Source organism: Cryptomeria japonica, chromosome 3, assembly GCF_030272615.1.
Source record: "Cryptomeria japonica chromosome 3, Sugi_1.0, whole genome shotgun sequence".
NCBI lineage: Eukaryota > Viridiplantae > Streptophyta > Pinopsida > Cupressales > Cupressaceae > Cryptomeria > Cryptomeria japonica.
In genome coordinates this window covers 783,111,410-783,183,498 of record NC_081407.1, presented here as the reverse complement: position 1 = coordinate 783,183,498, position 72,089 = coordinate 783,111,410, and positions in this window count along the sequence as shown.

Here is a 72,089-nt window from a genome sequence, read left to right as displayed (position 1 = left end):
AAAATGTGATTGGAACCAAATGGGTATTTAGAAACAAACTTAATGAAGATGGCAAGGTATTCAGAAATAAAGCAAGACTAGTATGTAAAGGATATTCTCAGAAAGAAGGAATTGATTATAATGAAACCTTTGCACCGGTAGCTAGAATTGAGGCAGTTAGATTATTTTTGGCTTTTGCAGCACACAAGAACTACAAAGTATATAAAATGGATATTAAATGTGCATTTCTAAATGGAGATCTTGAAGAGGAAGTTTACATTGAACAACCCGATGGATTTTCTTTGACAGAAAACAAAGATATGGTTTGCAGGTTAAGGAAAGCTTTGTATGGATTGAAGTAAGCTCCAAGAGCTTGGTATGCAAGATTGGATAAGTATCTTTTGAAGATTGGTTTTTCTAAAGGTAATGCAGATAGTAATTTATATTATAAAGTGACTAATGATGACATCCTGGTCATAGAAGTTTATATAGATGATATAATCTTTGGAAGAGAAGATGGATTATGTAAAGACTTTTCTATTAAAATGCAGCAAGAATTTGAAATATCTATGATTCGAGAAATAAAATTCTTTTTAGGATTGAAGATTTCTTGGACTGATAAAGGTATATTCTTGAGTCAATCCAAGTACTTAAAAGAGTTACTAAAGAAATTTGGGATGGAGAACTCTAAATCGGTAAGTACACCTATGACTACAAATGAAAAATTATCACTAAGGGATGAATCTACACCTATTAATCCAACTAGGTACAAATCTATGATAGGAGGTTTACTGTATTTGACACAAACCAGACCTGATATTATGAATGCAGTATGTATTGTTTCAAGATTTCAGAGTAATCTTAGAGAAAATCATGAATCAGCAGTAAAACGGATTTTCTGGTACTTACAAGGCACTACAGATCTTGGATTATGGTATCCTAGAGATGAAAACTTTGAATTATGTGCATATACAGATGCAAATTGGGTAGGAGATTTAGATGATAGAAAAAGAACCACTGGCGTAGCATTTTTTCTTGGAAACAGATTGATTTCTTGGTTGAGTAAGAAATAAAGTTGTACATCTTTATCAATAGCAGAATCAGAATATGTTGCAGCAGCAACTAACTGTACACAGGTACTATGGCTTAAGCAAATATTGAAGGACATAAAGGTAAAATGCAAGGAACCTATTACTATCTATTGTGATAACACTGTAGAAATTGATATATCTAAGAATCCGGTACTACATTCTAAAACCAAACATGTTTCTATCAAACTGAATTTTCCAAGGGAACATGTTGAAGAAAAATAGATAAAACTGGTTTATGTGAATACGAAAGAGCAGATTGCAGATATTTTCACTAAACCTCTGCCTAAGGAGACTTTTGAATATCTCATAGATCAGCTTGGATTCATACCCTCATCGATAAAGACTTAGGAAGCTGATGATTGTCATCAACCGGTAGAATAAACAGAGAAAGCTTTTATTCCAGTTTTTGAAGAGGAAACTACTTCTCAGGGGGAGTATTTGGTATACTAAATTGATTGGTATTTTGTATATGAACTTGTCTTGATAGTAACTTTGGCATTTGATGTCAAAGGGAGAGAGATTGGTATGGAAAAACACAAGGAAACACATGTTACTCTTAGGGGGAGAGATTGATACTTTGGGAGAGTTTACTTATACTTTGGTAATTGTTGGTACTTTGGTATTTGGCATTCCTATTTTGGCACTTTGATGGTTTTTCCATCTTGTGTTGCCATCAATGCTAGAGGGGGAGATTGTTGGTATTTTGGCATGGTTTTGTTATTGATGTCAACACCTACTAAAACTCTAGTATTTTGGAGAATCAACAACTTTCACCGGCAAGCAAATGACGTATGCACAGTCATCGGTATCTGGTACACTGACAAGATATAATGATCACCAACACTTAGAATAGAATGGAAATCACATGGTTATGTCAAAGACATCATTTCAACACTTTTTCTTGAAGGTTTGTTAATTGGCATATTCGTATTTGCATATTTGCTGTTACCGGCAAATAGGTCTAGATTACACACCGACAGGTTTATCTTTTCCAGATCAGCATGGCACGCTATGGAGATGACTTATTATTGGTGTAAATGCATTAAGCCGACATGTTGAATCGGTTATTGCATTGGATATTGTATTGTTTGTAAAATGATTTTATTATATTATCCTTTAGAGCTAACCTACTAAAATTGGTCTTAGGGTATGGTATAAATGTAAGATCTTATTTGTAAGATCAAATGTGGAATGTGAAAAAGGATTGTGTGGAGGTATATATGAGAATAAGAAGAACTAAACAAACAGACATCATTTGAAGGTTGAAGGAGGGTTTTTTTCAAGACAATCAAAACTATACCAGTACTGAATCTAGCATAGAAAGATGCTAATTTGAACAGTACATCTTTATTGGATTTAACCATCCAATTGTAGTCAGTGTGACTCGCATTTGTGATTGAGCAGTGAGCTCTAGGCGATTGGCCTTTCTGCATGTGCAGACTCCATTTGTATACACTTACTATCTGTAGTAGTATCATCTGATTGTGGGTAAGGTTTCCCACCGTGGTTTTTCCCCTTACAAGGTTTCCACGTACAAATATTGGTGTTATGTGTTGTGGATGAATTTGTCTTTTTGTTTCATGCATTAATCCTTACTGGTATTGCAATTAACTATTAAAACTATCTACCAACATATTAGACTGGTTTACTAATATTATGCATTAAGTTAGTTAAGTTGCTTTTGATTTAAATTTATTTGACAACTGATTCACCTCCCCCCTCTTAGTTGTCTCTGGGACCTAATAGGTCTTCCATTATTAGTGATAATGGTCATAGGAACTCCATAGCGGTAGATTATATAATTCAAAATGAATGATGATATTTGTTTTCATGTCACTGTTGTTAAAGGCACTGCTTCAATCCATTTAGTGAAATATTCAGTAGTAGTTAGAATAAACTTATGTCCATTAGAAGATGTGGGATTTAGCTTTCCTACCAAATCAAGGCCCCATTGAGAAAATGGCCATCATCCTATCATAGGATATAGCTCTTGCACTACTGCATGAATGAGATTCCCATGGATCTGACATTGTTTACATTTCCTAGCATATGTGAATGAATCTCCCTCCATAGTAGGCCAATAGTAACCCATACGAAGAAGTTTCTTAGCCAATGTTAAACCACTTGAGTGTGTGCCACAAATACCTACATGAAATTCATTAAGAACTTTCTCAAATTCTTCTTGTTCAAGACATCTCAACAAAGTACCATCTAGACCATGCCTATATAGGATATCTGCAATAATAGTAGAGCGAGAGGACTGATGGATAAAATTCCTTTTCTGATTGCAAGATAAGTCAAGAGGAAGGATATTTTCTTAAAACACTAATAATTTTGACAGTATAAGGATTGATTGGTTCCGGATATATGGAAAATTCGGTAGATATACTAAGATTGAATGGTACGAGTTAAGATATCTTCCATGAGAAATTCATAATGATGTTGATTCTCCTTATTTTGCAAGAGAGATGCTATTGTAGTCATTGCATCTGCTGCTTTATTCTCATTTCTTAGAATCTGGGTGAATGATAGCTTTTCAGTCAGCATACTCTATATCAAATTCACTCAATATCATAACCCATTTGGCTAGTATTCCTATCAAGGTTGACTTGCTCAACAAATATTTGAGTGGATCTATCTTTGCTATTAGTTTCATAGACTGAATCAACATATAATGTCGCAGCTTCTGAGTTGCAAATATAACTGCTAGACATGTCTTTTCTATTGAGGAACAATTTAATTCATAGCCAACAAGCATTCTATTGATATAATACACTGCTCCGTCTTTTCTTTCTTCATCATGTTGAGCTAGGAGAGCTCCTAATGATATATTTATTTTTGAGATATAGAGCAACAATGGTTTCCCTTTAGTTGGTGATACCAGTATTGGAGGACTCATAAGATATTCTTTTATTTGCAAAAAAATTTCTGCACATTTTAGATCCCATTTGAATGGAATGTTCTTATGTAGAAGATGGATGAATGGAAGACATCTATTTGCTAATTGAGAAACAAATCTCCTAATTGATTTAAATCTTCTATGTAAAGATCGTAATTGACTTATGTTCCTAGGTGACTCCATCTCCATGATGGCTTTGACCTTTTTAGGATCTACTTCAATTCCACGAGCTGATATAATGTACCCAAGAAGTTTTCTAGAGGTTACCCCAAATGCACATTTCTTTGGATTTAATCTCAATTGATATCTTTCCAGCCTGTCAAAAATCTTTCTTAAGATGTTCAAATGTTATTATCTTGTATGAGATTTTGCAAGTATATCATCTACATAATCTTTCATAAATGTATGCATCATATCATGGAAAATTGTTGTCATAGCCCTTTGATAAGTCGCTCTTGCATTCTTAAGCTCAAATGACATAAGATTCCAGCAATAAGTTCCCCATGCATAGGTGAAAGCTGTCTTTTCTTGATCTTCAGGTGCAATTCTTATTTGATTATATCCTGAGAAGCCATCCATTAATGTAAACATCTCATGCTCTACTGATAAGTCCACAATTATATCAATGTTTGGTAGCGGGAAATCATCTTCTGGACATGCTTTATTCAGATCTCTGAAATCCATATAAACTCTTATTCTTTTATCAAGCTTTGACACTGGTACAATACTTGAAACCCATTCTGGATAAGCAACAAGTCTTATAAAACCTATATCTAATAGTTTCTTCAGCTCAGTTTTTACAAGAAGAGCAATGTGTGGATGCATTTTTCTTAGCTTTTTCTTAACTATTTTGCTTTTAAATCCACATTAAGATGATGCATGACAAGATATGGATTAAGTCCTAGCATGTCTGCATAGTACCAAGCAAAATTTATTTGTCTTTTCTTAAAGAATTCCATGTATTCTTTCTTCTCTTCATCTGATAATGAGGCAGCATAATGAAGTATTTTAGGATCCTTTGATGTACCTGCTTATGTTGGTTCTATTAGGATAGTAGATCTCTCCTAAAAATATGCATGAAGAATATCAAACTTTCCATATTCTGGCACCTCAAAGAGGTTTTCACCATCAGATACATCCTTTATTTTCCCTTTTGATTGATCTAGTGTTGCCATGAAATGGTTTTCAATAGTACGTCTCTTTTCTTGTTTTATTTCAATTTTGCGACTGGAAAGTTTGGCATTCTTCTGACTATGAGAAACATTACTTGATTTTGCAATGGAAGATATCTTAGGTGTGATGGGTTTGACAACATTAAGGTACAAGACTAAGTCATTATCATTGGAAAATACATTTAGTTTAGAGTTTTTCTAAATTGTCCCAGTCAATTAGTTCAGGATGAAGAAGGGGTAAATCATAATCAGTGTCATCATTAGGTGCTTTAAAGTTCATGACATAATGATCATAATTTGGCATAGAGTAGGTAATTTCATAGATTAAATGTTTTTGAGAATTGTCTCTCCCAAGCATCTCCCAATTATTTCTAACAAAATCAGTATTGGTATTTTGTGGTTCACACTCAAGTGGTTCTTCAAGTGACATTTGTCCCTTAAACAAATGGATTATATCAACACACACATCTTTAATATTGCAAATTTCTTCTTGATTGACCTCATTTGCATTTTAGAGTTGACATACTTGTGTACATGATAAAGAGGATTCTTTTGCTAGATTTTGTCTTCTTTCAAACTCAATTTCTTCTAGACTAATAGTCAATCCTACTTGACTATCTCTTAATTCTTCTATGGTTCTACCACATCTTGATACATCTTGTTCCTCTTTTGCTGAAAATCTTATATTTCTAGATGCTTGATCTATCCCTGTTTGTACTTCTTGTGTCGTTACTTCTTTGTCTTTGTCATTCCCTTTCCTTTTTGCATACGCCTCTTTTCTCTGAATTTTGAGTTCTTCTCGTCTTCTTTCTAACTCCATCTGTTGTTTTGTATTAAATATGTCTTCCTCTATAATAGTTGTTTGGTATTCATTGTTTTCCTTACTTGATGTAGTAGATAAAACATTTGGACCCCATTCATACTCATTTGAATCTATCTCTGAACCATGATCTAGGACTGCTCCACTATACCATACAGGAATGTTGCATGGTGCAAAAAGTTCTCTGATTTCTGCCATCTCTATTTTCACTGCTTCTGGAATATCTTGTTCAGATTTTGCATTTGTTTGTATTTCCAGAACTTGTTGACAAGATTCTTCTTTACCTTTGATGGTAATCTCCTCTTCTTGCTTTTCATGTTCTTCTTGCTTCTTTTGTTTATTGGTTACAAATTTTGTCACTTGATGTAGCTTTTCTTGCCATTGTTCTTCTTTAGAGACTGATTTCTTTCTCCACTTTTGTTGTTTATGATTATGTTGCTTTTGATTGGATTTTAGATATCCAAGATCTGATTTATCTTCTTTGGATTGTGAGTGTGGACAAATAGGTTCTAAAATACCTTGATGTCACTTACCAATTGGTCCTTTTCCTTCATATCCCATTTTTTACATGAATTCATAACCTTTGCCATATTTTTTATTGGAATATTGACTTCTATTGCTATTGCTATAGTTTTATCTTCATCCTTGTACAATCAACCAAGAATGTATTTGTCTTCATTTTCTTCTTCAAGAGTTCCAGTGCTAACAAATGTTCCTTTAAACATATATTTTGGTCTTTCTGATGTCTTTGATTAAATATCTGTAGGCTTTCCATATGACTTAGGGGAAAGTGGAAAATTATGCAAAGAATATTTTCACATTCCTTCATCATTTAATTTGAGCTTTTTCTCAAAGGTTTCCCGTAACTTTTCTTGAATTTCTTTGGTAGGATATATTGATTTTCTATTATGTGGAACTCCTGTATCTTGTGTTGGCTTCAAATTATTGCAATATTGACTAGAATCTGCAATTATAGTGATCTCTTGTCCTTCATGAGGAAATTTTATACATTGATGATATGTAGAAGGAACTGCTTGCATTTTGTGAATCCATGGTCTTCCTAGAAGAATGTTGTAAGAGAGGTTCAAATCTAAAACCTGACACAATGTTTTCCTTTCCATGGGTCCTATTTTGACTAGTAACACAACAGTTCCTTTAGAAGAACATTTTGCTTCATCATAAGCCTTAATGGTTATTTTCTTGTTCGGGTCCACTACATTTTCTGAATATCCCAAAGCTTTTATCAAACTTAATGCACAAATCTTTAAGCCGGCTCCACCATCTATGAGTATGTGTTTAACACAAGTTTAATTAATGGTGACTTCAACATGTAAGGGAGAATTGTGAGGATGTTGTAAGGATGCATCATCATTTTCAGAAAATGATAAGCAATGAGGGGCTATAAGGTGTCCTACCATGTTTTGGAACTGATCTATATCCAAATCTTTTGAAACTGTTGTTTCCACTAAACCTTTCTCCAAAATTTCCTTATGCATAGGTGAGACTTTGAGAAGTTCCAAAATTGATATTTGAGCTGGTATTCTTTGTAATTTCTCTACTAAATTGTACTGTTGTGAAGTGGATGTTGGGTCTTTTGTTACACCTAGAAAGGTAACCTTTTCTTTTCTTCTTGTAATAACATTGATTGGCTCTGAAGATGGATTATCAAGTTAACAATGATAACATTTACCACATCATCATATGTATAAGTGTAATTCACTTTGGCTTTTCCTTTGTCATATTTTAATTGGGATGGTTCACCTTTCTCATAATTTGGAAGTGGAGTTTTGAAAGCTAGGTGTGATTCATTTGTCTTGTGGCTATCCACTGTGATAGTTCCATTATCAATTAGATCCTAGATAAGGTGTTTCAATCTGTGACAATCATTTGTTTGGTGTCCTTTATTCTGATGGTAAATGCAAAAATGATTGTCATTCCACCAATTTGGCTTGACTGGTGGTTCATAACTTCTTGCTTCTAGTAAAACAATCAATTTGTTGGCAAGAAGAGTTTTTGAAGCTGATTCCAATGGTTCTCCAATGTTTGTGAATTTCCTTCAAGGATTGGAGAAGAAGGACTTGGTTTTATTTTTTTCTGGATTGTTATTGCTTGGGATTTGACTAGATAGATTAAAAATTGGTTGTTGTTGTTTTGTAGAACTATTATCTTCATTTCCTCCATTTCTGACATTCCTATTCTTTGACCAGAACTTGGGTTTGTCATTTTTGTTGTTGTTGTTGTTGTTGTTATTGTAAATTTTTAGATCTCCTTTCTTTACCATCACATTCTCTATTTTCAGACCATTCTTGATCATCTTGGCAAAGGAGGGAGGACATTGCATTCTTAGTCGATAACTCATTTCACTGATAAGATTATCAATGAATATGTCCATTTTTTCTTGATCAAGTACATCTCTTGGATACCTATTAAACATGTGTTTCCATCTTTGTAAGAAGATCATAAAAGATTCATCGTTCTTTTGTTTAACATTGCATAGATCCAACATTGTTATCTCATTCCTTATATTGTAGGAGTATTGTGAAATAAATCTATTCACAAGTTCTTCAGAAGATTTGATTCTGGATGGTAATCTTGAAAACCACTCCATTGATTGTCCATTTAAACTCCTATGAAAAAGACGCATAAGTTAAGTTTCATCATGGGCAATTTTCATGCTCATAGTACAAAACTCTCTAATGTGATCCCGAGGATGGGATTTTCCATCGTATTCATCATATTTAGGGATCTCGCAATGTTGCAGATATGGTACCATATTCAAATTTTTATCGAAAGGATATGGGCATATACCTTCCAATGAATACTTCTTGGAGCTTTTTCATTTTTCATATCTTACATCTATTGTTGTAGAGTTTGCATTTGTTGAGTAAGGTTTAACAACGGATTATCCACATAGTTTCTACTTGTTTCTTCATAAGTTCTTTTATCACTATGCTCTTTTCTTGTGTCATCCCTTTGTTTTCTTGTCTCTTCATGAATTTTTTTCTTCTCATCTTCATTATTTGGATCATCTATGTTTTGGGTGTTACTTGCCTCTGCATCTTGTTTCAAGCTTTCTATGTTAAAGTCTTGTGGTAGTTTAGCTCCAGATTTTTCCAACATCAAGAGATATTTCTCTTTTTGTTTTGCTAACAATTTTTATATTAGCCTATCAAGTTTGAAATCTTGCTCAAGGTCTCTAATGATGCTATTGATTGCTTCTTCATCAACAACTATATACCCAAAATTTTGGAATGTAGGATTATCTTCTTCCTCCATTTGTTTTTGTTGTTTTCTCAGTTTTTCGTATTGAGCTCTAGTCCAAACTGGCATGTGATTATTTCAAAAAATTTGAAATTTCAAAAGCACAAAGTAAATAGGTGATTATTGATTTATGGGGAAACATAGTGTTGGTATGAACTTATCCGCACATGTTGTTTGAGACTTTTGTCACAAACATAATTTATTTAGAGTGGATTGGAAGGACTCGATATTAGCCCATTTCCACTTTAGGTCATTCCCCTCTCACTGGCCCCCTCAAGGAAGCTTGGGAAAGTAGGCCCTCTAAAGGATTTAGTTACTTGAGAGTAAAGAAAGTATAAAAGAGTGGGTTTGGCTTTTTGATAATCCAATTAAGGGGAGAGCATATACCTACCACTTTCGAGACATAGAATAGAAGTCTTCTTTTTAACTTTCCATAGCAATGTGACATATCCTCTATTTGGAGATGTTTCTCCAACAAGCATGGTGTTTATTTTAGCCTTTTTAAAAGTCTACGTGCAACTATTTTAGAGAAGTTACTCAAAATGCAAGTTCCATGCTGTCAATTTATCCCCTTAGTTAGACTAAATGAGCAAGAAATGATATATTACTTTCCAAAATAGGACTTTTAATTTAACTAGGTGAGGAAATGCATAAAATTTGTCTTAAACACAATCTTGCACATGCATGCCAGTAGTTTGAAAAAATTTAGTTCTGGGACACTCAGACCTGGAAGAAAATTATGTCAGTTGCAGACAAAAGTGCTATTCTAACAAATGTGGTATCTTTCACCTCAAAGGCACTAATCTACAGAGAAAAAGTGCTAACCTGCACTACAAAAGCATTTCTCTATGGACTCAAAAGTGTGACTTCTTTAATAAGTGTGCTAACCTAGAGGACAAAAGCGTTAACCTGTAATGCAAATGTGCAGATTTTCAGACAAAAGTGCTAACCTACATGACATATGGGTTAGCTTGCAATGCAAATGCGTTAACCTGAGATGCAAATGCACTAACCTGAGATGTAAATGTGCTAACCTATTGAACAAAAGCACTGTCAGAATTCACACATGCGTGAATCTACATTGCAAATGCATTAATTTTACTTTTGCGATATTTTTAAAGGTATATGTGAGGTCTATGAGCCCCATGGTGGGCGCCAAAATTTGTCAACTTGAATTTCATCCTTAGAATGCTACTTGCAACAAGTTAGTTTCACAAAATACCAATGGAAATGCTACAGGAAATCCAAACCTAACCAATGAAACTACATGAAATATATATGAAATAAAAATACTAATATTACCTTCATGGTTTATGCCTCATTGTGTCCTAACTCCACTATTCCTGGTTGCAGATGGTGTGCTCTCAGACAAGCATTGATAGCTTCCAAGATGGCATATGAAGAATGGACTGATAACTGATAGTTCACAAATGCTATGATATGCAATACTACATGATTATGTTAAAATGCTAATTGCTATTTTTCTTCAAGATTAAAACTCACAGATGCATAAGTTTTACAAATGATTAGCTTTGAAAAGAAACTTGAAGACTAACTCTCTCTCAACTAAAGCTCTTGATTTTATAGACCTTAAGAGGATAAGATGAAGTGACTCAAATCAACAGTCATGATCAAATCTATAGATTTAGATGGCTATGAGCAAAGGTGAAGGTTGAGAGAAAGGGGGAAGGAGAAGACAAGTGTCACTCATCTCACCTTGACTGGGTTTCTGACTAAGGGAATCTAGGGATGGTTGGAGAAGATTTAGGCATGAGAGGACAAGTGGACTCAAGTCCTTCCTAAGATGTAAGGGTGTTGGAGAGAATATAGATGGAGGTTATGAAATATGTGTACGTACACAATATTTCATTAAGTTTGGAAGTTGAAGATAAATGAAGAAATATTAATTTCCTTAGACACATGATGGATGAGTTGGCAAAGGGAAAATAAAGAAATATTAATTTCCTTAGCACTGATATCTTCCAAGATGGCATATGAAGAATGGACTGATAACTGATAGTTCACAAATGCTATGATATGCAATACTACATGATTATGCTAAAATTATTATGTTAAAATGCTAATTGCTATTTTGCTTCAAGATTAAAACTCACGGATGCATAAGTTTACAAATGATTAGCTTTGAAAAGCAACTTAAAGACTAACTATCTCTCTCAACTGAAGCTCTTGATTTTATAAACCTTGAGAGGATAATATGATATAGCTCAGATCAACGGTCATGATCAGATTTGCAAATTTTGATGGCTGTGAGCAAAGGTGAAGGTTGAGAGAAAGGGGGAAGGAGAAGACAAGTGTCACTCATCTCACCTTGACTGGGTTGCTGACTAAGGGAATCTAGGGATGGTTGGAGAAGATTTAGGCATGAGATAACAAGTGAACTCAAGTCCTTCCTAAGATGTAGGGGGTATTGGATAGAATATAGAATGAGGTTATGAAATATGTGTACATACACAATATTTCATTAAGTTTGGAAGTTGAAGATAAATGAATAAATATATTAATTTCCTTAGCCACATGATGGATGAGTTGGAAAAGGGAGAATGAAGTGGAGATGGAGGGTGAGTTGGAAATGAAATCAAATAATTTAGGAAATCATTTAATATTTGATACTATAGGATAGGAGAATAACCATTAAATATTAGATATTTAATTGTTTTGAAGGAGATAACTAAATATTAGATATTTAGCTAGCTTATTAGAAGAATAATTAAATATTAGATATTTAATTAATTAGAGGAATAGGATATATGAATTAATTAATTAAATATTTGAATTAAATAATTAATAGAAAGACTTGAAATGAATTAAATAAATTAATCTTTTCAAATTAACTATTTAATAGAAGAATAAATATTAAATAAATATAAAATATTTATTTAATTGCTCATAGCCATTTTTATGTGTATACACAATGCAGATGAGGAAATCTAGGAACATTCAAAAATCTTAATAAAGTAGCAAAGTCAGGGTAGTTTGACATAAGACGATCATTTTTCAAAAGATGAAAAATAACACTGAACTGAATAGTTTTCGATTTCAATGTTTTTGAAATCATATGTTTGAATTGAGCCTCAATCAAACCTCGATGTTTAGCATTCTTCTCCTCTCTTTGCATATTCTCTTTATACTCTTCTTCACACTTAACATGTTTACTTTCTTCCTTTGTTTTTCATCTAATCACAGATCGTTCTTTTCCATCTATGATTTGTTTTTCATGCACTTTACTGATATGCTTCTCTATGATGTCTAGTTTTAGTTGTAACTTCTTGTCCCTTTTTAGTTTCCTTCTTCATTGAATGGGTACCTTGACACCCAATCCAATTGGAAAATCCTTGAAATTTCCCACTTGCAACCTGATTTTGATTTTGATTTTCTTTTTCCCTTCTGTGTACTTCCAACAACATCATCTAGGTCATTAACTTCAACATTGCTTGCAACAATGACAACAACCTCAATTGACTTATTCTAACTATTCCTTGAATCAAATTCCATAGGGACATCAAATACAGTGTTGGCATCTATATCAATTATCTCATTTCAATCTTTCTTAAAGATTTATCCTTCAGCAATATTTTTTGGTAAATCTTCAATTAAAGATGTTGTACCTCCATCTGATGGACAACCAATATGAACATTACAGAAGTATGACCAAATGCTTATATTTCTAGGTTTCAATGGCCTCACTTTAATGTCTTTCAGGGCTCTAGTTGCTTGACATCTCTCAAGAAATAAAAATTAAGAATTTAAGAACTAAGAAGACATACCCCTCTATCTTGATTACTTTGGAAATTAATGAAACCCTACTAGATAATTTTTTAAAAGAAACTAAAATTATGATGTAGGAGCATCCCTGGTTCTTGGCAATCTTGCATCACCCAAAAATATTTCCTTTCAATATCTTTGCTCTTTTCAACAGTTTTGTTTTGAGAGTTACCAGATACCTTAGCGTTGATCATTTCTCTTGTAGAGCTAGATTTGAACTTCATTCTTGTTCATCTTCCTTATTTTGGATCCATTTTTTATTTGGATCTCTTCATGGAAACTTATCACTTTTGGATTGATTGGCAATTGTTTGTTTTCTTGGAAGCTTGTGCTTAATGGCTAGTTGGTGTTCCCGGATCTTGCAAAGTGATTCCTTCATTTTTGGAGCTGACTTATGATTTTTTGGATGATCTTTGATTCCTGGTTGACCCTCTTGTTGGTCCATGCTTTGTGGTGATAATTTTCTAGAGGATTTTTGTCTCATCTTTGGGTTGACCTATCTTCAAGTTTCATTTTCCTTTCTTTGGGGAATGTGATCTTTTCTTGGCCAACCTGGCTGTTCCCAAATGTTATATAATGATGTATTTGATCATAGTAGATTTAGTATTCAAGATACAAAATAATAGATTTTAGTTTGAATCTGATGTTTGCTTCCAGATTGATGCATATGGATATATTTTTGTAATAAGGGAGTTACCCGCATGTAAGTTGAGTACTACTACTAGTTGTATTTAAATCAATGAATTGGTTCATGTCTGATCTCACATTGTCTCCCTCTCCTATGTTGTCTTGTGTTGTTTTGATCTTGTTGCATGGACCAGACTTCCCTTTTGGGGACCCTCCTATTTGTGGCTACACTGGTTGGTATCAAAGTGAAGGTTCATCTTGTTGAATTTTGTTGTAGGGTGGCATATTATGGATTTGACCTACAGCTACAAAGGACTTGCTCTTATGTCATCAAGAGGTAATGTGAGAGGTGGAAACTAGAGAGATGTTGATCCAATAGTGATGGATATATTGAGGTAGATTGCGGTTCATTTGGATTTTGTTGAGACTGCATAGCAAAGAGATTGACATATTGAGGATGTAAGTAATGAAGAGGAAGAATGGAATGCTGAATCAGAAAATGAAGGTCAATTGGAGTTGGTGCAAGATGATGAATAATTGATTAAAACTTTGACAAATGTGAATAGTAAACCACACTTTAACCCACCAAAGTATAGTGGTAAGATGGATTAGGATGACTTGATAGATTCGATTATCGAGATGGAGAAATAATTTGATTTCAAGGGTATAGGTGAGGAGAAGGAGGTGTAATTTGCTTGGTCAAAGCTAAAGGGACATGATTCCTTATGGTGGGAACATTTGCAGACTAATAGAAAAAGGAAAGGAAAGGAAAAAATTAAATCTTAAAGATCAGATGGTGAGTAGGTTGAAGGAAAAGTTTTTGCTAGTGAATCATCAAGTCAATTTGTTCTAGAGATTGAAAAATCTAAAGCAAAAATAATCTAGTGTGAAGGAGTACACTGAGGAATTCTACAACTTGAATATCTAATCCAGACATGTTGAAGATGAAGTTGAGGAGATTGCGAGGTATGTTAATGGTTTGAGAACATCTATACAAGATGATATTATTATGGTGAAATTGCAGAGTGTGGAAGAAGCTTATCAGTATGCCCTAAAAGATGAAGAAATATTGAGTAAGAGGCATGAGAAAAGACAAAGAGGAAGAGGTAGAAGATTTTAGAAAGGTAGATCCTTTACTCGAGGTGGTAGATCCCTTTTAGAAAAAAATAAAGGCAAGGAAGAAGATAAGAGTGATGAAAATTCAAACCGGAGGAATGAAGGAAATCACTACCAGAATGGTGGACAAGGTGGTTACTAGAATGAGGGTTTTAAGAGAGATGAAAAGAGAAAGTTTGCTGGAACCTATTGAACAAGTGTGGTGGATAAGGATATCAAGCTCTTGCATGCAGACAAGGGAATAAGAGGATTGATAATGGTGGAAGAACTGCTTTCACAGAAGAGGAACCTACCGGATCATTGAACAAATCAAAGGATGGTGAAGCTTTGATGATAAGAAGAGCTCTATGCCAAAATGAGATAGATGAGGAACTGGTGCAGAGGAATATTTTTTTCCGAACAAGATGTAAGGTAGAAGGTAAGTGTTGTAAGGTTATTATTGATAGTGGTAGTTTAGATAATTTTTCCTCAGAGGAGATGGTGAATAAGATGAAGTTATAGAGGTTGAAACACTTTACAGCCTATGAGATAGAATGGATTTAGGATGATCATAATATCTTGGTAAGTGAGCAATTTTTAGTTAAGTTGAAGATAGGAGAGTACTATGATGAAGTTCTATGTGATATTATGCCTATGGATGTCTGATATGTTTTGTTGGGATGGCCCTAGCAGTATGATAGATAGGCTATGCATGATGGGAGAAGGAATGTCTATACTATTTTTGCAAATGGGAAGAAGCAAACTTTGTTTCCTTTAGAAGAACCCCTGAGAAGTGAGATATTCACAAGTGTCAGAATCTGTTTGGTCGATGGGAAAATATTTCTAGATGGGTTGAAGAGTGAAAATGTGTGTTATGCATTGATACCTAAGGAGCACTCCACCTATTCCTTCCATATAGTGTAATTAATTCCATCAGATATTGGACTCTCCTTGAAAACAATAGTTTCCATCCCAGTTCTTCTCAAGCGGTCAAGCTCCTTCCAAAGGATCTAGTGTTGAACACAATGTACCACTAAGAGGGGGGTGAATTACTAGTTAGCAAAACTCTTAAACCTTTTGATCCTAAGAGTGAGTATTGGTTAGAAAAACAAACACAAGTAAACCTACTGGTGAGATAATGCAAGACTTCACATCGCAATAACACAAGGGCACATCACATGACATTGGTATATAAGATAAAAAACCAAGATGGGAAAAACCTCAGTGAGAAGTGCTGTTGGCGTCTACTACTCCAATCCATTCTCACAATAAAAACCTCAGTTATAACATTTAGGGAACCAACCCAAGGAGTAACAAGCCTAATTTAGGGCACCAACCCAAGGAGCACCAACCTAAGGAGCACCAACCCAAGGAGCACTAGCCCCTACACCGAGATCCAACTCAGTAATCTATCATGAACATAATCAATTAAAAAAGTAAAAGTCTGATTACAAGTGAATCTTGTAACCACTGCATACACTTTACCCTACTAGTTTCTCACCTCATCTACTTCACCAGTTGACTCCTACTCTTCCTTCTATCTCTCTCTCAATCTCTCTACTCACCTTCACTTGTTGTTGCCGACACACCCATTCTACCTCTGCCTATTGGATGAATAGTCAAAATATACACCTGTTGTCGATTACTCTGCTCATTGATTTTTCCTCTCTCTGCTCCCTAATTGTCGGATCTTCTCTCCCATTCACACATACAACTAATTCACTCTACATTACCTTCTAGTTGGCTTGAACACTACCAGTTTCCACCACTACAACTGACTTTGTAGTTTACCGATTTGTCTGATCTTGCTGGTTAAGCCATTGTTAAACCCTCTCACCAGTTTAACCTTCCCTATTAGCTCTTATCTTTAGATGTTGAGTTCCTTGACTCTTCTCAGTCTTATCTTCTTTGTTCTTTGCTTAGGATAACTCTCCTTTGCCAACCAACATTGTGCAACTTTAATCTTTGATTAGCATAAATATCAGATCTTTCCCACCAAAGTGTGAGTTTGAACTTTTGCATGCTAAGGTTTTCTCACTAGCCAAATTGGTGCACCAGATCCAATCAAATCTCTTCTCTCATAGTGTGGACCTGCAACAAGTCATCCTTTGATTTTCCTTAAGCCACACTCTTCTGTGATTCCAATGCATATTTTCTATGTTTAGCAAATACGATAGACTAATCACTGACCCACTTCCATTCATCATATTAAATGATCTCCGTGGTTATCTTTTCCAAGTTGATAAGTTGATCAGATCTATAGTGTTGATCAACTCTCAAGGGGGCATCCTTTGATTTTTCTTGAGCCACACTCTTCTGTAATTCTTCATGATTGTTGTAGTCAACATTAAATATCGACCAGCACCAACAACCTCATTGACATAACACTTCACCGACCTTTGCATTCTTTCCACTTCAACTCCATGTGGAATCACTATTGGTATTTGTCATCTTAAACCTCTATGTTAGTCCAGATAGGATCAGTGTACACCTACGAGTCATCTGACCCTATCGGTACATCTCACCTTATTGGTTAACCATGTTGCCATAAAGTCTCCTGCACTACCAATGCATCACATTTATCGGTCATCACCTTGCTAACCAGTAGTAGATATCCATGGTGAGTCATCATGTACCTTACCACCTGATTATGAGCTCTCCACTTTGCCTCTTGACTCTTCATTGTATACTACTAACCACCTTGTTTACCAGTTGACATGTTTCTGTCGTCATACTGATAATATGCATGATGTCTTCATGCCATCAATGCTTAGTAGCAATACATCTGTGGAAGGACCCTTTCACCATCTGCATCCCAGTCACTCCATGTGTGCAACTGCACAACCTTATCTTCATTTAATAGGTTCTCCTCTCAACTGGTTTGTCAAGGTGACAAACACATCATCTCAACTCCTCCTTCTCTATCCTGGGAGAAGATCATGTTTTCACATGCTGATCCAGTGTGCATCCCTGATCTCAACCTCTGAAGTCTTCCTCATCTTCCACTTTGGTCATCTGATCTATGCATCCAATTACCTGCCTTAGCTTACTTTGACTATCTTATCCTAGAGAGTCATGATGTATGTCATGTATGTTGTGGCATAAGGAAGGTATTACCTTTTACCAATGGAAAGAATAGACAACTACACTTCACTGCTAAACATTGGTAGAAGAAGATATATGTCACTTGCTGGTAATGATGTGACTTTACTAAGGAGAGGATACATCTCCAACTTGACATAGGTCCGAGTACTTTTTCATATGTCATCTTTTCTCACTGAAGTAGCCCACTTTCTATCAACCTTCATTTCGTCTGGTGGGAGTCATGCTAGATGGCCTCACACTATAATATCAATTACAATGCTAACTCTTCATTAGATCATACTCTAGTGAGCTCTACTAGTCACATGCTTTTTAGTTCTCATCACTCATCGGTCACTTCTTTATCATTCTTGTTCAACATCGGTATGCATACTTATAAACCTGTTCATTCTCCCTAATACTAACATGTAAATAGACTACTCCAATATGCTTACTTGGTGGCTTCATTATCCCCAATACCAATTGATAGAAGTAACAACATATCAACTATTCTCCCATACCAGTTTTCTTGCTTTATGTTATACCAATTGACATTGATGACAACACAATGTTAACAATCTCTTCCTTCGGCATTGATGTCAACACATGTAGTATCCATTATACTATAGATTCTTTGTCCCCCTTTGACAACAATGGCAATGGGTCTTGACAGTCGATATATTGCAAGCTCTCTCTTCCCCTTTTTGGTCTAGTTGCTTGTTTCATTTTTACTACTATGCTCTACAACCTCTCAACTTGCAGCACTTGTGTCAGAGAATTGACACCAATCTATTTGAAAAATTCTCCCCCTATGTAGGTAACTCACATCTTTGTTCATATCTCCTTGTATACCGGTCTATAGTTTAACAACAATGACACTTGATTTCCTTCTGTGTCAAGTGTATTAGATACCAATCATAAGATATGACTGTGAACTCCCCCTGAATCACAACCCTCTGGTCTTCAGTTTTTATCAAGTCCTAAACTGGTACCCCAATCTGCACTTTGTACTGGTGGAAGTGACCATCTATAGATAATGATGGTCTTTCACTTCCATGAAATGGTCTTACTTGACCACAATTCAAAGTCACATTAACTTCATATCAACTATCACACCGGTTGACATCATGATGTTTCATACACATGGGATCGGCTACTAGACCAACACGTTGTCATTTTGGACTGCTTCTAATATCACTAGAGATATAAATTCATCCTTCCAGGCCATCGGAGCCATTGCAACACAACCGAAATGCATTGAATCACATACTCTTCTATATCGGTTAATATCCATACCAGTAGCACACTTCACACACCAGTTTACTCTACTAGTTCACTATCTTCACTAGGATGATTTTTTCTTCTTGTGTCACTTGTCTTTTATTCCAATTACAATTTGAACTATACATTGACACAAGTATGAGTGTGTAGTCAAGGTAACAACCACACACACACCTATCTCACCCTTTTTTTTGGTACCGGCAGCAACCTATCTTCTCCTTTGTTCTCATCAAGGATGGAGGTGAATGATCTAACCAATATTTATCTCCCTCATAGTCCTGCATCTCCTTTAAGATTTAGGAGATATCACTTGTGCAATTAAGGCACAATGTATGTCCATTCTCTTATCTTCCTTCTTCTTCCTCCATACCTTCTTAATCTCTTTCCTTTCCACATTTGCAACCCTTGGAGTAATGTTGACCTTCTTCTGCTGATAGGTATTTGCTTTACCAAGTTCTGCAGTATGATTGGATACATTGCCATAAAAGCACACTACATTCATCCCAACTGGATAATTGGAAGACCTTCTATTAGACCGATTTGATCTTCTTCTCAGGGTCATTCCATTGTAGCCTACTACTAGTTTCAACTGACTTCTTGATTTTGCAGGTGTGGTTGTCCTTTGGGCATAGTTGTTATGTCGGTTCCCATGTGCAAGAATCATCTTCTTCCTACACTAATTACTTCTATGGTCAAATCCATTATAGTTATAACACATATTATTTGTATTTCTTGAAGCAGCGAGTGGAGTCTAGTTACCATAACTGGGAGTGATCTTATGCACGTTTCTACATTCTAATGTTTTATGTCCAAATGCATTACATCTTTTACAAACTAAATTTCTATTCCTAGGAAAAACACCTTTTCTATTCCTAGACATAATTTTGCATTCCTCTGCCCTATGGCAATATCCTTTATAAGCAAAACAATAACCGAAGAATGGAGACTTATTACTTACAAATTCAGTCTGCCAAACATGAAGTGATTTGACTAGTTTGGCTTATCCACTTCTACTTCTCTAGGCTACAACATCTCTTTGTCTTCCACTAGTAGATCTTTTAGGCTGCTTTCTTGGGTTCTTGTTTCTGGTGAACCTATCTTCTCTCAGCTCTCTTTTTCCTTTAGGATCTGCATTATTTCTTCTTGTTGCACTGGTCTTCATTTTTAGCCTCATGTCCTCACCGACTATAGTTAGGTTAACCTTCTTCCTTGGTGCACTTCAGAGTGTGAAGGTCTGAACCTTGTTATCTCCATTAGAGGAGACAAACTGAATGTCCTTGTGGGAGACATACATGCTTGTGGAGAATTCACTGACAACATATCCTAATCCTTTGGTATCCTCGGAGTATTTTTGTTTACTCAACATTTTGTCCAAGGCCTTAGTGCTGCCATCATACCAGATCCTTACCTTGAGCTCATATTGACACTTCTCAAGGTCTTTCCTGATGTTCTCCATTTCACCTTTTAGATCCTGATATTCTTTTTCCTTTGTCTCCACTTCTAGTTGTAGTTCCTCACATCTTCTGTCCTTAGAATCAAAGACTCATTTCAATTCACTAGTCAATATGTAGATATTATTATTTGATTCTTCAAGGCATGTTCTCAACCAGCTGCATTCCTCACAAATTGAATTTTTATAATTCTTCGATTCATTTCTAACATTTTGTAGCTCTTCTAATGCACTTACCAGTTCACATTTGAGATCAACTTCGACTTCATCATCACTATCACTCCCAAACACATCTTGTCAAGGAGAATCATCTGTATTGTCACCTTTTGATGGGTGCTCCTCACATTTTATCTCTTGAGCCATGAAAAGGTGGGTTCCTTCTTCATCATTTCTACTGCAATAACTGGCTAATATATCTTCGTCAACTGCACATGTGTTTGTTTCATTGATCTTCTTGCTTCCAAAAACCAATTTTGTAGTGCTAGGTTCATTTTCATAAAGGTTCTTCAATCTGTCCCATTGGATTTTTGTTGATCTGCATCTGTCCACCTACGAGGAGACATCACTAGATAGCCCATTGAGTATGGCGTCCATAGCTTCATCATTACATTTATTTCTCCTTTCTTCTTCAAGACTCATGGGAGGACTGACTTTACTAGGACAGCCATTTACTAGTGACATCCATACATCAAACCCAAGGGAGGATAGGTAGACTTCCATCCTATGACTCCAAACAAAAAATTTTGAACCATCAAACACTAGAGTAGGGGGTGACACTAAATAGACCATTGTCTTCAAATACTAGAATCTACCCAAGCTAGAGAAAGCTTATCAAGCGGGAACCTACGCTCTGATACTAATTGTTGAACATAATGTACCACTGAGAGGGGGGTGAATCAGTGGTTACCAGAACTCTTAAACCTTTTGATCCTAAGAGTGAGTGCCAGCTAGCAAAACAAACACAAGTAAACCTACCGGTGAGATAGTGCAAGACTTCATAGTGCAATCACACAAGGGCACATCACATGACACTAGTATATACGAGGAAAACCCTAGATGGGAAAAATCTAAATCAGAAGTGTTGCTGGAGTCTATTGCTCCAATCCAGCCTGACAATGAAAATCTCGGTTACAACATTTAGGGAACCAATCCAAGGAGTACCACTCCTACATTAACGCACCAACCCAAGGAGCACCAACCCCTACACTGAGCTCCAACTTAGTGATCTATCATTAACATAATCAAATACAAAATTAATATAGTCTGATTAAAAGTGAATCTTGTAACTATTGTATACACTTTACCCTATTGGTTTCTGACCTCCTCTACCTCATCGATTGACTCCTACTCTTTCTTCTATCTCTCTCTCAATCTCTCTGCTCACCTTCACTTACTATTACTGGTACACCAGTTCTATCTTTGCCTATTGGATGAAAATTCAAAACATACACCTGCTGCCAGTTACTCTGCTCGTCAGTTTATCCTTTCTCTACTCCATACCTGCCAAATCTTCTCTCCCATACACACATACAAATTCTTCACTCTACACTACCTATGAGTTGGTTTGAACACTATCGCTTTCCACCTCTACAACTAACTTTGTAGTTTATGGATTTGTCTGATCTTTTTGGTTAAGCCATTGTTAAACCCTCTCACCAATTTAACCTTCCCTACTAGCTCTTTTCTTTAGATTTTGACTTCCTTGACTCTTCTCAGTCTTATCTCCTCTATTCTTCACCAACCAGCATTATGCAGCTTCAATCTTTGATCAACATAAATATTAGAGCTTTCTTGCCAAAGTGTGAGTTTGAACTTTTGCATGCTAGGGTTATCTAATGGACCAAATTGGCGTACCAGATCCAATCAAATATCTTCTTTGATATTGAGGACCTGCAACAAGTCATCCATCACTACCAATCTTGTAGCTTCCAAATTGTATTTTCTATGTTTAGCAAATACAACAGACTAATCACTGACCTGCTTCCATCCATCATATTAAATGATCTTTGTGGTTATCTTTTCCAAGTTGATAAGTTGATCAGATCTCCTACTTTGATCAACTTGTTAGGAATCCCACAGATACTGAGAGGGGGGGGGTGAATCAGTATCTAACTGGTGAATAGAATTTCTTAACTTAAAACATGCTGAACATATTATAACAGTGTACCGGTATGCAAGAAATAATGCAATAAATAGAATTAAGAACATCCACATGAAAAGCACACCATAGCACAAGGTTTTAACAAGGAAACCCAATGTGGGAAAAACCTCGGTGGGATTTGTGACCCACAATATTCACTCACTGGCCAATAAGAGAATATTACTTACAATAGGGGCCTACACATGCAGGAAGGCCAACTGCCTAGAGCTCACTGCTCAATGGGAAGTCTCACTGACTTACAATGTGGATTATGCAAATCCAATATCATGTACTGCTTTACAATAGCATCTATAATGCCTGATCCAGTACCGATTGATGCTCCGCTTCTTACATAAACCCTTTAGCCCATATTTCACATAATAGGTCTGCCTAATATTTTCCTTATCGCTTACACCTTTATATCTAAATGTCTACAATGATCTCTTTTATATATAAGAGTCATTTTACAATTTACCAAGTCGGCTTACAAAGTTTTTACAATAATAAACAAAATATAATATAACAAAATCCTGTCGGCCTCTGTGCTGGTATACTTCCTTTCTTTGTGCCGGTGCCAATGTCCTGAGTGCTGGTGTAGAGTGTGATCTGTTGATGCCAGTATAATGCCTTTGCCGGTGCCATAGGATTGCAAGGTTTCCATTAATGACAAAACCTTCAATCACATACAATGTCTCATTGGAGTGTGCATATGCCAACAATCTCCCCCTTTGGCATTGATGGCAACACTCATGAGAAATTTCAAAAAGTGTATCAAAAATGTGAAGTCCAAAAAAAAGTTACCAAAAATGTCTGTGCTCCCCCTGAGCATATGATTCCTGTGATATTGAATTTTCTCATCCCACTACTCCCCCTTTGGCATCAATGACAAAGGTTTTCAAGACATCAGTAGAGTTTGTAGTTTCAACCTTGTAACTGGATAGTTACAATTTGAAATAGATCCACCAAAATCAAGTTTATACTCTCCATAAACTTTTTACTATCTCTTATTGTTGTCTTTGTTCTCTTAACTATACCAGTGAGATACTGCAAATGCTCTGTCGGTGTTTTCTATCCCTATATTAGTGCCTCAGATACATCCTTTCGCAGTGATGCTAGATAGTCAAATCTTGGACTTATTTTTAATCTCAAATGCTTTGCCTTATTCACTATTCTTTCTTTCTCTCTTTCCAATTTAAGTAGATCTTCTTCAAAATTTGTTATCTTCTCCTCAAAAACTGATAGTGTATCAGGTGAGTTAACAAAATTATCTGCAAGTTTGTTGATCTCATCTTGTACCTTGCTTATCTTCTTGTCTATATCTACAGTCAAAAAGTTTGTCTTATAGGTGTCTTTGTACAAAATTTTTTACTCTTTCAATAAATTATACAATTCCAGTAGAAGTGTGTCAAAATCTCTATTACACTTCTTTATTTGCTCATCAAAGAATTTATGCTTTTCAATTTCTACTTTATCCTTCAATGTCTCTTCCTTTATTTTCTCAATGTTTTCTATGATATATTTACATAGTGTATCAAGTTGTCCTAAAGAATCTTTATTGTCTATATTACAATTAGGAGCAATTACCTTCAAAATTGGTATGGTATCATCAATTGCCTTATAAGCTTGTGAGCTACAGTTTGTTATCTTTTTGATTGAATCTAATAGTACCTCAGTCACATTAGTTGATTTGTAGCCTGATGATGAACCAAGATTCTAAGTTCTGCTAGTGGAAGTAACCAAGCTTGTATTGACCTCTGGTAGGTCTGTTTGTGTCTACATTTCCTTAAGCAATGGTTTTTCTACTTCTCCAGTTGTCGGTGGCACTATTTCCTTATGTTCCTATTGTTGTTGTTGTTGTTCCTGTTCTGGAGCCTTTTTCTCTATTTGTTTTTCTATTTGTTGCATTGTCTCAGTCTGAGTCTAAGTCTCTACTTTTTTGTCTTTGTTATCTATTGGTTTCTCCTATGTGTTGTCAGTTTGCTCAGCTACCGGAGGCTCACTAGCCATTTCAGTTTTATTAGTTGTATCTTTGTCTACCACAATGTTGATCTTTTGAGTATCAACATCCACAGTATATAAAACTTTAGGATTAGGATTACCATCCTCTACATCCATACTCTTAGCTGTCGGTTGATCTTCTATAGCTTTTACCGGTGGAGTAATCAAAGGAGGTGGGGGTAAGTTGTCTTTAACCTTGATACTAGGTGGTCCACCTACTTTACCTTTACCCTTGTCTCTATCTTTCTAATAAACTTTTATAGGTTTGGGGTTCCTATATTCTTCTTGTTTTTATTTTTCAACTAGGAATATATCCCATCCATTTTCTGTCTCCTTAGTCACCTCATTAACTCTTCCAACCATTAAAGCAATGTGTCAGTGTGCAATAGAAAATACTGACTGGTTGGCTTGAGCAATTAGGTCATCGATTTCTTTGGGTGAATCTACTAGATATACAGCAAGTAACTTTTCAATCTTTATTTTCTTGTCTAGTTCTATTATTGCTTGTCTTCTTGCTTCCAGTCTCTTAAATAGTTCATTTGGAATTTCATTTACTACTTCCATCAAAAATTTCTTATACATATCCATATGCAATATAACACTATTTTCAACTTGTTCTTTTTCATCAATTGTTAAAGTGTCATATATTTTCTCTATATTCTTCAATTTATCTTCCTCTGTAATTTCATTCAGCAGTATATCAAGAGGGGCCAAGTCTTTGTTTGTCCTCTTCTTCTTTTTGGGTGTCAGTTTCTTCTTCTTTGGTGTAGCCTTTCTTACTTGAGATCTCACTGCTTGTTGTTTTTGTCTTGTCCTCCTAGGTGAGGGTGTGGTTACCGGTGAGGGATCTCTTTTCCTTACAACTCTTTTGAAAGTTGCAGGCATGTCACTCTCTGAAGAAGTACCTACCAGTGATAGGTGAGTTTCAGGTTGTGGAGCTGCTAACTCATCCTCTATTATACTGGTTTTCTAAAACACATCTTCTTTGATGGCCTTTGCTTGTCTAGAACCTTTCCTTACAACTGCCTCAACCTTTTCCACTCTTTTCTTTCATTGTATTTGGCTTTCAATAGTTTCTACACTACCAAATATTTCTTCCTTAGGTTCTCTGGGGGCTTCCAAAAGTGCTTTAGCATATGTTTCAATTATATGATCATTTGTTTCAAAGCCCATCTCGATTACCCAAACTATCCTAGGGATGACTGCTTCCATCCAGATCTCATCCTTCTTGATTACAAAGAATATTTCATCTTTGTATTTGTTGACAATCTTTTGTGATAACCTGATTCTTTTCTTCATTTTGGCCTTTAATGCTTGAAATAAGTCATGAATATTGTTTTCCTTGTCTTCTCCCATGTTATTGAATAGTTTTGTTAACTATTTACCTACTGGTATATCATATCCAACTTCTTTCTAGCCTATACCGGGAACCTGTTTGGTTATATGTAGCATCACACATACTAACAGATTTCCAAACCTGAAAGTTCCTTTCTTATCCTTCTTAATCTTTCCAAGGTTGTCAATTAATTCATCCTTTAACCACTCACATATATCAATCTTTTCATTATCTGTGACCATATCATAAGCACTCTTAATGCATAAACTTGAAACTAAATTGAGTCTATTTGCATGAGTAACTTTATACCCTCATATCATGCTGATAAATCTCAATATTATGATCATTTGTTTCATAGCCCATCTCAGTTACCCAAACTATCCTAGGGATGATTGCTTCCATCCAAATCTCATCCTTCTTGATTACAAAGCATATTTCATCTTTGTATTTGTCGATAATCTTTTGTGATAACCTAATTCTTTTCTTCATTTTGGCCTTTAATGCTTGAAAGAAGTCATGAATATTGTTTTCCTTGTCTTCTCCCATGTTATTGAATAGTTTTTTTAACTGTTTACCTACTGGTATATCATATCCAAGTTCTTTGTAGCCTATACTGGGAACCTGTTTGGTTATATGTAGCATCAGACATACTAACAGATTTCCAAACCTGAAAGTTCCTTTCTTGTCCTTCTTAATCTTTCCAAGGTTGTCAATTAATTCATCCTTTAACCACTCACATATATCAATCTTTGCATTATCTGTGACCATATCATAAGCACTCTTAATGCATAAACTTGAAACTGAATTGAGTCTATTTGCATGAGTAACTTTATACCCTAATATCATGCTGATAAATCTCACATTAATGTTTGTTACATCATTAACTCTTAGGGACCTTTTGTTGAATGTTGCACTAGTTAGGTTTATAACTAGGTCATTGGATACCTTCTTAGTTTTATCTGGCCTTTTACCAGTGGTCGGTAACCCTGTGATGGCTTTCACAACTTCCTTAGTGATTTTATGGATTGCATCTAACCAGAAAAATTCACCATGTACCCTGCTTAAGACTATCCTAATCACATCCTTAGGGAATTCAGGAATGCTAAGGATCTCTATGAATCCTAGGGTCTCAATGATCTTGTGTTCATCTTTTACATTTCTAGATTCATCACATATCATAGTTTTAAACATGGTTTTAATCTCTTCATCTCCTAGTTCCTCAATGTTGTAGTGGATGTAAATTTTCGGGTCTTCAGCATAAACAACTCCCTTAGGAATTTGAGAAAAATAACCTAAGGTATCATCTTTCTTTTCTACCTTGGGAACTAACTAAAATACGAGCCTAGGTCTTTTTATAACTTCAACAATAGTAGGGTTTGCTATATATTCAATTACAGAGGTGGATGCCATGATAAAATACCTTTTGCTCCCTTTAGGATGGATGATTGCTTGGAGTGTTCTTGCCTCTTGCTCGAAATGCCTTAGCTCAGAATCTTCATGCTCTTCGTAGGTTTGAAATCTTGGTGAAATGGAATGGAGCCAAAACCTTAATTTTATAGTGTCTTTTGGCCATCTACCACATTAAATGCATGTCGGTTAAGTATTCACTTAACATTGTCTGCCGGTAAAAAGTAATTTCCAACTTCTTATCTCTAACTGAGGGAATAATAGCACATGTGTCATTAGATTGCCAAACCCTCAAGGAAACTTTCTTCACTTAGATGAAGAACTTCCTGCCAGTGGACCACTACTCTATCCTGCTGGTGAAGCATCACTTTGTCCTGCCGGTGAAGCATTGATTTGTTCTACCGGTGGAGGAGTATTCCCAATATTTAGATCAGCTTTTCTAATCCATTGTTTTGAGAATTCTTGCTTAACCTCTTCAACTTACGAGCCTAGGTCTTTTTATAACTTCAACAATAGTAGGGTTTGCTATATATTCAATTACAGAGGTGGATGCCATGATAAAATACCTTTTGCTGCCTTTAGGATGGATGATTGCTTGGAGTGTTCTTGCCTCTTGCTCGAAATGCCTTAGCTCGGAATCTTCGCGCTCTTCATAGGTTTGAAATCTTGGTGAAATGGAATGGAGCCAAAACCTTAATTTTATAGTGTCTTTTGGCCATCTACCACATTAAATGCATGTCGGTTAAGTATTCACTTAACATTGTCTGCCGGTAAAAAGTAATTTCCAACTTCTTATCTCTAACTGAGGGAATAATAGCACATGTGTCATTAGATTGCCAAACCCTCAAGGAAACTTTCTTCAATTAGATGAAGAACTTCCTGCCAGTGGACCACTACTCTATCCTGCTGGTGAAGCATCACTTTGTCCTACCGGTGAAGCATTGATTTGTTCTACCGGTGGAGGAGTATTCCCAATATTTAGATTAGCTTTTCTAATCCATTGTTTTGAGAATTCTTGCTTAACCTCTTCAACTTTTTCTTTACCTTTCAAGCTAGAACTTTTGTTGTTTACCGATGTTCCTTTACTTCTACAGAATTTAGCAATATGCCCAATCTTGTTACATGCATAACAAGTTACATTATTCTTCTGAATATCTTTCCAATAACCTATGTCGGTTTGTGTTCTGCATTGATTAGATAAATGTCCAAATCTTCCACAAACATAACATCTCACATTCATTTTGTAGTTTTTAGAGTTGTGACCAACTTTGTTGCATTTAGAACATTGACTGGTGGGTGTGTTGATATTCTGATAATTTCTAGATCTACATTTGTTTTCTCTATGACCATAATTATCATAGTTAAAGCATTTTCCATTGAATTTATAAGCATTAGGTTGTCTTACTGGTTTGTTGTGATCCTGAGTATTTGTAGTACCGGAGCTTTCACCAACTTCAAAGCCAATTCCAGAAGTGTCACCTTAGGTTTTTGATTCTTCAGCAAGGTGCCAAGTTCCTCTAAGCTTTTCTTGAATTTTTCTTTATGTTGATTTGTAGTTTCTAGTTCTCTTTCTAAGACTTCTTTTTGTCTCATTAGTTCATTTGAGTCATTCTGAGTATGCATCAAATCTATCTTCAACAAGTCATTTTCATACCTAATTCTTGTGTTCTCATTTGCTGCATCACTTAGTCTTTTGGTCAATTCTTCTTCATTCTTCTTCATATCCTCAATCTCTTTGCAAAATCTCATAGTCATATCCTGCATCTCATTCTTTGTTGTCATGTTCTCTTGTTTTAGCTTTCTTAACATATCATTAAGTGATTCCTTTTCATCACTCTCATTTTGCAATTTTTCACAAAGTTCTCTTCTCATATTTCATGCAATAGTAAAATTCTCTTGAAGTGCCTGAATGATATCCTGAGCTACCCTTAAATCATCTTCTAGTTTGACATTTTTCAATTTCTCTGCATCATAGTCTGAAAGAGCTCCTTCAAGTTGCTTCATCAGATTTTCTATCTTTACTGGTGTCAAGATCTTCCTCAAGCTATTAGGCTTCTGAAAATAGAGGACCAAGCTCTGATACCAATTGTTAGGAATCCCACAGATACTGAGAGGGGGGGTGAATCAATATCTAACCGGTGAATAGAATTTCTTAACTTAAAACATGTAGAACATATTATAACAGTGTACTGGTATGCAAGAAATAATGCAATAAACAGAATTAAGAACATCCACATGAAAAGCACACCATAACACAAGGTTTTAATGAGGAAACCCGGTGTGGGAAAAACCTCGATGGGATTTGTGACCCACAATATTCACTCACTGGCTAATAAGAGAATATTACTTACAATAGGGGCCTGCACATGCAAGAAGGCCAACTGCCTAGAGCTCACTGCTCAATGGGAACTCTCACTGACTTACAATGTGGCTTATGCAAATCCAATATCAAGTACTACTTTACAATAGCATCTATAGTGCCTGATCCAGTATCGGTTGATGCTCTGCTTCTTACATAAACCCTTTAGCCTATATTTTGCATAATAGGTCTGTCTAATATTTTCCTTATCACTTACACCTCTATATCTAAATGTCTACAATGATCTCTTTTATATATAAGAGTCATTTTATAGTTTACCAAGTCAGCTTACAAAGTTTTTACAATAATAAACAAAATATAATATAACAAAATCCTGTCGGCCTCTATGCCGGTATACTTCCTTTCTTTGTGCTGGTGTTGATGTCCTAAGTGCCAATCTAGAGTGTGATCTACTGATGTCGGTATAATGCCTTTGTCGGTGCCATAGGATTGCAAGGTTGCCATCAATGACAAAACCTTCAATCAAATACAATATCTCATTGGAGTGTGCATATGCCAACACAACTCACCAAATGGCAATCTTTGATTTGCCTTGAGCTGCAATCTTCTGTACTTCCCCATGATTATTGCAGTCAATATTAAATGTGGACCAAAGCCAACAACCTCACTAACATGACATTTCACTGACCTCTGCATGCTTTCCACTTCAACTCCACATGGCATCACTATTAGTATTCATCAGTTTAGACCTCTATGTTGGTCCAGACATGATCGGTGCACACCTACCAGTCATTTGGCCCTACCAGTATACCTCACCTTACCGTTAACCATCTTGCCATACAGTCTCCTACACTACTATTGTATCTAATTTATTGGTTTTCACCTTGCTGACCAACAAAACATATCCATGGTGAGTCATCATGTACCTTACCACCTAATTATGAGCACTCCACTTTGCCTCTTGACTCTTTGTTGTATACCAATTGACATGTTTCTACCTTCATACTGGTAATGTGCATGATGTCTTCATGCCATCAACCCCCAACAACAATGCATCTGTGGCAGGACCCTTTCACCATCTGCATCCCACTCACTCCATGTTGGCAACTACATAGCCTTATCTTCATTTGATAGGTTCTCCTCCCAACCGGTTTGTCAAGGTGACAAACACATCATCTCAACTTCCCCTTTGATGTGTCCTGAGCAAATCATGTCTTCACATGCTAATCCAATGGACATCCTTGATCTCAACCTCTAAAGGCTTCCTCAACCTCCGATCTGATCAAGAACAACAATAAAAAGATAAATACCACATCAAAAACATGGAGAACACAAATAGACACTAAGAGGGGGGTGAATCAGTGTATTTTAAAACTTTTAACTATGTTTTCAAATATTGCTACTACAAATTAATTAAGAACACACACACACAAGAGTGCATCACATAACACCAGATGTATGAGGAAAACCCAATGTGGGAAAACAATCAGTGAGAATAGATGCTGGAGTCTACTACTCCAATCTAGCCTCACAATGAATAAAATAATACAATGTTTAGGGCACCAACCCAAGGACCATCAACCCTTGAAACTTTAGGGCACCAACCCAAGGAGCACCAAACCCTGAAACTTTTAGGGCACCTACTCAAAGGAGATCCTACCCCTACTCTAAGCACCCACTCAAATATTTACAGTGTTTATTCAAGATTATAGTTTCAATAATAAATCCTTGTTACAAATGAGTTTTTGTAACACTTCCAAAATTCTCATATCTTGAGATTGAATTATCCTACCTACTAAACTTTTCCTTTGTTTCTCCTCCTTCATTTGTCTGATTATCTTCTTCTCTCTACTACAACATTACTCTCCAGAATGATCTGTTCTTGCTTTGTTTTCCTCCTTTTTGTTTATACACTCTATCTCTCTCTATTGCTCAATACTTACTCTTCCTTCAGTAGTGACAACATCACACTACAATACTACAACCTTCCTTTCTGTTGCATCGACTAAAATAATATCTTTTTTTCCACCTTAGTCATTGTCTCATCAACCACACCTACCAATGTCGAGTCACAATTATAGCTACTACTATATTGGATTGACTCTATCTTCATTAGATTTTTCTTCTACAACAATCTTGAATATTTTATTCAAGTCGATTGTCCCAGAGGTCTGCAACCCTAGAGATTTCATTATCTATCCTAAATATGATCTCATAATTACAGCAAGTAATAAATGCATCCAATCTTTCTTTTAGTCATTCTCTATACTAAGTTTCTATTTTTAGCAAGCTTGATCTGTCCAGCTAATTTGATTTTACCTCTGTCAATTTTCTTAAGCCCATTAACCATCTGCAACTCAGTCTCTATTAATGCATTCTTCATCCTCTTTGAAAATTTTGACAACTACCACATTGAAACCCACCATCACCAACTTCAGCGTATCAGATGTCATCTTCGATCAGCCAGGATATCATATGTTTACATTTCCTTTGTTGAGATCATTTGACCAAATTTGTTTTGCCATCAGGTAGATTAGTTTGCCTATCGACATGCAAACATTTTCTTTTTCAGCACCCAAGTCACTTGGTCAATCCTAGTCAACCATTGACGTGGATCTTTGAGTGTATCAGCTTGTAGACATGACAACAAAGTTGATCAAAAACTTCAACTCTTTTGAGAAAATACCCTTTCATCATTTCAACAAGTGTCCTCTAATTTGATCCATACATGCCACATCATCGAGTCAAAATTGGTCAACGCTCAAATGGACAATCGTGTTGCTCAGATCCTTTGAACTTCATACTATGGCTAATATTCATGTTATATGCCTTCTAGGATAAGCTTCAAGAATCCTTCTTGTTTCTTTGTTAGCCCTCATCTCATTTTCATAGTCTCTCAACACACATGGGATAACACTTCTCCCTTTTATATTTTCTTGTTTTTGTCCTGCACCATATTTCATTGTTAGCTTTCACCTCACAAGATAAGATTTGTTTTTCACCTCGATAAGAAATTTGTTATCCCATGGCCCTTTCCTTGTCCTCGTAAAGATTCATCGGATAATAATACCTTTCCTTTTCCTATATACTCTTCTCCCGCAACAGTCTTATTTCTATTGTGAACCCTCATAGGATAAGAAATTCCTTTCTATCCATCACTTTACTTCCTATGTGTTCCTTATGTAGACTCTTACTTCAAGTGGGATAAGGTTTAAGTCATAGCATGCATCCCTTGTTAGCCCATGAAACATTTAATGTGTACCTTATCCTTGTTAAACACAAGATGCCACTGAGAGGGGGTGGGGGGGTGAATCAGTGATTTCTAAATTCTTAACCCTTTTAGCCCCAAGAGAGATTACCGATTACCAACCTAAGGACCATGGAAACGTACTAGTAAGATAAATAAAGACAACACAATTCAACCACACAAAGGGCACATCACATAACACTGGTATATACGAGGAAAACCCAAGATGAGAAAAACCTAGGTGAGAAATGTTGCTGGAGTCTACTATTCCAATCAAGCCTCACAATCAAAATAATGTATTACAACTTTTAGGGAACCAACCCTTGATAGTTTATGGGAACCAACCCAAAGGAGCACCAACCCCTACATCAAGCACCAACTTAGTGATCTACAAAGAACATTATTTATCAATACAAAAGTAATAACCCAATTACAAATGAGTTCTGTAACCACTTATGAATAATCTCTTTATTGGTTAATCTTCTCCTTAGCTTTATAGGTAGTATCCTCTATCTTGCACTTTTCCTCCTCTCTATTGGTTCACACTCTGTTTCATTCTCTGCTACATCCTTTTGTCCCTGCTACTAACACACCGGTTTTGACCCCGTTGGTTGAATAACTCTGCAACTTGTTACGGATTATATGTTCTCTTTGTATCTTCTCCTTCTTATCTGTACCTTCTTTGTAGGATCTCTTTTGAAATCACCTCACTCTCTTCTACTATTTATACCACTATAGGTTCACTTGATTGATTCACTCTTCCAGCATACCGATTAATCAAGCCTTATCGGTTGAACCCTAGTTAAGCCCTGATACTGATTTTATCTCCCTTGTTGGCTCTCTACTTGAGATGTTGAGTTACTTGACTCTTCTCAGTCTTATTTACTCCCCAATTTTCTTAGGAACACTCTACTCTACCAACTAACATCAATCATCTTCAAGCTTCAGTCTGCATGTTTATAGTGAAGCTTTCCCACCAAATGGTAGATTCAAATTTAACGCGTTAGGGTATCTTCACCAATAGAATCCATATCAAATCCAATTAGATCTCATCTAATCTTATCTCAAAGATGATTTCTTATACATCACTTTCATCATTGTAACTTCCAGTGCATGCCTTCCATCTTTAGCACCCTGCAATCAACCTGTCGGCTCATCTCTTAGTCAATCACCATAAATGGTTTGACAGTTTGCTTCACCAATTTCAATTTGTACCTAGACATCCTTCATTGATCAGTGCACACCATAAATCACCTTAGTTCATCCTACCTCATGCCCCAACCCTTCTGTAACTCAACCCATAAAAGTCACAGTCAACATTCATGGCATCTCTGTCGGTATCCATATTAGCTTAGAAATCTATGTTATTTTAGACAAGATCACAAACCAACCACTCAGTCAATCCTCTACCCTTATCAATATATCATACCTTTTCGGTTAATATTTTTTCCATCACCTTCTCTGTCTTTCCAGTAGATCATGTGAGTCTGGTCATTGCACATGCCGGTCCTTAGTAGGTATCCAAGGTGACTCATTATGTGCATCTATATTTGATTGAGAGCACTTCACTTTTGTCTCTCTACTCACTTAGCTACATACTAGGATTGTTGTTTACTAGTTGACACTCTTGATGACTTCATGTCATCAACCTCCAATTGCTATGCATCTATGGCAACACCACTTTCCATTTATATCACATTAACTCCATGTGTGCTACTGTAGAGCCTTATCTTCATTTAACTGGTGGTAAATACATCATCTTAACTCTTCCTTATCTATCTCGATATCACATCATGTCTTCACATGTTGATCCGATGCACATCTCTGATCTTAAACTCAAGAGACTTCCTCGTCATCCATATTAGTCATCTGATCTATGCATCCAATCACTTGCCTTTGCTTACTCTGACTGTCTTATCCTAGAGAGTCATGATGTATGCCATGTATACTATGGTATAAGCAAGGTGTTACCACTTACTGGTGGGAAGAATAGACAATTGCACTTGAACTTCCAAACACTGGTGGAGGAGGATCTATGTCACCTGCTAGTAATAATGTGAGTTCACTGAGGAGAGGATACATCTTCAACTTGACATATTTCCTAGTTGATTTTCCATATGTCATCTTTGTTCACTAAAGAAACACACTCTCTGACAATTCCAACAAGCTCCCCTTTGGCATTGATGTCAACACATGTAGTATCTAGTATATTAGAAGCTTTCTCTCCCCCTTTGACAATAATGACAAAGGGTCTTGACAATCAGTTTCCTATAGGGTCTCTTTCCCTTTTCTACTGGTTGTTTCTCCCTCTTTGACCAAGATGCTTTGTAACCTTTCAATTAATAGCACTTGAAATAGAGGGCTCAGATACCAAGTGATACCAAATTTGTGTACCGGCCTGATACCAATTGTTGAGGCACCCAATTGTTGAAGGATGTGTCAATGAATATTGTTTACTAGCTGGTCAGATTGCATCTTCACCATCTGATATCAATTTTTCTTAAGAATCAAATGTGATTTTACTAAGTACTACCAATTGATACCAATTAATGATGTAGGCACTGATATCAATTTGATATCAATGAAATATCCTTCCTCTATGGGGTTTTCTCTGACACCAATCTATTGATATAAATCAAGTACCAATATAATGTATTCTCCCCCTGTGTAGGTGACTCTCGCTCTTTGTTCACATCTCCCTATATACCAGTCTAGTGTTCCTTTCACTTGATGGTCCAATTGTGATTTCTAATTACAAATTGAGTAAACATTGAAAGGACCCACAAGTGAGAAATTATGAGCACTTCCCAAAGTCTCAACCATACCGGTGCAGCTGCAATGAAACTTGATCTCCTCATGTGTCAACTGTAACACATACCAATCATAAGATATGACTGTGAACTCCCCCTAAACCACAGATCTCTAATCTTCAATTTTATATTAGGTCCAAAACTAGTACACTAATCTGCACCTTGTACCTTGCATATGTGATCTGTATAGATGGTCTTCCATTCTCATTATGATCATCACACCTTTTGACATCCTCTTTCATGATCAAAATGCCAATCCACATCAACTCTATGCCAATTATCTAACCATTTGAGTCATACAAATTTTATGCTCATAAAGTTGACTACCGGTCCTACACATTATCCTTTAGGGATTCTCCAGTAATACTTGAGATGTAATTTCATTTGTCCAAACCATGGGAGCCACTACAATGCTACCAGAACACATTGAATTGCATATTCTTCTATACCAGTTAATATCCATACCACCACCACACTATATATATCGGTTTGTTCTACTAGTTTAATATCTCCACCGAGACACCTTGTCCATCTACCTCCATCCTCTTGTGTCAAGTTCCTCTGGTCACAATTACAATTTGAACTATCCATTGACACAAGTATGAGTTTGTAGTCAAGGCAATAACTACACACACACTATCTCATATTTTTCTTCTTACTAGCAGCAACGTGTCTTTTCTTTTGTCCTTATCAAGCATGGGGGTGAATGATCAGATCAACATGTAGCTCCCCCTTAGTCCTGAATCTCCTTTAAGCCTTAGGAGATGTCACTTATGCATTGAATGCTCAATGTCAGTCCATGGTCATGTTTTCTTCCTTCGTCCTTCTTCCTCCATATCTTCTTGATTTCTTTCCTTCTCTCACTTGCAACCTTTGGAGTAGTGTTGATCTTATTCTACTCATTTTCCCTTTCTCTACAAACATTGTTGTAGTAGCATATAGAATTCATGCCATATGAATAAATGGATGATCTTCTATTAAACTAGTTTGCTCCCCCTTTTCTGATTACTCCATTGTAGCTGGCTATTGGTTTCTTCAGATTTATTGAAAATGCAAGAGTATTTATTATTTTGTTCCATACAGTCCTTTATTACTTATATGCCTTGTAACTTCCTCTATGTTTATCATGACTGTTCCACCGGTTTCCATAGGACTGAGTGTTCTTCATCCTACATTGATAACTTCTTTGGCCAAAAGTATTGCAATCATAACACACAACATTTACATAATTGGAAGAGAGCATATGCATGTTTCTATGCTTTAAGGCTTTGTGCTCATATGCATAATGTCTATAGCCACCTGATTTACTATACCTAGGAAGAACACATTGTCTATTCCTAGGCCTCATCTTATATTCATCTTCTTTATGACCATATCCATTACATGCAAAGAAGTAGTCAAAGAAGGAGGACATATTACTTACAAATTTGTTTTTCCAAACATGAGGTGATCTTGCTGGTTTGGCTTCTCCATTTCTGCTTCTTCGAGGATAGATCTTAGGTTTTCCATTCTCTGTAGTCCTTCTATCTGATCCTTTCTTCTTCCACACTTGTCTTGTCTTGTGGGAAGCACCATTTCTTAGTCTTCTACTGATAGGAGGTCTTCTATGCTATCTTTTCATGTTCTTACTACCGATGAAGCTGTCTCATGTCATCTTTACTTTTCCTTTTGATACAACATTGTTCCTCCTTTTTGTACAGGTCTTCATGCTCATCATGTCTTCACCTATTGTAGTTAGGTCAACCTTCTTCCTTGGAGAACCTATAGCTATGAAGGTCTATCCCTTGTCATTTCCACTTGTGGAGACAAATTTAATGTCTTTGTTGGAGGTCTCCTTGATTGTGGAGCATTCACCGGTACCGCATCCTAATCCACCAGTATCCTTGGAGTGTTTTTGTTGGCTTAACATCTTATCCAAGGCCTAAATGTTGCCATCATACTAGATCCTTACCTTGAGCTCATCTTGACATTTCTCAAGGTCTTTCTTGAGATTCTTCACTTCATCATTTAGCCTCTAACACTTTTTGTCTTTGGGCTCTAGTTATGATGCTAAATCTTTGCACCTACATAACTTGGTATCCAAGTCTAATTTGGATTCCAAATTCACCTTCTTAGCATCATCCACTTGTTCTTTAAGATTAACAATAGCTAACTCTGACTCTTGAAGACTATTGACTAGCCGGTTTTGTTCCACTATAGCAGCATTCTTGAACATATTGTATTCCTTTCTTACTTTGCTAAGCTCCTCAGGTGCATTAACAATTTCTCCTTCAAGATCCACTTCAACTTCTTCTTCTCCATCTTCTTCATCACTTCCAAATAGATCCTGCCGGTGGGATTCATCTACATTATCACTTTGAGACATGTGCATCTCACCTTCTGTCTCTTGAGCCATGAAGAAATGGTTTTCTTCTTCATCATTGTTGTTGTTGCTAACTAATTTATCTTCATCTTCTACACATTTGTTTGTTCTATTCTTACTTCCACAAACCGTTTCTACAGTCCTAGGTTAATTCCCATAAATTTTCTTCAATATATCCCACAAACTCTTTATTGATTTGCATTTGTCCACTTGTGAAGAGACATCATCAGAGAGCCCACTTACTATAGATTTCATGGCTTCAACATTGCACATAGATTTTCTTTCTTCTTCAGGATCGGTGAGATGACTGAAAAGACTAGAGATACCATTTACAATAGGCAACTAGACATCATAGCCTAATGAGTATAGGTATATTTCCATTCTACAACTCCAAGTGGAATAGTTTGATCCATAAAATAATGAAGTTGGGATTCACTCAAATTTAACAATTGTGTCCTAATACCAGAATCTACCAAAGCTGGAGAAATCTTATCTAACCGGGAACCTATGCTCTGATACCAATTGTTGAACACAAGATGCCACTGAGAGGGGGGGTGAATTAGTAATTTCTAAATTCTTAACCCTTTTATCCCCAAGACATATTACCGGTTACTAGCCTAAGGACCAAGGAAACCTACTGGTAAGATAGATCAAGACAACACAAATCAACCACACAAAAGGCACATCACATAACACCGATATATACGAGGAAAACCCAAGATGGGAAAAACCTCAATGAGAAATGCTACTAGAGTGTACTGATCAAATCCAACCTCACAATCAAAACAATGTATTACAACTTTTAGGGAACTAATCCAAGGAGCACCAACCCCTAATAGTTTATGAGCACTAACCCCTGCACCGAGTACCAACTCAGTGATATACAAAGAACATTATTTATCAAAACAAAAGTAATAGCCTGATTTCAAATGAGTTCTATAACCACTTATGAATAATATCTTTATCGATTACCCTTCTCCTCTACTTTACTGATAGTGTCCTCTATCTTGCACTCTGCTTTCTCTCTATCAGTTCACACTGTTCCATTCTCTACTGCCTCCTTTTGTCCCTGTTGCTAACACACTGGTTTTGACCCCACCGATTGAATAACTCTGCAACTTGTTACCGGTTGTTTGTTCTCTTTGTATCTTCTCCTTCTTCTCTCTACCTGCTCTATAGGATCTCTTCTAAAATCACCTCACTCTCTGATACCAGTTCTACCACTACATGTTCACTTGATTGCTTCACTCTTGCAACTTACCGATTACTCAAGCTTTACTGATTGATCCCTAGTTAACCCCTGATAGCAATTTTATCTCCCTTGTTGGCTCTCTGCTTCAGATGCTGAGTTACTTGACTCTTCTTAGACTTATCTAATCTCTACTTTTCTCAGTATCACTCTACTTTGCCAGCGATCATCAATCATCTTCAAGCTTCAGTTTGCATGTTTATATCCAAGATTTCACACCAAATAGTAGATTCAAATTTGGCGCGTTAGGGTTTCTTCACTGACACAATCCATATCAAATCTAATCCAATCTCATCTAATATTATTTGTGAGATGATTGTCTCTACATCGCTACCATCATCGTACCTTCTAGTGCATGTCTTCTATCTTTAGCAATCTGCAATCAACCTGACAACTCATCTCTTGGTCAATCACCATAAATGGTACGGCGGTTTGCTTCACCAACTTCAATATGTACCCAAACATCCTACATCGATTAGTGCATGCCATGAATCACCTGGGTCTATCCCACCTCAAGTTGTAAGCCCTCTGCAACTCAACCCATAACAGTCATAGTCAACATTAATGTTGGACCAACCACCAACTACTTCACCAACACACTACACTGGCCTCTGCATGCTTTCCACTTCAACTCCTCATGGCATCTCCGTTGGTATCCACCTCGATCTAGACCTTTGTGTCAGTTCAGAAAAGATCACTAACCAACCACTTAGCCAGTCCTCTAACCTTACTAGTGTATCATACCTTTAAAGTTAATCTTCTTTCCATCACCTTCTATGTCTTTCCGGTAGATCATATCAGTCTAATTATCACACATGCCGGTCCTTAGCAAGTATCGAGGGTGACTCACCATGTGCATCTACATCTAATTGAGAGCACTTCACTTTTGTCTCTCTATTCACTTAGCTACATACCGGTATTTGTTTTACCAATTGACACTCTTGATGACTTCATGTCATCAACATCTAACTGCTATGCATTTGTGGCAACACCACTTTCCATCTGCATCATGTTAATTCCATGTGTGCAACTATAGAGCCTTATGTTCATCTGACTAGTTCTCCTCTCAACTAGTTCGCCAAGGTGGTAAACACATCATCTTAACTCTTCCTTCATGATAATCTGGTTCACATCTTTGATCTCAAACTTAGGAGACTTCCTCATCATCCACATTAGTCATCCAATCTATGCATCCAATCACATGCCTTTTCTTACTTTGACTATCTTATACCGAAAAGTCATGATGTATGCCATGTATACTGTGGGATAAACAAGGTATTACCACTTACCAGTGGAAAGAATAGACTATTGTACTTCAACTACCAAACACTGGTGGAGGAGGATCTATGTCACCTGCTGGTAATAATGTGACTTCAATGAGGAGAGGATACATATTCAACTTGACATATATCCCTGTAGCTTTTCCATATGTCATCTTTGTTCACTGAAGCAACACACTCTCTATCAACCTTCTCTTCATCCGATGGGAAATGTTCTAGTTAACAACATACTAGTGCACCAGTTGTACTTCTGACCCTTCATTAGTTCATACTATAGCAAGCTCTCTTGGCATTTGCATGAAGATTTAATTAATGATATGTTATGTTCTCATTGATGTCAATTGAACCGGTAATGGTATTTATGATATTGCTGATTTGTTGTTGTTATTGATATTGTCTTGTAACTGGTAGGAAGACCTTTGAGGAAGATGTTGTAAACCGGTATGTAAGTTTGTGAGTTGAAATGATAAACTAGTGTATAAGGTTAAACCCTTTCTATGCAATGTAACCGGTAAACCCTACCAGTTGTTTTTGTTAAACCGTAACTAATCAAGTTTATTTGTTTATTATTTGATGATGAGCCGTAATGATGGTGACACATGTGATCATTGTATGAGGATAAGTTTAGAGAATTTTGGCGTGTTTGTTTGATTGTCTAGGGAATGAGAAAATTGGATTGCATCTAATGCAAAGCGTATGATGAGTTATAAAGTCCGCTGAAGCAGTGATCATGGAGCGGTTATATTTTTCTTGAAGAATGTGTATAGATTGCTATGTAAATCCAACTGTCACACTTGAACTGATTTGTTTGTAATCTCTATGAGAGAATTAGGTTTTTGTTGTGTTACCAACCTAATTAATTTGTATTTAAGGTCAATGAAGTTGTTTGTAAAACTTTTGGCGAAGTGTTGGCTGAAATTAGTTGAGTGTGTGGTTTCCTAACTGGAGAATGGATCTGCAGTTTGTGTAAAAGCAGATGGAAGCTTAAAAGGATATGGTCAAGTAAATGTAGTGCTATTTAGATAGATCAAGAAAAACAATTGTTTTCTAACAATTACAGCCGAACTGAAATCCCCTAGCCGGGTAAGCTCTAACAAGTTTGGTTACTTCTTAAATCCTCTAACAAGGTGATCCATTAGCCTGGATTCTCAAATCCTCTACCGAAGTTACTCCTAATAGGGTATTTGATTTTCATCAATGCATTTTGTAAATCCTTTAGCTAGGTGATTCCTAATAGGATCAGTTCTTAACAAGACTTATTGTAAAATTCTTTAACAGGCTTGGCTCCTAATAGGGTGAACTTTAGAAGAGTTTAGATAACTATCTCGTGAGTCTCATCTCACCATGGTTTTTATGTATTTGGATTTTCCATGTATAAACATTTGTGTCATGTGGTGAATGTTTTTGTGGTTATGATTTTATTTGATTATTTGATTAACTTCTGATAAGGCATGATAACTGGAATCATTGAGAGATGAAATATGTTGATAGATGATTAATCATTTTGATGTTTGCAAGATTTAAGTTGTTTACAGTTAAGTTGTTATAACAGTTAACTGATTGATGTTGAGTATTCTTATGAGTATTGATCTTGACAGTGAAAGTTTACTTTGTGTGATTGAATTTGAGTTTGGGAAGTCTATATCAGTTTTTCAGTTTACTGATTCACCCCTCCTCTTAGTAATCTACTAGATACTTATTCTTTCATCACACCATCAATTGGTATCAGAGCATCTCAAGTCCTCTTCAATATAGAAGCCTAACAACTTCAGGAAAATATCTTGTAGATCATGATGAAGAAGGAAGGTCCAATCTTCAACAAAGATAACTATAGGATATGGAGCGATAGAAGAAGATTTACATTAAGAGTCTGGGAAGTCAGTATTGGGATCATGTAGAAACTCAATATGTTACACCTATAGGAACTCTAACTAATTATCAGAAGAAAGAACAATAAGAAAATAATCAAGCATTGGAGGCTATTATCAATTCCGTGTCTGATGCTGAATATGTAGATGTTCATGGTCATGAAACTACATATGAATTATGGAAAAAACTTGAAGAGATTTATAGCGGTGATGAACATGTTAAGATTACTAAAGAGGAGAGCCTAAGAGGAAATTTTGATGACATGAGAATGTCTGAAGGTGAGAATATCCAGCAATATGATCAAAGGATAAAAGAGATAGTTGGTGAAATAAAGAGTGAAGGAGGGAAAGTGGAAGATGCCATAGTGATCAGTAAGGTATTGAGAACCCTACTACCGGTCTATGCTATCCAAGTTGCAGCTATTTAGGAACAAAATTCCATTGACAAAACTAAGGTAGCTCTTGACTCTATCATCAACAAACTTACTACTTTTGAATTAAATGCCTATGATGGTAGTGTACAAAATTCAGAATCTGCATTTAGAGCTTTTGTCTCTAACCCATCTGTGAGAAAAAGTAGACATCCCTGTCATGGTTATGAATCTAGATCCAATAGATATGCTAATGATGAAGATAGCCCAGTGGAACTTGAAGCATTGTTGGCAAAATGACTACCTAGAGGCACTGGGAAATACAAAAGTAAATTACCTTTAAAATTATTTGCATGCAACAAGATTGGTCATATAGTAGCTAACTCTCCTAAGTGTGAAAATGAATACAAGAGAGACAAATTCAAGAAGTATAAGGGAAAAAGCAAGAGAGATTTTCTTATAGCGGTTAACAATGGTATTACTGATGAAGAATCTAATGATGATGTTAGTGAAGATATTGTGTTTGTAACTAATAAGGAAGAGATATCAAATCAGAAGGAACAAGTGTCCAGGATGGATAACTCTGATGATTGGATCATTGATAGTGGTTGTTCACATCATATGACCGATGATCAGAGAAAATTTCTTTCCTTGAAGGAATTTGATGCCAGTGTTGTCAGATTTGGCAATGACTCACCCTGTATGGTTAGAGGTAAGGGATTTATTTCTCTGAATGGGAAGAGTAGTGCAGATGATGTCTATTGGGTTGAAGGTTTAAAGAACAATTTCATGAGTGTGTCACAACTTAATGACAAAGGATACCCACTGGAATTTAGAAATGGTATGTGCAAAATATTTGACAACAAAGGTGAATTGATTGCAATCAGGAAACAAACTAGAGGTAATCTATTTCATCTTAATCCTAAAGTTAGCAATTGTTTGATTGAAAAGATAGATGATAGTTGGCTATGGCATAGGAGATTTTTTCATATAGACTTTGATAACATTGTTAAAGTGAGCAAGTCTAAGATAGTATGAGGTCTGCCTCAGCTAGACAAACCGGTTAAAGCTCTTTGTAAAGAATGTTAGTTAGGAAATATGACTTCTTCAACTTTCAAGAGGAAGTCCTTCTCAGTAGAGAACTTGTTAGATTTGGTTCATACAGATCTATGTGGACCAATAAGAACAAGAAGCATTCAAGGTGATAGATATTTCATTATTTTCATTGATGATTGTTTAAGGATGATGTGGGTCACATTCTTGAAGGATAAGAATGAAGCTTCTGGTAAGTTCAAGGCATTCAGGGCCTTATCTAAGAAAGAGAGTGGAAAAAAGCTAAAATGTCTGAGAATAGGTCGAGGTGGTGAATTTACTTCTGAGGAATTCACTAAGTACTGTGATGAGAACGGTATCAAGTGACATCTTTCTACACAAAGGACACCATAATAGAACAGGTATAGTAGAGAGGAACAACCGGTCAGTGGTTGAAGCTTCTAGGACAATGTTGATACAAGGAGGTGTAGAAAAAACATTTTGGAAAGAACCTATAAGTATAGCTATCTACACTATGAACCGAGTTCTGGTGAAAAGAGGTAAGGACAAGACCCCTTATGAATATTGGTATCGGAGATCACCTGATGTTATCTATTTTAAGATATTTGGTAGCAAATGTTTTATTAAAAGAGGTGATTACATTAGTAGGTTTGAAGCTAAGAGTGATGAAGGCATATTTCTTGGCTATTCCGCCAAGAGTAAGGCCTAAAAATGCTTCAAAAATTGGACACAATGATTTGTTGAGAGTGTTGATGTTTGAGTAGATGAATGTCCTGAGGTCTCAGAAGGAACCAGTTCAGAGAAAAAGGATGAAGATCCTTGCATTTTTCTTTTGGAACCTGAAACTGTTAAATTACAAATTGGTAAAGCAAATTCTGATGTACTTGTTCAACCAGAACAAATAAATTCAGAAGAAGATGATAATGATGAAGCTGAACCTGAAGAGAATGATAATGTTATTCCTAGGTATGTAAGATTGAACCATAGTCCTGAGCAGATTATTAGGGATAAGGATGCTAGAGTACTAACTAGAAGGATAATAAGAGAGAAATCTTGCATGATCTCCACCATTGAACAAAGAAGTGCTAAGGAGGCATTTGGTGATGATAATTGGGTTAAAGCTATTTAGCAAGAATTGGATCAAATTGAGAAGAACAACACTTGGACCCTCGTACCCTGACTGGTAAAAAAGAATGTTATAGGTACTAAATGGGTATTCAAAAACAAGTTAACTGAAGATGGTTTTGTAGTTCACAACAAGGCAAGATTAGTTTGCAAGGGTTATGCTCAAGAAGAAGGAGAAGATTATGGCGAAACACATACTACCACTGGAGCATTCTTTCTAGGAGGAAGGCTTGTTTCATGGAGTAGTAAGAAGTAGAGTTGTACTTGGCAATCTATTGCTGAATCCGAGTATGTTGTAGCTTATATGAATTGCACACAAGCTATTTGGATGAGGCACATTTTGGAAGGTTTTAAGATGCACTAGTACATTCGCGGCTAATTTTCAACGGTCAATCATTAGAATTGCAACTACTTTTTATCAGACTGCTGACAAAAAAGTTGTCAAAAACTCATCATCAGACTTTTTGATGATGCCTTTGAACATCGGCATTATGACGACACCATGGACTTTGCTGACGGCAGGCATGATCACTCTTTCAGTCAAAAAATTCATCGGACATACAACATCCTCGTCAGATGTTTGTTTAGATTGCATCGGAATTTTAACAGACGTCTAAAACTTTGTACCAACAAGAATGTTGTTGGTTTGACGGTTTTGTCATTGGTCCAGTATTATGCATCGATGACCATGTGACAAGGAAGTGTCGTTGGACATACAACATCCTTGTCGGATGTTTGTTTAGTTGCGGTCGGAATTTTGATGGAAGCCTAAAACTTTGTGCCGATGAGAATGTTGTTGGTTCAACGATTCTATCATCGGTGGAAAGTTTAGTCACCATCATAATTTCGATGGAAATTTATTTTAAAAAAATAAATTATTATTATCTAGATGTAAAGCACACCTTATTGATATGTACAACAAATGATATTCTATCCCCATTAGCTACCAATAGGGGGCATAGGTTTCAAGATAATATAAGGCACACTGGTTTCAAGCTAGTATGAGGCACACTGGTTTCAAGCTAATATGATCAGGTGCACCATGGTTGAGATGGTCCAACTCCTAAGAGGACTGTATGAACCACTGAGTACTAGTAAACCTATTAAAAATGGTGTTGATAGGGAATTAGCTAACCCAAATACAAGAGCCTTTAAATCGAATCAGGGAGATGAAATGAATTTATCTACCTTATCTAAGTTAGTTGTTCTTGGGAGCTACCAAAACTTATCTACTATATATATACATGAAATTAATTTATCTACTATATATACACATATTTCTTATAAGTATATCTCAAATTGATAATCTCTTATAAAGTGTCATCCTATGTCAATACATGATATATACCTATTGAATGACATGCATATATCTCATACTAAGTAGTCACTTGTTATTATATATTCAACATATATTCAAAGACAATAATAATCCATTCTGGACTTGATCAATATCCTCTTTAATAAAATAAATCACATGTACAAAGTTATTGGGTTGATCGTGCCCAATAGAAAAGTACAATAGGTAAAGATAGTACTAAAAATAATGTTACTAGCATCTTAAAAGAAAACAAAAATGCATTATGACCACCCACAAAACACATGATATAAAATAGTTCCAACCTTTCTTTTGTTTAAGTAACTAGGGTATTTGAATTTAAATTTTGGTATAAAAAAATAAAATTTTAAAGGTCATCTCTACCTCTGTATAGTTCAACATGCCCACATGTTTACTCCTAAATATTTTCAACTCATTTAGATATCTTATTTTCTAGTTATGAAATTGATCTTGGGACCTATGGGTTATGGGCCCATAATATACTTAAGTGAAGTTAGCATAAACCATATCAGTTATGTTCAATTACATCAATCTCCACTTGCAGTGTTTAATATACATATCATCAATGATTATAATGCTTATTTCAATATACATTTGAATTACAACTTGCAAGAATAGATGAAAGAGAAAGAACATGTGTTGAGGGAGGTGGAAGTGATCTTTGAGGTGATCATGAATTGAGTCCATCGGTCCCCAATGATGGTTTGCAATGTCACCCGACCACGTGGAACCCTTAGGTCCACCCCATCGTGCTTGTGGAGATAGTTCCAAATAGTCAATCAAAGTATACAAGGGGGATGATAGGATCACACATGCCATACACGATGCATACATGACACAAGTAATGGAACAATACAATGCAACATCAATAGAGAAGGATTATACCAAGTTGTGAATCCGCATAGGGTCACTACTTTAAAACTACATAAGGCATTAGATTCTAGAGTGCAGTGGAGGAAGTGTCATCGTATTTTCTCATGGGGACGCACCATATGGAACCAAACATTCTCTCATATGGATGAGAAGGACTATCATGCAATCCTTGTGCTACATGAGCAGGCATGTCTCTTCCGACAAGTCCCAATGCTCCATGTGCAGGCATGACTTTCATCGTATGTGCTCATGGTGATGCACAATATAGAACCAAGCATTCTCTCATACAAATGAGAATAATGATCATGCAATCCCTGTGCTACATGAGTGGGAATGTCTCTTCACACAAGTCCCAATGCTCCATGTGTATTCTTTCCTTTCATTGTATGTGCTCATGGAAAAACACCATATGGAACCAAGCATTCTCTCATACGGATGAGAACAAGTATCACACAATCCCTATGCTACATGAGTGGGTATGTCTATTTGCACAAGTCCCAATGCTCCATGTGTGGGCATGCCTTTCATCACCATCACCATCACCATCACCATCACCATCACCATCACCATCACCATCACCATCACCATCACCATCACCATCACCATCACCATCACCATCATCATCCTCATCGTCATCATCATCATCATCATCATCAGCTTCTTCTTCTTCATCATCATTGAGAAATTGTCGATCGTGATCATCATCTACTTCATCTTCTACTTCTTCGGTATCTTCTTCTTCCATCACATTATACTTTATCAGCCTTCCTCTTGGATCATGTATAAAAACAAATGACCAGCCTAATTTATGTTGAACCTCTGAGTAAAATACCTGCTCACATTGGCTTGGAAGAACATAGGGCTCATCCCCAACTCATTCAAATGACCTTGTATTAACCATTGTAAAACCATTATCATATTCAATAATAGTTCTATCAGGAACATTTTTATTCAATCAAAGCCTGTACCATTTGACAATGAACAAAACTAATTTGAAGGAATTAAAGTCACACTCAAGTATATCATCCAAAATGTCATAGTATCAATTTCGAGACTATTGAGGATGTATGTCATTTCTCGATGAAATATTTTTCACCACAAAGACTGTAGTGATGCTAGAGTCACAAGTTTTCTTCGTGTCATCCAACTTTTTGATGCAAAATTTATGACTATTGCAGCACATAGCGTTGTGGTGTTTGACCTACGATATGTCAAACATGTTAAATTTATTGCATTGCGAGTTGATAAACATATGGGTGATTAATAGATTTATACATACCTATTTATCTCTTAAACCATATGCTGCATAGCATTGGAATCTCCATTACGATGAGCTTCTTTAACCAATGAAGCCACACCTTCCCATGTTAATGTGTGATCAGAATGTTGACAACGTTTAATCCATATCATCATCCAATCAAGATTGTTCGCAATATAAAAATGTAGTGCATCCCACTCTCGACCAACTGTACAAAAAATAAATAGATGTCTTAAAACCAATTTATTTTGAAGATTAAGAATTAATCAACTACAATAACATCTTATAATTACCTCTGACTTTCCTCAATCTACCTTTCCCCATCAAGTACTCCCCTTCGAATTTGTTAATGGGGTTGGGATCCCAAATGTGATCCGTGTGGATCTTTGCTACAAACTAAGGAAGATATTCAAAAATGTACACCCTAGTTTGGTATACCATATATCCCTCCACCATAGAACCCTCAGGATGTGCTCTTTGTCAAACCAAAGCCTTCAAAAATTTCAAGTGCCTCTCAACCCTCCACATTGATCTAGTGTGTACAGATCCACACAATTCAATCTCCTCAACTTGGTGTATGAGGTGGTGTTCTTGTGCATTGAAAAAAGATGAAGGTAGATAGTTTTGCATTTCACACATTAGATGAGGAAGTTTTCTCTTCTAATATTTTATATCTTCTTTATGGATTTCTTTACATGACAACCACCTACAAGATATTCAAGATGCAAAAAAATATATTACATAACAAGTAAAATAAATCACAAATATAATATCTATACAACAAACTGAACAAATATCACTACTTACCTCATTTATTTTCCAAGATCATATATGACTTTCTTGACATTATTGTTGAAGTCATCTGGGAGAGATAGAGGTAGAATGTACTGCAACAATTATAAAATTATCTTTTCATTTTTTTCTAACATAATACAATGAAAAGTACATGTACAATACTTAAATACATAGTAAAAACACAAGAACATGAATTACCTTAACGAAGGTATGTCAATCATGCATTTTCATCCTTGGCCCAAATTCACGTTTCTTTGATATGAGATTGTTTATGTTTGCAGAAAATCCTGTGGGAAATCAATTTTTTCATATGACTTCTTTTATAGCATTGCTTTGCTAGTCCGTTAATAACCAAGGAAGCTCACTTATATCAATCTGGTCTCCATGGCTATTTGATTGAATGACATTTATCATTTCATGATTGGAATCCTGAATGTCACTACATATTTTGACATTTTTTTCTTTGTCACGCGTTCCATCCAATATTCTCCATAATGTCTCTGTTATATTCTTTCCAATATGCATAGTATCAAACAAATGCACAATTTGTAACTTCTTGTAGTAGGGAAACCTACTAAATTGTTGGGGATAACTTTTTAGTCCCTTAGGAAGGTGGTCATTTATGCCTTCACGACCTTCATGATCATCAATCACATTATCAGTAAATAGAACACAATAGAAAAGATTTTTTATGACATAAACCATTAGATGGAATGGCATTACCTTGATGATTAATTCTATTATATTCCAACTTCCATAGGTGAGGTGCCATTCTTTGTGGCTTTGATGTATTCTCTTCTTTCCCATTGAAAAGATGTTTTTCAGTATTTCGATACTTACAATTTTTGTGGAGAAAGTGCCTATACTCATCAAACACCTGCTTTCCTAAACTTTTGAATGACGAGATTTCATCTTTGGACCACAAAATGGACATGCAAATTTTCCCTTTGTTTGAAGGCCTACAAGATAATATATAATTGGATTAAATATGTTAATTTTTTGAATTATAATGTTCATGCACAACTTAAACACTATAACATACCACAAAAATGTGTTAGCCCTGGGGCATCGTGTATTGCCTATAGAAGCATCACATGGAATTGAAATTGTCTTTGTCCTATTGGTCTAGAGATGTCATACATAGTGACACCATTCCATAACTCCAGCAACTCATTGATAAGAGACTCGATATATACATTCATATCTTTAACTTGGTACTTACCTAATCGAATGAACAAAAACATTACATTATTATTATGACCATTTTACTACAATATTTATAATTCAATGTAGACGACTATATTTAAATGATAAAATACCTGGAACAATCATTCCCAACATTATGTGCTCCCTCTTTATTGACATCCATGGAGGAATGTTATTGTTGATAACAAAAAGAGGCTACACTGAGTAAACAGATCTCATCTCTCCAAATGGATTGACACTATCTGCTACCAATAAAATCCTGAGATTACGAGGTTCTTCTTTAAAGTGTGGCCACTTTTCCTCTATGTCCATAAATTTTAAACCATTTGTAGGCATTCAAATAATGTCATCTCAACTTCTATTGCATGCATGGTAATCCATAAATTGTGCGAAGCTAGTGTACTTGAATAATCGTTGCATATGTGGAATAATGGGAATATAGTGAAGAACCTTACGAGGAACCCTTTTTTTATTTGATCTATTCGATATTTACTGATATGAAATTCAAGGAATTCAGTTTGAAATTCATGTTGTTTGTGATTTATAATATGATCATTGGGACAAACATCTATTGCTTGATACTCCATTCCAATATCTTTCACAATGGTAGATAATTCTCATTATGAGCAAGGTAGAATATTTGATGGTGGCAACAAAAACTCACCTATCAATCTACAACAAAAAATAATAATTTGTTAATATAAAGAATATTAATGGTATAGCATGATTCACCATTTATTATGACATATGTGACATACCTTAACATACATGAGATTGTTATGTTGGATAAACCATTCATAACCTTCAAGTTCACCAACAACAATATAGAGAAGAGAAGAGTTGTCTGCGAGCCTTCATAAAAGGCCTAAGATGCCTTCTCAACTAGAGGGACATCATGAACAACATCAAGGTCATCTTCATCATCATGATCAGCTGCATGAGTACTAAATGTGTCATGGATCAATGTATTTGTACCATCATCTTCAATTGTGTTTTGTGGCTCATGATTGTCATCTTCCATGGGATCATTATCTTCAGCTTTGATATTCACACCTCCATGTTCATCCACTTCAAAAACCATATTCTTCGGGTTGTGTTGATCCATATCATGTGCTCCGGGGTGCTCGACCTATATAAAATTGATAAACATAAATAAACCATGATCATGATCTCATCATCAAGTTATTTCTTATGTATATAAATTTTTAAAATGATATAATGAAAACATTACCAATGGATGATAATAATCTCCACCTTCAATGTGACCATGTAGCCTACAATGTTTCTTAGTTGTTTTGATTAGAAGTCTTCTAGTCTTTAACCCCTTACAAATTTTGCAGGGACAATAACATTTTCCATCACCTTTTCTTTTCAAGTTAGACCACAATCTAGAAATTGTCTCCTTATTTTGTTGTTCATGGATATTGTCTAACATGGTCTTTCTTCACAGGCAAGAAAATCAAACTATAGAACTAGTTATATAAAATTTGAAATGTTAGTTATGAAATCACATTTCAGTATAATATACCAAATTAAATTACTTGAACATAGAAATTATGCAAATTGAACCAAAACCATTTAACTCTTCTTTTTCATCTCAAAACATATATAATGGCTTTGTGGTATGCAATCCTTGTATCATATCTTAAGTTGACTAATGTCTGATTGGGGTAATCCATGAGTGTCTAATGCGAATTCATTATCAATGTTGTGAATTCATCGAGAGTATGGTGATAGTCATTCCTTATAGGATCCTCTCAATACTATCCAAATCAGTCTAAAAGGAAAGCAACTATCCATTCCCATGTTCATGCATACTTACATGAATAATGCTTCCCTTGTGTATCCTAAACATTGGAGAGACCTTATCTGACTTGCCTAATCAATGTGGTTGTTGTCCTAATATGAAATACTGAGTTCTACCCTTACCTTTGCATCAAACTTCTCACATCATGTTTCTTCAACAAAACACACTAATATGAATTGAGCCAACACCATGAGGATAGGGTCAAGTATCATAGAAACTAATCATAATATGTGAAGACGGGGTTCACACATAAGTTTTGGCTCTCAATAATTCCACACTTCCAAAATTGTTCATCTCAAGACTTCTCCTATTGGGTGAACACTCATTGATGGCCACAAGGCCAAATCAATGTATCTAGGCTTCAAACTCCTTACTCTAGGCTTGGAGGACCCTACACAAGGGCTATGAACACTCACTTAGTATTAAAATAGAAAGAGCCTTCCTCTGAAACTTTTTTTGTGATGCATTTATCATTGGTAATCATTATTATGATGGATGTTCTATTAGGACGGTAAATAAAATGCTTATTCTTTTTCCACCCTTTGAAACTACAACAAGGTATTTGACTTGGTAGGGTCCCCACACATCACTTCAACAACAAACATTAGGAAATTCAACCTTTTGCCTTCTCAATGCATTTTTTTTGTTTTTCACTACTTTTCTCAGTCTAATACATAGGGATATCAGACCTTTCATGGCATCATCACACACGCCTTCCAATAGGTAGTCCTTTCATATTTTAGGTGCCTACACACTATGTTGTTGTTAAGTATTGATGTAGTCTTAAGACATCTCATGACTCCATTACATGTCCACACTTGGGTTTACAAACACAACTCTATCAAAACAAAAACAATATCACTAGTAAAACTATGACTGTGACAATCAATACCCTTACGAGAGTCATAGAAATTTAATCTATTTCATTTGGTTTTGATCCACAAACCCTTCCAAAGGTTGCATAGGGTCCCCTCACCCCCCTCTCTATCATCAACCACTTCAAAATACCAATTGCTTGGTCTTCCCACCAAATTACTCACTCTTACTACCTTTTATTGTCTGATACATAGAGATATCAGACTGTCCACATGCCCAAACACGTACCAAATCTAATTTGGAGCCCTGCACACAACATAATATGATACATAGCATGAACAAAGGTCTTCCCACACATTTGGGTGAATTTATATGCATGGGAGACCAAACTATACATTATTTACTCCTCTTGGTAAAGACTACGTAGGGTTTTGACATTTTTTGGAAAAACTATGATATCTTCTTTAAAACACTATGAAATTCAATACCACAAAAAGACAAAATGAAGTTAACTCTATAAACTGCAATCTTGTATTTATTTTAATTGATACTTTCCTATATTGTTTGATCTGCCATCTTAGAAATATCATCTCTATTATGCTTTGATGGATGTTGCATCCTATTACAAACCTCACATTTTGGCACTGGCAGAAAGGATTTTAGCAAAGATTATGGAATATGGATTTTACATCTACCAATTGTCATTCCATCTTGTGCTTATGGTTTTTACATGTAGAGGAAATAAATTTGATAAATAGGCCATATGGTGGATGATAAGTGACGGATGTAAGTACTAAAGATGTGGCACTAATGGCTTTGGTACATGAAGGTGACTAGAGGTTGTGGAAGAAGAAATGGTGGAAGTTGGATCTATGGTAGAGGTGGGAGTAGATGTTATTTATGCATGAAAATGGTAAGCTAATACTCATAAAATAGCTAAGAATCCAACTTAAGGCATTTTATTTGTTAATAAATTTCTCTACCATTGAGCTACTGCCCCCTTTCTTACCATTCCATTGTTGGCTTGAGTGTAGATTATTTTCAACACCCATTATAAGACACATTATAGGTTCTTGGGGCTCCTAACCTAACCTATCTTTGATAACATTTTGAGCTATTACTCATGGACTGGTTAGGTTACCAAGATATGACCTTCTTTTTGTTGTTAGAATGTGATCTATGACTAAGTATTAGAGGATCTTACTAAATTGGGTATCATGCTTTTATGTGTCTCTGACATGACTCCTAGTAACTATATAAGGATCTTACTAGTCCTCGATCTATGCCTTGTCTTTTTGATATGGTTCCTAGTGAGAATATATGAATCTTAATAGTTCTAAATGTCATAACTTTGTGTTTTGCATGGTCCATGTGTGTTACCAATGTTACTCATATTACTCACTTTCTACTTCCCTTTTCTCTAAATATTGTAGATTGACAATATCATAAGTCCTGGGAGCTACCACCTTTCCAAACTTGTAGACATCTTGACTCTTCAATATCTAAGTGAAAGAATATTTGGTTTCTCCATATTTTCCCAAGAGTACATGAGCATAATTTCATACTCTTTCTAAGAGTGGGCTAAATATTGCATCATAAGTTGTATCTCTTTATAAATATACACTAGGTTTGGACTCACTTTAGTGGTTGTGCCTTCTCTATGCGTAATTGTACTTAGGTTTCAGAATGTTTCCATAAATTTGGTTCATTCTCTTATTCATGATGTCCCTCATGGCTCAATTTTCTAGGACTAGGGTCTTGGGAACCCTTATTCATGGAAATTGGACCTAAAATTTGAAAGATGAATGTTGGATTCACAAATAGTAGGAATTTCCTCTCCAAATTTGGAAAAGTTCAATTTGAAAAGGTGCAAGCTACATATAGATACAAGTCTATTTCTCATTTCAAACCCCTATAAAGTCCAACCCACATCTACCAATTTTTAAATCAAGCAATTCAAATCAATTGAGCATAGATCTATAATCAAGGAACAAGGAATTCAAAGATACAACTTTGTTACATCAGTTATGATCAACTACATTATGTTTTTCCATGATAAAAGAATACACTAACATGTTCTAGAAACATTAAAGCATTTCAAAATTAAGGTATATTTGTGAATTTTTTATTTACATATATGTTTGGAACATATTAACACAAACTGTAATGTTTTGAAGCTTCCTGTACTAGATACCTCCCTAGAACTGCTTCAAGATGACTCTCACACACATTTGTAAATGTGGAAGGAAAAATAGATATGCCTAAGTGTGAGAGTATAGTATAACTGTAGTATGTAGATGACAATTACAAGCCTTATGTATAGGTCTAAGGAAAAGAATTGTGAGCAACACGTCACTTTTAAGCACACATTAAAAGAAGACATAGAAAGGAATAGCTACACCAACAAAATAGTGAATAAGAAGTAAAAAAAGCCAAGTTTCATTGAAAATATAGTAAAGATCTTCTAGGATAGTATTAAAAGAAGACACAAAGCATCCTGAAGAAGTCATGAGAAGATGATACACAATAAGCACCAAATACACATGGCAAAGTACAAGTGATAACAGTCCTAGCCAAATTAATAATAGTGAGATCATGGGCAAAGATTTGAAATGTAAATCGCAATGACAACCCAACCAAAGACAAAAAGTTAGGACAAAGCCTATAAAAAAGAGATAGCCACAGAATAGTAACAAGTAGTCTATACACAATCAGGATCAATCCATGGTATAAATCATAGAACAACTTAAATCATGAACCTTAATACCATGAAGAGAAAACCCAAAAGTTTATTTTGATAGTGAGATAAGTTATGAAGAATCCTCAAGTAGAGAGACTATTTATTTGGCTGATAAGAGGGCAACATATAGGCAAACACAGTAAAAAAGAGCCATCACTAGCTACTATGTTTGATAATATTTATTGTAGATTCAATGTTTCAAAAGAAATAATTTTCATTGGAAACATAGTCAAAATGATAAAATCATTGTCAAATTATATCCATAAAAGACTCAGACCAAATCTAAGAATAGAGATAAAGTAGTAAAATAGATATTCACTATCAAACAGGAAAGAGAGCAGTCTCAAAACACCAAAACACTTTAGGATAATTGAACAGAAGACTTGGTTTGCAACTCTATCTTGTCTTTTCAATGATGATGAAGGCTCTTGTAGAATTAATTGTGCATTATATTTCCATCTTTGTTCTAATCCTTATCTTGCAAGATCACCATGTTTTGGGTATGGGGTGATAATTATTTTTTCTCTCACTACTGCTAAGGTGGTATCCTTACGATCAAAGTATGCCAATTACCAATATTATGAAGAGAACTTACATGAATAGATCTAGCACCTATGCAAACATTTTAGTCATCTTGTGACAGTCAAAGAGGGCAATAGTAATAAGTATTCATGATGGAAGTCCATTAAAGGTGGTAATCAACATAGTGAAAAAGCCTAATCATGTTTAGAGAAATAGGCAACCCTAAGAACAAGAAAAATAGTCATCTGATAATGCATATGACAACTTTAATGTCCAAGTTTAGAGAGCATACAAGATGAATAATGATAGTCTACCAGCAAGGATAAAGATAGGGGTAAGTTCAGTGTCAGGAACTTATAAGCATGAATTTCCTAAGTTAGCATTAGAGTATATATTAGCCAGTATGATATACATATTTAAATTCAGATTTGTCTATCATTGAATATAAATTAAGATGTTCTTAATCAATTCAATGACAGTTAATATCATATTAAGTTAAGAAGGTAAATTTTATCTATTTATTCAAACAACATTAAAATAACATAACGTTACTGTTCGGTCTCGAAGACAACTGATAGCGGGGGGGGGGGGGGGTAAATCAGTTGTCTAATAAATTCAACCAAAATCAACTTAGCCAAAACTTAATGCTTAATGCTGGTAAACCAAACTTTATGTCAGTAGATAGTTTTATTAGCTAATTGCAGTACCGGTAAAGATTAATACATGAAATAGAAAGACAATAACATCCAAAACACATAACACAAATATTTGTACATTGAAACCCTGTAAGGGGAAAAACCACAGTGGGAAGCCTTACCCACATTCAAATGATACTATGGCAGATAGTATTTGTGTACAATATGGAGTTTGCACATGTAGAAAGGCCAACTGCCTAGAGCTTACTACTCAATCACAAAATGAGAGTCACACTGACTACAATTGGATGGTTAAATCCAATGATAATGTACTGCACAAAATAGCATCTTCATATGCTGGATTCAGTATCGGTTAAGTTCTGATTGCCTTCACAAAAACCTTCCTTCGACCTTAAAATGATGTCTACGTGTATAGCTTTGCTTATTTTTGCAAATATCCTATTACAATACTTTTTTTCACATATTAATCTCACAAATGAGATCTTACATTTATACCATAACCTAAGACCAATTGAATAGGTCGTCTCACTAAAAGATATTACAATAAAATCAATTACAAATAAATCAATAAGCAATGCATCATGTCAGCTCAATGCATTTACAATAATAATAAATCATCTCCATAACGTGCCATGCTAATCTGGAACAGACATGCTTGCCTGTGCATAACCTGGACCTATTTGCTGGTAACAGCAAATATGCAAACCCGAATAGTCCAATAACCAAATCGCCAAAACCAAGTGATCAAATAATGTCTTTGACATAACCAGGTAGTCTCCAAGTCATTCCAAGTGTCGGTGAACAATATAACCTGGAAGTGAACCAAATATCGGTGACTGTGCATAAGTCACTTGACTTGTCGATGAACATAACCATAGATCTCCAAGTATTGATAAAGTTGACAAGTGATGACAGGTGTCTACATCAATGACAAAACCATATCAAATACATCCAAAATACCAACAATCTCCCCCTTTGGAATTGATGGCAACATAAGATGGAAAAACCATCAAAGTGCCAAAACATAAATGCCAAAAACCAAAAACCAACAATCTCCCAAAGAGAACATTAACCAAAAATCACAATGTCTCTTTCCTAGGAATAATCTCTCAAAAATATCTCTCACCAATTTTTTTTCCATAATATCTCTCTCCCTTTGACATCAAATGCCAAAGTAATACAAAAACCAGATTCAAGTATAAAATACCAACTACTCCCCCTGAGAAGTAGCTCTCCTCATCAAAGCTGGAATAAAATATTTTTTTGTTATTTCTGTCGGTTGATGACAAACATCAACTATCTAAGTCTCTACCAATGGGGGTAGAACTCCAAGCTACTCTCTGAGATATCCAAAGTTTCCTTAGACAAAGGCTTTGTAAAAATATCTACAATCTGCTCTTTAGTATTCACATAAACCAATTTCACTTCTTTTGCTTCAACATTCTCTTTTAGAAAATTGAATTTGATAGAAACATGCTTAGTCTTTAAATGAAATACCGGGTTCTTTGATATATCAATTGCTTCCATATTGTCACAGTAAATAGTTATAGGTTCCTTGCATTTTACCTTTATGTCCTTCAACATTTGTTTGATCCATAATACCTGTGTACAATTTGTAGTTGCTGCAACATATTCTGATTATGTTGTTGATAGTGATGTACAACTCTGTTTCTTACTCAACCATGAAATTAGTCTGCTACCAAGAAAAAATGCTCCGCCAGTGGTGCTTTTTCTGTCATCCACATCTCCTGACCAATTAGCATCGGTGTATGCACATAAACCAAAATTTTCATCTCTAGGATACCACAAACCAAGATTTGTAGTGCCTTGTAGGTACCAGAAAATCCTTTTCACTATTGATTCATGATTTTCAATAGGATTACTCTAAAATCTTGAAACAATACATACTAAATTCATAATATCAGGTCTTGTTTGTGTCGAATACAGTAAACCTCCTATCATAGACTTGTATCTAGTCAGATTAACAGGTGTTGATTCATCCTTCAAAGATAATTTATCAGTTGTAGTCATAGGTGTGCTTACCGGTTTAGAGTTTTCCATGCCAAATTTCTTTAGTAATTCCTTTAAGTACTTGGAATGACATAGGAATATACCTTTATCAGTCCATGAAATCTGCAATCCTAAAAATAATTTTATCTCCCCAATCATAAACGTTTCAAATTCTTGTTGCATTTTGTTAGAAAAGTATTTACACAATCCATCTTCTTCTCCAAAGATTATATCATCAACAAAAACTTCAATAACCAAGATGTCATCATTAGTCACTTTGTAGTATAGATTGTTGTCAGCATTACCTTTAGTGTATCCAAGCTTCAAAAGATATTTGTCCAATCTAGCATACCAAACTCTAGGAGCTTGTTTTAGTCCATATAAAGCTTTCCTTAACCTACAAACTATATCATTATTGTCTGTCAAAGAAAATCCATCAGGTTGTTCAATATAAACTTCTTCTTCAAGATCTCCATTCATAAATGCACATTTAACATCCATTTGATATACTTTATAGTTCTTGTGTGCTGCAAAAGCCAATAAAAGTCTGACTGCCTCAATCATGGCTACCGGTGCAAAGGTTTCATTGTAATCAATTCCTTCTTTCTGTGAATATCCCTTACACACTATCTTGCTTTATTTCTGATTACCTTACCATCTTCATTAAGTTTATTTCTAAAAACCCATTTAGTTCCAATTAAATTTTCTTCTTTAGGTCGGGGAACTAATGAGCAAGTGTTATTCTTTTCAATTTGTTCCAATTCATCTTCCATAGCGTTAATCCAATATTTATCTTCACATGCCTCATTAATTGATGTAGGTTCAATTTGAGAAATAAGACATACCTCTTCATTTACCAATCTTCCTCTAGTCATAACTCCTTGAAATTTGTTTCCAATTATCTGATCTTCAGAGTGATTCAATCTTACATACTAGGGTGTTTTTACTTGTTGTTGTTCTTTAGTAACTATTGAATCCTCAGATGATGAAAGTGTAACTGGATCACCATTCTGTACTAGTGTACTCATAGTAGGTTCATTTGTGATTATCTCTATTGCCAGTTTAGAGTCCATGTACCTTGAATTTCTTCTAAACTGTTCATCAATCTTCACATTTGCATTCTCAACAATTTTCTGCAATCTCTAGTTAAAACATCTATATGCCTTTCTCTTAGATGAATAACCAAGAAATATTCCTTCATCACTTCTAGGATCAAATTTGCCAATATACTCATCTCTTCTAATATAGCATTTACTTCCAAATATTCTGAAATATTTAAGAGTAGGAGTATTTCCAAACCATAGTTCATGAGGGGTCTTACCAGTTTCACCTTTGATGTGAACTTTATTGAATGTATAAACTATTGTATTGATCGCTTCTCTCTAGTATATATGAGGTAGATTTGCTTCTAATATCATACTTCTGGCTGCATCCAAGATAGTTTTGTTTTTCCTCTCAACAACTCCATTATGCTGGGGTGTTTGGGGTGCTGATAGCTTTCTTTCGATCCCATTCACGTCATAGAATGTATTAAATTCCTTAGATGTGAATTCACCTTCTTGATCTGATCTCAAACATTTGATTTTCTTGCCAGTTTCATTCTCTACCATCACCTTGAATAGTTTGAATTTCCCAAATGCTTCAGATTTCTCCCTGAGAAAAGTAACCCAACACATTTTAGAATAGTCATCAACGATTAGCATAAAATACCTATCTCCTTGTATACTTCTAGTTCTTGCTGGACCACCTAAATCAGTATGAATTAAATCAAGAACATTGTTAGACTAATCTGGAATACTCTTGAAAGTTTCTCTAACTTGTTTTCTAAATTGACATTCCTTACATACCAGATTGTGAGGTGTAATAATCTTAGGTAAATCTCTTACTGCCTTAGTTGTACTGATTTTCACAATGCAATCAAAATTTACATGACAAAGTCTCTTATGCCATAACCAACTTTCATCAATATGAGAAATCAAACATGCTTTCTCATTGTTGTTCAAATGAAAGATATTACCTCTAGTCTAATTACCGGTTGCAATTTCCAAACTAGTTCTGTTTAAGATTTTGCATTTACCATTCTTGAATTGTAACTGAAATCCTTTCTCAACTAACTGACCAACACTCAAAATATTATGCTTCAAACCTTCAACATATTAAATGTTATTAGTATTGTGCTTACCATCAAATGATATAGTTCCTTTTCCTTTGATCATACAATCTTTATCATCTCCAAATCTTACTAGACCTTCATTGTAATCCTAGAAGGTTAATAATTTACTCTTATCACCAGTAATGTGATGTGAACATCCTGAATCAATAATCCATTCATCCTTATCTTCAACTTTAGCTGTCAGGGCCTTCTCTACTGGTTGAATAGTAGGTGTCGGTTGATCTTCTGTTATATCAAAAAAATCCCATCCATTGTCTATTAGATCCTCATCAGAATCATTAGTGACTCCTTCATCAACATAATAACAAGATTTGTCTCTATTCTTCTTAAACTTGTATCTCTGATAATCAGGGTTAGGCTTATATGTTCTTTTAGCTTCTTCTCTTAGTCTTGCATGTTTATCAAGACATCTAGAAGCCATATGACCAATCTTATTATAGTTAAAACATTTAAAGGGTGCTTTACCTTCATACTTACTTCCAATTGGACCTTTAGGCATTTTCCTTGCAAATAGTTCTTCATTTTCTCTCCTGCTTTCTTCAAGTTCTCTTGCATAAAAGGCTTTCCAATCAGATTTCTTAGATGATGATGATGATGTTGTTGTTGATGATGATGCTTTGAAAGCTAGAGTTGTCTTAATAGTAGCAACAAGCCCAAATTCCTCAAGTTCAAAAGCTGAAAGTTTTCCAACTGAGGTGTCTCTAGATACTGATGCATTAGGCATTGTTCTTAATTCATTTATAGTAGTAACTTTCATTTTATATGCCGATGGAAAATCTCTTAAAAATTTAGAAACAATCTCATCTTCACTTAAGGTTCCTCCACAACATTGTATACCCAAAACAATCTCATTTACTCTTTCCATAAAAGCAGAAATTCTTTCATCTTCTTCCATTTTTCAGATTTTCATACCTGACCCGGAAGCATTCAAGTTTTGCAATTTTGACTATGGAATCTCCTTCATTCAATGTTTCCAATTTGTCCTAAACAGCTTTAGCAGTAGATCTGTCTGATAATCCCATGACTTACTGATCTGACAATGCGCTCAAAAGTGCTTCTCTTGCCTTGCAATCGTTTTCCTCATCTTTAGCCAAGTTAGGTGGATTAGGTTGACCTTGAGTAGTAGTAGTATAACCATTCTTTGTAACATCCCATATGTACTTTCCAATGCAATTCAAATGTGTATCCATCCTGATCTTTCATATGCCATAGTTAGTTCCACCAAGTTTTGGACTTCCTTCCTGAAATAGTTAGAAGACATTGGATCTCCTCAAGTTGTTAAACTTCTGCAAAAAGAGGACTAGGATTTGATACCAATTGTTAGGTCCCAGAGACAACTGAGAGGGGGGGTGAATCAGTTGTCTAATAAATTCAACCAAAATTAACTTAGCCAAAACTTAATGCTTAATGTCAATAAACCAAACTTTATGTCGATAGATAGTTTTATCAGTTAATTGCAGTACTGGTAAAGATTAATGTGTGAAATAGAAAGACAATAACATCCACAACACATAACACAAATATTTGTATGTGGAAACCTTGTAAGGGGAAAAACCATGGTGGGAAGCCTTACCCAAAATCAAATGATACTACTACAGATAGTATGTGTGTACAATATGGAGTCTGCACATGTAGAAAGACCAGCTTCCTAGAGGTCACTACTCAATCACAAAATGAGAGTCACACTGACTACAATTGGATGGTTAAATCCAATGATAATGTACTGCACAAAATAGCATCTTCATATGCTAGATTCAGTACCATTTAAGTTCTGACTGCCTTCACAAAAACCTTCCTTCAACCTTCAAATGATGTCTGCGTGTATAGCTCTTCTTATTTTTTCATATATCCTATTATAATACTTTTTTTCACATATTAATCTCATAAATGAGATCTTACATTTATACCATAACCTAAGACCAATTGAATAGGTCAACTCACTAAAAGATATTACAATAAAATCAATTACAAATAAATCAATAAGTGATGCATCATGTCGGCTCAATGCATTTACAATAATAATAAATCATCTCCATAACATGTCGTGCTGATCTAGAATAGATATGCTTGCCGGTGCATAACCTGGACGTATTTGCCGGTAACAACAAATATGCAAACTCGAATAGTCCAATAACCAAATTGCCAAAACCAAGTGATCAAATAATTTCTTCGACATAACCAGGTAGTCTCCAAGTCATTCCAAGTGTCACTGAACAATATAACCTGCTGGTGAACCAAATACTAGTGACTATGCATAAGTCACTTGACTTGATGGTGAACATAACCAAAGATCTCCAAGTGTTGATAAGGTTGACAAGTGATGACAGGTGTTGACATCAATGACAAAACCATATCAAACATATCCAAAATACCAATAGTTACTGCCAGACATAACATATAAATATATATATCTAAACATAATATCAAGAATACATAATACAATCGGATTCAGGTAATGCAAATTATGGTAATACTGCAAATTCTTGTAAGGAATAACAAACTGATTATAATGAAATGAAAATAAGTGGTTAATGTTGATACAAAGTAACACTAATAGGAAACTTTGATGACAATCTAATACACATCACTATTGAACTTACCCCTGTCTCATATAACCCTATCTTGGATAGGCCCCACCATAATTAGAAGATCCTAATTACTATTGTCCTAAACCTTGCATTGACTGTCACAATTTGATAGTGAGTTGAGTTAGTCCATTAGCGAGATTGGGAAAGATTTTGGTATTGAGTTTGGTGTTGGTGGAAGGTTTAAGGAGGTACACTACAACATGAAATGACTCTTCTTGTCCCTCATGTGAATGTGCTCCTCTTCAAGCACTACAACATGGATGACCCTTCCTTCCATTTCCTACACCCTATTTTCTAACCCACACCTCATAACCTTTACCTCACTTCCTATCATTATTACCTTCCATATACCTTTCATATCCCCTCTCTTAACCTCCTTCACTTTCCTACATCCTATCATAAACCTTAACCTCATACACATTTACTTTTACCTCACCTACCTAGCCCCATTCAATCCTTCACATCCTTTTATCTCCCCCCATTCACTTTCCTACCTTCCAAACCCCTAACATATCCTAACTTACTCTTTCACCATTACATCCTTCATCACTTACCTCCCTATCTTATCCTAACCAACACCTCATAAGTGTATACCTCTTAGCTTCCATTTTATACCACCTTCCTATCACGGTACGCTTATCCTCCCTTCTAAAACATTGACAAAAAATGGCACTTGATCACTACATAGTGGTCTCATGGTCCTGTAGCAGGGAGTTTCTGTCACAACCATATATACTAGCATCCATTTCCAAGGTAAGCTCCTCAGCTAGAGCCTACGTTTAGGTCACTTCCAATGGATGTCGGATACAAGAGTGGCACAATATGTGGTTCTTCCCTATTTGATCATGTAGGTTTAGGTCATCCTGCTCCTTAATTAGGGTTTTCCCTAAGAGGTTATGCCTATAAAAAAGATAATTGATCATTTCATTTGATGAACCATCCAAATCAATCTTATTTATCTCTTTTTCTACCAGACAATGAATATGAGCTAGGGAAAAAAATATTAGCAAGAAAATTCATTATAAGAAGGATGAAACTTGATCATCAACCAACACGAATGCAACCTCCTCTGTAAAATTCAAACAATTTTATCACTACATAAAGAAAATTTGACACATTGTCACAAACATAATTTTTTTTTCTTCAAGAAAACATCTTGTGAATGAATTGGTTGATTACCCTACCTTTTTTCTTCAACCGAATCTTGGTAGCACCGCAATCCAGAACTGTTTCCCTCCTTGCAATGCCCATTTTTTTTGTGAATATGGAAGAGGTTGACGAGACGAAGAGGTGGGATCAATGTTTATCAAATGACTTGGTCTTTTTTCTTCTTTTTTTTTATGTAATGCCCACGGTCATCGGAATTTCAACGAATGCAGACACTTTTTTAAAAAAACACTAATTTCATTGGCAATTCCTTCTCCGTCAAAACCAAATGTTAAATTATCATCAGAATTCTGATGAATGCGAGCATTTTCTAAAAAAAAAATAAATTTGGTCACAATATACCTTCTCTGTCAAGAACCTTCATCAGAATTTTAGGCCAAATGTATTACTGATGAAAATCTCACAACCTATAAATATTTTATGTGATAATGTTAGGAATCGTGAAGGACAACTAAGAGGGGAGGGGTGAATCAGTTGTCAATAAATTACAACCCAAAACCAGTTATTCCAACTTAAAACATAGTGTCAGTAAAAGAAACTTAATGCCGGTAAAATAGATTAATGGTTATATTAATACTGGTATAACTTAATGCATGAAATAGAAAGAAAAACAACATCTGCAACACATGACATGAAGATTTTGACATGGAAACCCTATAAGGGGAAAAACCATGGTGGGAAACCTTACCCACAATCATATGATACTACTACAGATAGTAAGTGTATACAATAATGGATTTTGCACATGCAGAAAGGCCAACCGCCTAGAGCTCACTGCTCAATCACAAAAGGGAGTCACACTGACTACAATTAGATGGTTAAATCCAATAACAATGTATTGCTTCAGAATAGCATCTGCAATGCAGGATTCAGTACTGTTTAAGCTCTAACCTGAGTGCCAAACACTTTCATAACCTTTCCTTCACCCTTTAGATAATATCTGCGTGATTTGCACAAGGATCTGCTTATTTTTTGCTCTTCAATGATCTTCAATATTCGTACACACTCATAATATGATCTACAATAAGATCTTACAATCATTTATACAAAACCTAAGACCTTAACATGAGGTTGACTCACTAAAGATATTACAATTAAATCAATTACAAAATAAGTCTTGATGCGATACAATATGTTAGTTCAATACATTATCCAATCAATAAACTATTTCCAAAATGTGTCATGTTGATCTAGAATATGATATCTTGTACCTGTCCATAACCTAGACCTATATGTTGGTAAAGGCAAATATGTCAACTTGATTAGACCAATAATCAAAACACCAAATCCAAACATCCAATCCATGTCTTCGACATAACCAAATGATCTCTAGATGATAAAAAGTCATCATCACTACCGGTGAACAATATATCCTGTCAGTGAAGCATATACCGGTGACTGTGCATAAGCCACTAACCATGTCAGAACCATAGTGTGTTGGTTCAATAATAAACCAATATAACCATAGTGCCAAATCAACAATGTAGACCTCTAGAAAGATAAGTGTTGACATCAATGACAAAACCAATGCAACACATGATGAAGTCATCCATAATACCAACAATCTCCCCCTTTGGCATTGATGGAAACATTAGATGGAAAAGCATCTAAGTGCCAAAAACAAAATTTTGAAAACCAACAATCTCCCAAAATAGATCAATACCAGAAATCAAAACCAAAATACATCTCTCCAAGTAGAATATTCATCTCTCCCCAAAGTACAATTTTTTTCCATAGACATCTCTCCCCCTTTCACATCAAATGCCAAAGCAGTTAAGAATAAAAACATAACATACAACTAACTACTCCCCCTGAGTAGTACCTCTCCTTCATCAAAGCCGAAAAATATTTTTATGTTAGTCCCTATCGGTTTAATGCCAATCTTCACCATTCAAGTCTCTACCGGTGGGGAAATTACCCAAAGCTGCTCTCTAAGATATTCAAATGTTTCCTTAGGAAAAGGCTTTGTAAAATATCTGGAATTTGCTCTTTAGTATTCACATAAACCAATCTCACTTCATTTTCTTCAACATTCTCTTTATAAAATTGTACTTAATAGAAACATGCTTTGTTTAAGAGTGAAATATGGGATTATTTGATATATCAATTGCTGTTGAATTATCACAATAAATAATTATCAGTTCTTTGCATTTTACCTTTATTTCCTTCAACATTTGCCTCATCCATAATGCCTGAGTGCAATTAGTTGTTGTTGCAACATATTCTGATTCTAATGTAGATAATGATGTACAAGTCTGCTTCTTATTGATCCATGAAATTAACCTTCTACCAAGAAATAATACACTGCCAGTGGTACTCTTTATGTCATCTACATCTCCAACCCAATTTGCATCTGTATATGCACATAAATCAAAATTGTCATTCTTAGGATACCATTAAATCTTTTTTACTGCCGATTCATTAAATCAAGTTGTTCAATGTAAAATTCTTCTTCAAGATCTTCATTCAAAAATGCATATTTTACATCCATCTAATAAACTTTATAGTTCTTATGAGCTGCAAATGCAAGAAATAGTCCAATTGCTTCAATTGTAGCTACCGGTGCAAAGGTTTCATTATAATCAATTCCTTCTTTATGAGAATAACCTTTACAAACTAATCTTGCTTTGTTTCGGATTAATTCACCATCCTTATTAAGTTTAATTCTAAATACCCATTTACTTCCTATTACATTTTTGTCTTTAGGATGGGGAACTAATTGTTGGCAATATAGCATTATAACAGACAATGAAAGATTGTTGGCATTTCAATAAGGATATTGAGAAGGTTGTTGATGATTATGGATATAACTAATTAAGGATGTTTACTATCTTGATATTATTATATTGTCATTGATGTCAAGAAATTGATTTTCTAATTTAGTATGATGTTGCCATATCTTGAGAAGTATGAATTGAAGAATATAAAGATGTTAGTAAAAGACACAGGAAAGATTATGATGGATACGAAGATGAATAAGGTATTCAATGGGCAACTATTATCGAGTCAGACAATGATGAGATCATGATGTTTAGATTGTTTTAACATCATACATATGTTGTAAATTGGAAGGTTAATACTATACTATGTTACCAAGCAAAGAACCTAGTCGGTAAACCCTAAGGTTATCGCTATCAGTTAATGAAGGCGGAATGACTACCAAGTGAAGTTTAGTATCTACCGAGTTATAACCGAGTTGTAACTGAGCTATAACAGAATGCATTAAATGGTTACATGAGATATTTAATGAAGGAAGTTGATGAGCTGGAACTGATTAAATGATTGGTATGTCATGCATGAAGTTTGTTAATGAATCTAAGGCAATGGAAAGTCGACATGAAGATCTACAGCGCAGATTGAACCGCAATACCTTGGCACAAGTTCCAAGAAATATATGCAAGTTCCTAGGTGGGGTAAAAAAATTTTAGATCGAAAGATGCATTGAACCTAGACAAGATTGAAGATCTGATGGCTATGATTGATCATGGGAAATGTGATCAAGGAGATTAAGCGGTTAGCTAATTGTTTATAAATAGAGAATTGTTGATAAACAATGGATATGGGAAAGTGTATGCACAGGGATGCTACATAGTGATTACCGAGCACAGAAGCTTGAAGACCTATTTGAATAATAGAGTATAGAAGCCCAGCAGATGGACAAGATTAGTTCTATGTCTAGATTGTATTGAGCAAATAAGAATCTGCTTTAGCATTTTAGATGTGAAGTTGCAGATAGATTTTTATTACTATTATTTTGTGAAAGTGACAGAAAATCTCTTAACCGGGTGGACTTAATAGTCTTATTTGTAAAACCCTCTAGCAAGGTGACATTCTGATTGAGTGTTTGAAATCCTTTAACAAGGTCACTTCTAACAAGGTGAAGATCTTAAAATATTTGAGGGAAATCCCTTAACTGGGTCACATCTAGCAATATGTTTGTAATCTTTAATAGGATTTTCTTTTAACCGAGCATACTCTAGAAGAGTATATTTCTTAGTGGGTCTGAAATCCCACAGTGGTTTTTCCCTATATGGGTTTCCATGTTAAATTTGGTGTTATGAGGTTTATGATGTTTATATGCTTTTGAGTTTGCATGTTTAATAGTTTTGGTTATATTATTGAAGTATATGTTACCGAGGATGAATCTGATGTTTTTATGGAAGATTAAGTTTGTATGATTCACCCCCCCCCCTCTCATCTTGTTGTCTATTGGATCTATACTTACATTTAGTATCAGAACTATCAATTGGTATCAGAGCTTTCGACTCTGGAAGAAAATTTTAAAGGCACTTTAGTTAAAGATCCAAAGATGTATAAGAGGGATGCACCGAAGCTAAACAAGTTAAGTTTCTCTACATGGCAGAAAAGGATGAAGCTGCATCTATCAGGAGTTGGAGAATATGATGTATACTATCTAGAGAATGATTTTGTTACACCGAGCACCTATCCATTGACTATGGAAGACATAAAGGCAAAGCAAGAACATATTTAAGCAATGATTGAAATAACATCTGCATTGACCGATTCAGAGTTTAACGATCTAGAAGGCTGCAATGATGCAAAGGCTATGTGGGATAAGCTCATATCAGTATATGGAGGAGATGAACATGTTCAGAGAGAAAAAGTAGATAGTCTAAGAGGACAACTTGAATCTATGAGGATGAATGAAGGTGAGAACATAACCCAATACAATACAAGACTAAAGGAGATTGTCAATCAAATCAAAGGAGCAGGTGGAGATATTGAAGAAAAGGATATAACAAGTGAGTTATTAAGTACCCTTCTACCAACTTATGCAATCTAAGTCTCTGCAATCAATGAATTGAGGTCTATACCTAATATGCTAGTTTATTTAGATGCTACTATTGGTAAGCTACATGCATTTGAGTTAAGTAACTTTGATAACAGTGGATCTTCGGTAAATAAAGTTGAATCTGCATTTAGTTCTTTTCATCTTGATGAATCTAAAGATTTCAATGAAAGAAAGTATAAGTACTCTGAAGGAGATCATAGTGGAGCAAGTGAAAGATTTCGTTAGAACATGGAAGAAGTACACAAACTGTATGAGGAAATCAAAAAGCAAGATGAGTTTGAAGCACTATTAGCCAAAAGGTTACCAAGAGGCAAAGGTAAGTATAAAGGAAAACTACCTTTGAAATGTTTCAATTGTGATAAGATAGGACATATGGCCTCTAACTATCCTAACAAAGATTCTAGTGAAAGGAGAGATTACTGAGATGACAGACAGGAAGATAATAATTACAGAGGACACTGAGATTTCAAAAGAAGAGTTAGAAAGACATGCTTAATAGTTGATGAGGAATTCGATGATGATAAATCAGATGATACTGATATAGAGGAAGTAGTTTATGTGGCTATCAAAGATGGATCAGATGAAGAAAGGTATGAAGAAAAAGCCCTAATATCTCACATAAACACTAATGATTCTTGGATCATAGATAGTGGATGCTCACATCATATGACAGGAGATAAACACAAGTTTGTTATATTAGAAGATTATGATGGAGGCTATGTTAGATTTGGTAATGATGCACCATGTTCGGTGAAAGGTAAAGGATCTATAACACTTCTTGGCAATGCAAGATGCAATGATGTTTATAGGGTTGAAGGTTTGAAATAGAATTTGTTGAGTGTAGCACAGCTAAACAACACAGGTTACCAAATAGAATTTCAGAAAGAAATTGTCAAAGTTCATGACAAAAATGGAAAATTAGCTGCTATCAAGACAAAAACAAAAGGTAACACATTTCACCTTGACTCAACTCATAACAAGTGTTTGTATGCAAAGATAGATGATACCTGGTTATGGCATAAAAGGTTTTGTCATGTAAATTTTGATAATATGATCAAAATAAGTAAGAAGCACCGAGTAAGAGGTCTACCGAGTCTTGAAAAACCTGAGAATGCTATGTGCCAAGGATGCCAGATGGGTAAGATGACAAGATCAAGCTTTACAAGTAAGTCTTACACTTCTAAAGGAATTTTAGATCTAGTGCACACTGATCTTTGTGGTCCTATGAAAGTTCAAAGTCATTATGGTGATAAATATTTCATATTATTTGTGGATGACTATTCAAGGATGATGTCAGTAATATTTTTAAAAGAAAAATTAGAAGCTTTTCAAATGTTTAAATGGTACAAGGAAAGAGTTGAAAATGAAACAGGAAGACAACTGAAATGTCTTAGATCAGATAGAGGAGGAGAGTTCACATCTGATGAATTCAACTTATTCTACAATGATCATGGTATTAAAAGACAAGTCTCTGCACCAAGAACTCCATAGTAGAATGGAATAGCTAAGAGAAGAAATAGATCTATTGTGGATTGTGCTAGAACGCTGATGATTGAAAAGAAGGTGCCACAAACATTTTGGAGAGAAGCAATAAGCACAACAGTTTACACCCTGAACCAAGTACAATTGAAGAAAGGTACTTTGAAGACACCATATGAAATTTGGTATGATAAGAAACCAAATGTAAGTTATTTTAAAATCTTTGGAAGTAAATGCTATGTTCACAAAGATGATAGAAATGGCAAGTTTGATCAGAAAAGTGAAGAAGGAACATTTCTAGGTTATTCTTCTAGAAGAAAAGCATTTAAATGTCTGATCAAATCATCTAACAAAATAGTAGAAAGTGTAAATGTGAAAATTGATGAATTTCCAGAAAGAAATGATGAAGGAAATTCCAAGGAACCAGAAGACTATGATGAATTTGTCTATGTTCAACCGAGAAGTCTTACCGAGAAGACTATTGAAGAAAATGAAGAGAATATCCACTTACCGAGTAATGAAGAAGATCATAAAGAGCCTATTGAGTCTGTATTAGCCAAGCATGTCAAAAGACATCATGCACCAAGTCAGATTATAGGAGATAAAGATGATCCAGTGATGACAAGGAACAAACTGAGACATAACACATGTCTGATATCTGAATTTGAACCGAGAATGGTGAAAAAGCCATTTAACAGTGAAGATTGGATAAATGCTATGACAGAAGAGATTGATCAAATCAAGA